Source organism: Poecilia mexicana, unplaced genomic scaffold (genome assembly GCF_051168715.1).
Source record: "Poecilia mexicana isolate PSO_F unplaced genomic scaffold, ASM5116871v1 scaffold_9, whole genome shotgun sequence".
NCBI lineage: Eukaryota > Metazoa > Chordata > Actinopteri > Cyprinodontiformes > Poeciliidae > Poecilia > Poecilia mexicana.
In genome coordinates, this window is record NW_028263378.1 from 32,451,287 (window position 1) to 32,523,375 (window position 72,089).

The following is a 72,089-nucleotide window of genomic DNA, read 5'->3' on the forward strand; positions in this document are numbered from 1 at the left end:
AGAGTATGTCTAACCATTTGAACTGCGGCACCTAATTTGTGTGGAAAATACTCAGAATATGACTTGAACAGTCTTTTATATGTATTTGTATTTTTATGAACAGTTGCCTTGGTCATTTTTATTTAAAAAAAAAAAACTATTTTTATTATTATTCATTTGCTCAGAGGTACGGACTTAACTTAGAAGACGAGTTTTATGCATAGGAATTGGTGAGAAGCACATGGTGACCATCTTGCTCCTTGATGAATAACATCAGTCTCTAACAGCTTTTGTGTAAACAATCTTCCTTTTTTTCTCAAACAGCACATTATTTGCCCTTTTGTCAGTGTCCATGAACTGATAATGAGAGTTATTTACACTGCTCTAAAATCTTCTGATTTTATCTGTTGCAGATTTTAAAGGGCTCTTAAGATACTGCAGATGAAAAATGCCTTGGTACTGAGGTATGTTTAAAGCCTTCCCCAAGGTCTCTGCTGCCTGTTGTCTCCATTTGTCTTCTTGGCGTCTTTGTACACTTGGCAAGTCCAAAACGTCAAATGTTATTTTAAAACATACTTCCTCTGTTAGACTGCTATAAATTTTGTCCCTTTCAGAAGGGAAACTGCTAGAGCATAAAGGACACAGGCACCCTTCTGCTCGTTTAGGGGGTTTAATATATGCCTGTTTCCATGGTAACTATCTCCTTGGTCTTTGCTAAAGCAGTCACCTGACAGAGGTCCATTAGTAACTGTATCTGCTGTCTGCGCGAAATGCATGTGTATTAGTGCATAAAGCCTGGTAGACTAAATAGGACATCTGTCAGATTGTCATTTTGCCACCTTTAAGTGATGCCTTCAAGTCTCCTCAGGCAGATGCTTAGTGTTTATTAAGATGCCTTCACTTGAGGTTGATGGAAACTGTAAGGTAAGAAGTGTGAGGATTATTTAGAATCAAAATGATAGACAAAAGCTGAATAAACCTGAGCTAAAATGTACAGATTTGAAAATAATACAGCATACACCAACAGGAGACCTAATGACTTCATTCAGAATTTCATCTAGCAGTGCAACAAAAATGAACTTCCTTTGCCAATAACAATATCAATAACTGTGTGTGTGTGTGTGTGTGTGTGTGTGTGTGTGTGTGTGTGCGTGTGTGTGTGTGTGTGTGTGTGTGTGTGTGCAAATGATGAAAATTAAAAAATCCATATTGATTGTAAGAAAACAGCAATCCGAGGGATAGAAACACATGTAAAGGGCAGCATGAGAAAATAAAAAAGGAATCCAAAGACTGGAGAAGCAGAAGAATAAATGACCAGAATGTAGATGGGGAAGTTAATGACAGACATTCTTAGTGCATCAGGAAAAATTGTTCTGTAGTGTGACCCTAAAACAGAAAAACTAAATCAGAATCAGCAGTCAGCCAGAATAAAATGGTTAAAATATGCTCACCTCACATTTTTCTTAGTTCATGAATTTCCTATAGGACAGTGGACATGAACCTCACACCAAATGTAGAATCACAAGAGATCTACATAAACACAAAAATTAATGCAAATTGACCACATATTAAATTCTGAATAAGAAGTTGGAATGACACACTGAAACTAGCTAAAGTCTGTCAGTATTTCAAAACTATTTCTGCTGCTATGTTCAAATCGTTATCAGCTGGTTTAATAACAACATAATCAATAAAAAATTTTCACTTCAGTAAAATATTGGAGATCTTCACAAAGGTTAGAAAGCACACCAACGGTAAAGACTACAGCTCCATTTCAAAAATTCTGAATGTTCCGCTGAATGTTTATGGAGTTCATTATGGAGAAAAGAACATTGGTAAGAACAAAATTTCAGCATAAAGCCATCAGAGCCAGGTGTCCCTAATAAAATAATTTTATTTGACAGAGAAATAAAATAAATGCTAAAAATAGTTGTCATTGAACCAACGAGCACTTGCATTATGCTTTAGAAGAACCAAGAAACAGCAGGTACACTTTTCCCACAAAGACCATAAGTTAAGTACGCTGCGGCAATGGCCTCTATCTACATTCACTGCCCAAGACTCACCTGCTGAAGAAAATGCAAGGCTAAGCTTGTTTCAAGTTTGCTGCAAAAGATTTGGGTAAACCAGTGAAATACTAGGACAAATACAATACATAGTCAGGTCAAATGAGGCCAAAGCAGAACTCTTTGAATGTCACTGAACACATAACTAAAAGTGAAGTTGGCAGGTTTGAACATCATGCTGTGATCAAACATCATGATATATGGTTCTGATAGACTTCCTATTTGAAGAAAGAAGATATTCAGAAATTGAATTCTTAATAAAATCCAAAGATAAAACAATTGTAGGTATTGTATTCCTTGCAATACCATAGTCTCAAACACACCATAAGGAAACTAAATTTGTTTCAAAAAATTAAATAAAGCTGTTGAAATTACCCAGCTTAAAATAGGACTTTTCCAAATGATGATCAGAGTGCATGGAAAGGATTCCTAGAGCCTTCTAGATTTGTGTAGAACAGTACTTCTCAAATAGTGGGGCGTGCACATTCCAGTGAAATCATTTGCATTCTCTCTTTCAATCTGAGTACTCTCTTGATTAAATGTTACTGATTTACTTAATAAACTGAACTTGGAAGTTATTTTGAGACTTAGAACAATAAAACAGCTGTTTTGATAATAAGGTCATACAATGCTTGAGACAGTGGTTTGTACAAATAATTATTAAATATCAGATTTGTAGGCAGTCTGAGTTTCTACTACCAATGGCAAAAGCAATCTGAGGTGAACCTAAGGTGCCAGGAGTGCTGCAACCAAGGTTTAGCAAACAAATTACTGCTACAACAGAACACTGAACAGCTATTGATAAGAAGATGGAGTCAACCGAGGTAGAGGCATTACAGTTGGAGATAATAGGACTTTTGTGTACACTGCCTGCAGAAAGCCTAAAAGAACTTGTGATTTTCTCACCATTGCTGGGTCAAAATTTGAACATGTGACAGGAAAGAACAGAACATTGTTCATCTTAATGATTAGTAATCATCTACAGCAGGGGTCCCCAAACTTTTTCCTGTGAGGACCACGTAACTTTTCCATTCTCTGGTGGGGGGCCGGAGTCAGTTTGTAACAGAAAAAGTGTGATGATTGCAGGAGTGCCTAAATGTAAAAATTTATTGTTTTCCAGAAAGCACAATCAAATAACCCTCTCTGGGTTCTTTACAGAAAAAAATCCATGAAATAACACTATTTATTAAACAAATACCATATTTTCCAGACTATAAGCCACACCGGGCTATAAGCCACAACCCCAAAGTTTAAAAAAACAACAGTAAACATATAACATACACATACACATATAAGCCGCAGATATCTCTGCTGCTCCAGGTTTTCCACAATGATGCAGCAGCAGAGGGGGCGGACACCCAAAATTTGAGTCATAACAGGTCAATTGAATATCACATTTATTACGGTTGAAAAAGAGAAGTTGCCAAGTTTGGATTTAACTGAACTGATTATAGTACCGTATTTTCCGCACTATAAGGCGCACTGGATTATAAGGCGCACCTTCAATGAATGGCCTATTTTAAAACTTTTTTCATATATAAGGCGCACCGCATTATAAGGCGCATAAAATAGACATTACAGTAGAGGCTGGAGTTACGTTATGCATCCACTAGATGGAGCTCCACTAAACGGATTGTCAACAAAACAATCCGACTCTGGTCGGCGAGGAGAGCCTTCCTCAACTGGGCTGGGGCGTGAGCGGACGATAGTCACCCTTCTCCGTTCGCGCACAGCATGTTCGTGGAGAACGTGGTGCTAAATGACCTGCAGACAACCTGATTCTAGATGGTCAGTAGGTAGATAGGTCAGTCAAACTTTATTAACAAACCAGCGTTCTGACAACTATCCCAGCATGCACTGTGCGCTTCTTCTTCTACAGGCGAAAATGAAGTCGGCGGCTGCTTACCGTAGATGCTAGACCTGTTGTGGCTCAATATTGGTCCATACATAAGGCGCACCGGATTATAAGGCGCACTGTCGGCTTTTGAGGAAATTGAAGGTTTTTAGGTGCGCCTTATAGTGCGGAAAATACGGTAGTTTCCGAACGGTAACTGTAACAGTAAAAGTGCTGATCCTTCGTGTCTGCTACTAGCATGTGCTAAATGAAAATGGGCGCTTCTTCTTCTTCTTCTTCTTCTTCTTCTTCTTCTTCTTCAGATTTCAACGGGAACTTGCATCCATTATTGTTGCACTACTGCCATCTACTGGATCCTAACATATATATCTCAAATTCTCATAATGATCCCAGTATTATTTAAATGAAAAATCTTCTTAGTCCCCTCAATGTCATGGTTTTAGGAATGTTCCGAACCTACATGCAGCAAAACACTCAGGAAGACTGAAGATTAAGGGTTTTATTTACAAACAAAATAATATGGTACGAGTTGGAGAAACCATAAACAGCAGGCAGGTCAGAATCTTCGGGGCTGGGCTCTGAAAGGACAGATCCGGAGAGGTGAGTATACGAGGCCGGCAGAGCTTGGGGAATAACGTACTGGGCTTACGGGGTCCAAAGAATGTCTGCTCGGGGAAGCAGAGGGAGAGGGAAGCTGACTTGGTGGTGCTCGCTGCGTCAGGACACCCAGGGCGAGGAGATCTGGATCCCTGCTAGCGGGCTTGACTGATCCCGGACTTGATCCAGTTTCCAGGCTCGATCAAACCTGAGACGAAGAGACGTGAGGTTAGAACAAGAACGTGTCACAACACAAGGCTTTCTAATGGCTCTCAGTTACCACAAGGGTCAACACTCTGGCGTGGAAGTGTTGGCTGGAAGCTCCTCTTATAGTCCTGGAACTTATCAGATGATCTGCAGGCAGGGGCGCAACTACATATTATTCAGGTGGATGCGAAAACATAAATCGGCGACCGACTCAGACTGCATTTAGTCCAAGAGACAGTCTCTTGGGTAGTCTGATAAAATTAAAGTTATAGTTTTCTCTGCAGATGAACCACTTCTGTGTTTAGGGGCGAGGAGGGTTTTTCCCGCTATTGTGAGGACAATTACGAAAAATAAATATAAACGGTTTTTCTAATTTCAGCATGACATTTTTATTCATAAACAAGTTGACCAACCAAAACACAAGTTAAAAAAAAATATTCTTGCCCATAATTTAGAGTCAAAGGACGCAGATCAGCCCCCCTCCTCTTGACCATCGGCCCGGTGTCTTAATAACATGGAGGCAGAGAAACTGAGAATCCTCAGTCATTAATAGACTGAAAGCAGCCACAGCCAAACTATTTTATTTTGCAAAATTATAATTAGCTAAATATTATTGTTGAGGGGCACAAGTAGGCCTCCTGACACACAGATAAAACAAAAAATAAAAATTGAAAAAAAAAAAAAAAACTCAAAAATGGCACTAAGTGCATCAAGGATTAAAGAGGCAGGGGCTCAAGCTCTCTCTGCCCCCCTCCTTCCTCTGCATGCCTAATAGTTAGACACACAGGAATGCTAAGGGTTTTTTTTCCATATGGAAATAAAGGTTTTCCCTGTACACAAAGGGACCCAAAGTATTGTGAGAGGCCTGTATGGGATAATGCAATACAGTTGCTGAAAAACTCCAAAAACAAAACTAACGTTGACTTGATTAACATAAAGTATTGAGTAAGAGGTGATACCATTATTTTTAAATTAACTGTATGGGTTATATATAAAAAAATCTCCAAAACTGATGGACTCTTTCATTCAATCCCCACCATATCACAGCAATATTTGCATAATAGATTCCTTTGAAAACTAAAATAGATTTACAAAACATTCTGTCATTAAAAAATGTTCCATGGCCCCCAGACTTAATCTTTGGTTGACCAACCAAAACACAAAAATCCAACTTCAGGAGTTTTAATAAATCAAGTGACATATTTTTGGTGTACTGAAGGAAAATGTATGTCAAAAATAATATAGAATATAGAAATGTTACAATATTTTACAATGTGTTTTCTCATATTTTTAAATTAGCATTAAAAATATGTTTATGGGATGGGTGCAAAATTATATTGATTCCCATTCCTTCCCTTGCTCCTAGTTTAGTCCTTGCTATGCAATTTGGTAAGTTTCCAGAAGAACTTTAATAAAATTAAGTATTTCTGGATGATGAGTTCATAAAAACGCATAGGATTTCAAGATAAGCTGATTTTCTTATTTATTTACTAAATTGCTTACCTCTGTATCAGCTTCATTTACCAAAGATGCAATGTCTCCCTTCCACTGGTGTGGGTAGATTTGATGTAGATCAAGCAACAAGCCAGAAAAAAAGACATCAAGACTCGATGACCCACTTTAAATAAAACCCCCTCATTTATGTAATGAGTCCAAAATGCAAAGAGAAATGCATACATGAGCTACAAGAAATAGGCAGGCGTAAAAAGCAGAGGGAGTCTTAAAACTGAATAAAATATACAAATGACTCACTGGCACAAGAGGGAAAAAAAAGGAAAAAATAAGTGTGACATTAAAAGTGTGTACAGGACAAAAATATTTCACCACACTAGTAAATAAAATCTAACTAAAATTTGACACTTAGCATGTCTAATAACTAGTTATTAGACATTAATGTTTTTTTCCTTTTGTTTTTGTTTTACTTCAAAAATTAGCACATACGCTGATTCCATAAATCCTCTCCCAATGCGTGAATGGCAGGAAAACACATAAAGCTGGACAGGCTTGCAGAGTGGGCTCTGGACTGGTAGTGAGAGGCTTTTCACCGCAGTTGATCATGTTTGACAGACAGCTCTAATATTTCACACCATTTACACGGAACAATGTGGCTCCGACCTGCTGCATGTTCAGCTAAGATTCTCTCTGCTACTGCAAATTCCTCATACATTGATATGTTTCTACTACCTATGCAGTTTTTGGAAGAGCTGTTTTGCTTCCATCCAACTTCTATGATCAGATTAGAATTTGGACTTAATCCCACAGCAGGATTTTTTCAATATTCCTAATGTAGCCTACATTCTATTGGCTGAATTTGACAGATGTCTAAACCTCTTCAATCCAAACTGCGTGATATTTTCAAGCTGTGGGAGCTCAGTGTACTCAGGATGCTGCCTGAAATACTGAAAATATTTTACTTGATGTTTTACCCAGCTGTAGGCCTGATAATACCATCATTTAACATTTGAGGACATATTTTCTGATATAATTCACACGTTCAGATGAATAAACCCATCAACAAACTCAAATTTGATCTGACGATGCGATGCTGGCCACAGCCTTCAAAACAGCCTGTTTGTGCTTTTCGCCATACTTCTATCCAAGCCCACAGCAGGCCAGTCAAAGCCCTGACAAAATGCTCCTCCTCGATCCCAGACACTTTCCAGCAGACCATGCAGGACAGGTGGGGTGGATGGGTTTGTGGCTGGAATCCTGATAGTCCAGTTTGACAGGCTGATCAGTGAGAGTCAGTCAGTGTTGAAAAAAACCCCCACCAAATCACCTGGAGAGCAATAGCTTAACTCTGGACTATGACATCTTACTGCACTGCAATCTAAGGTGGCCTATTGAGATTCTAATGGAACTAACACTGAAAATATCACCAAATTAACTAGACTGAACCATCTAAAGAAGAAAATATTTCTACATTATAAACGTGGACAGGTAAGGCCTATGGGTTATTTTATATGGGGTATTTTATATGGGGTTCCTTAATTTTGCACGCAGGTGGACATCTAACCTTATGCTAATATAGCCTAAAAAGTCTGTAAAATGCTAAAAATAATCATGGTATAAAGTATAATACAGGTTCAATTAATCATACAATAGTAACAGATTTGTGACAATTAAATATGAGTTTTACAATAGCTCACGGCAGCAATTGATCTTAAAAATCTAGTATCTGCTTCTGATGTAGTGTTTTGATAGAATGCTTCAAGCTACTTTACAAAATCAGAACGTCCAAATAACCTGCAGAGCCATCCCAGCTTCCACACGTTTGCCCAGTCCAGGGATCAGTAACCTGCGGCTCTTTAGCGCTGCCCTAGTGGCTCTCTGGAGCTTTTTCAAAAATGTTTGAAAATGGAGAAAAATAGGAGTGGGAAATAGTTTTAATGTGGTTTCTGTAGGAAGACAAACATGACACAATCATTCTTAATGTTTTCCAATGCTATAAAAATGTGTAGAATATGAAATTTCAACATTTCTGTCAACGAACATTTGCGTCATAGCCTCTGTACGTTCCTTTCAGCTGGGCGGGGTGCGAGGCAGGTGGCTGTAAACAAACTGACGGGTGTGGTGGGCCATGAATAGCAAAGCGGAAAAGAGGAAAATAGCCAAGGAGAGATTCCGAATCATTTACATTCATTGCGGAAGGATTACCTGAATGTTTGCTCTGTAGCAAGAAGTTGTCAAATAACAAAAAGAGAGCGCACCTTACTGTTAAGCCACAGCTACAAATGTTTTGAAAAAAAAAAAATAATGGAAATGTGCATATATACAAGGGCGTAGATCCCATCTCATTATTGGGGGGGACCATAAACAGGAACATTTCTTAAGACCAATTTTGGGGGTGTCGGCAAAGTTACAGTGAAATGTAACGTAAAATGTGGTTTGAAGAGTTTTTAAACCACATTCAAGCTGCAGGACCAAAAATGTCTAGTAATACACATCAAAAGTGTTTTTCTCAGTAAGCAAGTTGAGAAATAAAACTAAAATTTAAATGTTGCTTCTATATGAGTTTTGTTCAGTCTCACTGATCAAATCTCTGCTACACCTTTATAAAATTTTAAGGTTCTAAATAAAAAAGCTTTAATGTGTAACTGCTCTTAATAAAATTCATCATAAGCATTGATTTATTGAAATAGCTCCCAATACAAGCTATGGCCTATGTAAATTATAACTTAAGTTGCTTTATTTTTAAGCCTTTTTTTAGTTTTGCCATGTCTTGGGTGATGGATAACCAACAGGTAGATAGAAATGAATATTCTGGGGGGTATTATAACTTAAACGTAACATTTAAGCTCCAGAGCTTATATAGAAAAATATTCAGATTTTATTTTGTGGTTTTAAAGGCTTTATGTTGAAGATGGTGAGAAATAAAGGCATAACTTTGTTTTTTTCTATCTGTTCTTGGCTCCCACACTCTGAGATGGTCCGAGATGGTCCTCTTGCTCAGCCCCTCCCTCCCGTTTCAAACTAAAGAGTTAAATATGAATGAGATGTTTGCTACCTTTGACAAAAAAAAAGCTTAAGTCTATGAAAGCAGTGTAGCAGTTTTGCTAATGAAACAGCTCATCATAATTCAGCCAAAGTAAGAAAATAACGAACTGCAGTCTGATCTTTATTGTTGATGTGTTTCTTCTTATTGAGCAGTGAAAGAAAATAAAAGGTGTTACATGTCTTTTAAGTATTTACTTACTGGAAGGTTTTATGTTTGTGCTGCAGAGCTACAGCTAACAGCTAACTCCTCACTTCAGTGGCTCTGATGAGCCTGTGCTGTTCAGCGCAGATGTTGCTCGTCCTTCACTTTGGACTGAACCATTGTTCTAATAATGGTAGGGGGGACCTAAAAGTTAATTCTAATTTTTTTCTGAGATAAATGGCAGATTTAGTTTGTTCTTTGTTTCTTTTGCCTTTTCATATTGATATTATTTAAATGCAAACGTTTCTTCAATGATTTTCTTCAATGACAATTCTAGACTTTTCCAAGATTGGGGGGATCCGGAACCTCCGAACCCCCGGAATTTACGCCTATGTATATATAAGCCGCATTGCTTTATTTTTACAACTGTAGATTGCGTTTTATTGCACTTCGTTTGTTGCCCAGATAAGGGGCACGTTATGCACGTTCCGTTTTGTTGTTTTTTCGTATGTTCTTTCGATCACACAGTTAACGGTGATCGAACAGTAATTTACAAAGAGCGATCGTTATGCAAACTGCATTTGGGGGCAGATTTTTAGAGTTCCAAAAGGGGAAAAAAACGACCCTTTCCCTGTTGATCTTCATAATAAAAAATACATCAAAAATCTGAATAATTTATTGCATTTCTTTAATTTTATCAATGCAATGAAACATGATACATTAATATTGTAACGGAAGGTAAACTTGAAGCACCTCAATCGAGTAGTCACGTGGTGCGTCATTCCGTCCAGGACCCACTGCAGGGAAAATAAACATTTAATCATGAATGCTAAATATGTACGCACTTAGTCATTTTGATAATAGTGTAATATAAACACTTAAAGCCTGTTTTGCTTTTATTATATTATTTATTTTTTTTTTTTTTTTTGGTCCAACTTGGCTCCTTCAACATTTTGGGTTGCCGACCCCTGGCACAGTATGTCTTAGAAGAAAAGAACAGCCACATCATATGGAGCTCTAGTGACCTCTGCTGGACAACCCATGACACTGCAGTGAATACATGGATAACACATTTTTCCTCACTGTCTGACATTATTCAGAGTCAGACCATACTTTTTCTATTTTCTGAAAATTCTGAGGTTTGCATACACCAATACCCACATGGTGAGGTCATAATTTTGTAAGTTTCTGACTGTCTTTTTCAAAACACTCATTTGAATTTAGGAAGTGTACTAAAGTGATGGCAAAGAGGCCTTCCAACCTCAGAGACTTGGAGCTCATCAACAAATACATCAGATAAAAAAAAAAGAAAAAACCCAGTGTAAATATGGAGAAAGCTGCTTTGTAATTAAAACCAGAATCTGATGGTTAGGTAATCCCCTGGTTTTTCCACTGAGGAGGATTTCAGTAATGTTCATCATGAAAATAATATAAATTAACATAATACTTGAAAAAATAAAACAATTTAATCTTTTTATATTGTCTTATTGTGTGTTGCCCGGTCTGTCACAGAAGAAAAGAACAAAAAGAACAACCACATAGTTATATAGATCTGTAAAAAAGAGTGTTTTCCCCAACAGAGTTCCTTTGTTTTTTTTTGCTTTTGTTTTTTGGGGGGCAACAGGGCATTGTCACAACAGAACACTTCTGATTATGAAGCTGATTTTAATATCCGATAAAGATAATCGGATAAAAACAAAAACCTGTATTCAAGTGATTCTATTAATTGAAATTAAGGGAGAAGAATCTGGCCAAACCAACCTGGCCCTTTGGGGAAAAGTAATTGCCACCCTTAACCTAATAACTAGTTGTCTCTCCTTAGCAGTGACAACACAAAAATAGTCATGGTTTTTCTACAAAAAGATTTTTGAAAAAAATGTAAGATATTTTATGTCAAAATGAAAACTAGTCAAAAAGGTCAGTAGGCTGCATGGGTTGAAAGGCCATTCAGATAGGAAAACATCCTTTACATAATTAAATATATGTAAACTGAATTGAACTGAATTGACAAAGATCTTCATTTTAGGATAAATCCTTTATGGTCTGGTGAAATGTTTGTCCACATGACCAACATTGCATTTTGATGCACCTCACAAAATGAATAGCTTCATGAAGTAATAACTTAATGTTGAAATACTTAGGCAACATTTTAGGACATCACACAGTTAAAGTTTAAAAGTTGGTATGGAGTGTATGTTATCTTCTAAATTTAAATTGAAAGAAAACTAATAAATTAACAGAATCTATTTTATTACTTTAGCATTTAGCAAATAGAAATAATCTGAATAACCTCAACTGGCATAAAACAAAAAACCTTTAATCAGATTTAATGTAAGACGGTGTGAGAAATATAAAATCTGTTCCTGAAGTCTGATAACTTACATGATCTTTCGTCAAATGATTACAGTATAATTAGGTTCGAAATGAAGATACCGTTCATTGCTTTTGCGTTTTAAGAGCAGGTACTGAGAGTGTAAACTCCACACAGATACTAAAGGTCTTTCACTTGTCGAATTGTTTCTGTTATTCCCATTATTACCTGCAGGGGGAGACGTAAGGTGAAATAAAAGGAGCTGAAAGTGAAACCAGGTTTCTTTGAAGAAGGCAACCCGCTTTGTTAGCTCAGATTTACCAACTAAGCTGCAGAGAAATGACTTGTGATCGCAAAAAGGACGAGGTATGTTCATTTAAACTACTCCTCCAGGACCGCTGAGCGGTAGCTGGGCTTGTATTTTGTATAGAAACTAATGTTGTTATACTATTGTTATTAATTTGACTCGCATACCAACCAGCTTGTTTTTTTTAATGTCATGTGTGTATTTTTAAAAGTATATATAACAAACGAAGACTATTCTATGGTATTCTACTTTATGCTTGTTGAAAAGTGTGGCAAGTTGTCAGGTAACACGGGAAGAGGACTTCCTGTTGGAACGTAGATTTTCCGGTGTTATGGATTAACTGGTGGCTAAATTATTAACTGGTTGAAACCTATGCGCACCACAGATGTTTCTAAATTGTAGGTGGCTGCATCAATGCCTGTTGAAAAATGGTACCTGTGTGACAAACCGTTTGCAAAACTTTACTATAAATTCCATTTGAAGCATACATGTTTAAAGTTACATGTTACATGTTACATGTTAAAATTATGTTTCAAAAGAAGTGTCTACAGAACAGCATTCACTGCGCTTCGAAAACGCCACATTTGAGCATAAACAGATCAATGAGAAACACAATCACAAAGCTGAAGTTGGGTTCCAATTCTAGCTTCCGATTCGGGAAGTGGCAAAAGGGCGATTCCACTTAATTTTTCACTACCTTCTGCATCTTTAATCGACTCTAGTTTAAAAACTACAACACATCGACTCTTCAAACCTGGACTGGATTATTCTGCTCTAATAGAAGAATATTTAAAACCTGTTTGTGATTTGTGAAACCTTTTTCTGATTTGTAAAATTTAAAGAACGGGTGATTTCACCTCTATTTCTTTAACTTGGTCACATGAGGACTGCTCTAATTCCAAATCTACAACACCTAGACTCTTCAAACCTGGACTGGATTATTATGCTCAATAGTAGAATATTTATAACCATGTTTGGGATGTGTGAAACTTCAACAAAGGGCAACTTTTGCCATTTTTTTTCCGGTCTTGATCACACAAGATCTGCTTTAATTCCAAAACTACAACACCTAGGCTCTTCAAACCTGGACTAAATTATTCTGCTCTAATAACAGAATATTTGAACCATGTTTGTGATTTTTGAAACTTTTGTCTGATTTGCAAAACGTCAAGTTTTATTTTACCACTTTTTTGCATCTGGGTTGCACTAGAATTGCTCCAGCTCCAAACCTACAACACCTAGACCAGTGGTTCTTAACCCGGGTTCGATCGAACCCCAGGGGTTCGATGAGTCTGACTCAGGGGTTCGGCGGAGCCTCTGCCGCGGAGGTAAAGACACACTTGTGTAAAGTCGTGATGACGCCCTGCTTTGCCATCACTTGCTGCAGAGGATCACGTTACATTGCTTAGCCAATCAGTGCTGCGGAGGAGCACTGATTGAAGGAGTTCCACTCTCAGTATGGATTTGAACTTGTGTCTTTAATTACTTCAGCAAAGCTCACAGATTTTACCAAATTCTGTAGCTTTCGGTCAGTGACGTGCGGTCAGGGGAGGAACGTTATTGTTAAAAATATTATATAATAATAAAATAATTTATAAAGATATTTTCACCCTGTGGTTTGTACTATAAAGTACCCATTTTTCATTTAATTTAACCAAATCTGATGTTTTTTTTCTTCAAAATCGCTGAATTTTCGCATTTTCCCATTCAAATGCTTAGAAGCAAAGTCGGCGAGGCAGCAGCTAGCTGAGCCTCACCTGGGATTGGCTAACAACCTCTGGCTAACTGCACTGGCTACCATTCTATGAGAGCATGCTCCTCCTCAGGCGCGGAGCTATAGGGGGAGCTGGGGGGGCTGCTGCCCCCCAAACCGGGCCGGATGGGGGCCCGGGCCTGGAGGTGCCAGGGAGGGAGGAATGGTTTGAAGTCATTGAAATATGTGATTATAGACAGAGAATGTGCGCCCTCGCCTGTTGAGAAGGGTGTATTTAATGTTAAATGCCCCCCCCCCCTCCCCCCTCTCAACAAACAGTTTCAGTTTCACTCCACGTAAGGGGCCCGGTGATTCCTTAGGGGCCCGGTGATTGGTTAGGGGCCCGGTAATTGGCCCCGCCCCCCGGCCCGACGCTGACTTGTTCTGCTAGTGCTCCTCCTGTCTGTGCGTCGCCAATGCAATGGTTAAAAACATTTAATGTATGAACTGATTTTCCATAATTCAGCTTATGTATTTAATGTACTGTGTTTTTATTGTCACCAACTGTGTGTGTAACGTGTTTCGTGTGCTGAGGAGCGATCAGAAACGGCAGAGAACAGATTCGAGGTGAGGCAGGCAGTTCTCTTGCTTCATCGTTGGGGGCGCTCATGAACCCAGACATTGTGACTCCACAACTGCAGAGTAACAGCAATCTGGCCATACAGTAGCTACGCTGATACAGAGAGCGAGAAAGACGTGGTTTTGAGTTGTACTTTAACGGTTTCTCCCTTTGCTGTTAAGCACAGCATGAAATTAATAATATCTACTAGAGGTGTGCCGATCGATCGGTCACCGATCATAATCGGGCCGATTTTCGTGAAAAAGTGCATGATCGGTGATCGGGGATCAATGGCTCTTGTTGCCGATACCGATCATCTCATTTCGCAGCCTGCCTGTGCAGCTGGTCTCCTCTTTCCTTCACTCTGCGCAAACGCGCAGCAACAAATCTTAAGCGATGTGGAACTATAACGCACTGAGTGAATGGGGAAGTTTGCGTGTTGCGGCGGAAAATTGAAGCAGGTCAAAATGCATCAACACAACGAAGCTAATACGACATAAAAACAGTGCCATACTTGACGGAGTTTGGCTACATCGAGGCTCACTGCAGTAAAAAAGACATACGGAGGATCAGATAGCAGGTAAAGCAGCGCACAGCTACAAACACTCACCCGGATTAGCATGACGAATAACCCGCAAAATTATTTAAGTCTTCGAGCTGCGATGTAAGACGCTGGTTCTGCTCTCGCTGTTGAACCGCTGCTACGCTACAGGTAGTAATATTTCACAGACGGAGCTTCGCTTCTGCTCCACCTGGTAGTGACTCTCACACCGAACCAAGCTGCAGCATATAACTTAAAAAAATAAATTTTACATACGTTTTAAAACTTTCGCTGTCCTAACATGAGACAGATAATCTCTAAAAAAATAATCGGTCTCCTCCCTGATCTGCATAATTACTCCGCTCAGTCAGAAACAGCCAATCAGAGCTAGCAGTAATCAGCTAGCCGCCATGCTATCAGGAAGTTTTCATTCAGTAACTCTGGATTGTTTATTGTATGGAACCTGTTTTTGCCTTTGAATGTTAAGTTTTATACTTTAATTTTTTGGCAATGTTGAGAGGTTTTATTTTGGCTCTTTGCATTATTTACCCTGTTTTGTTTAGTTTTCTTCTTGAAAAAAGTTATTAAAAACAAGTTTTTGTCTAAATTAAGGTGAATTCATGGTTCCTTTTTCCGGTAGTGTTTATGATTAAAAAAAAAATAATAGTAATAATAATTATGTGATCGGTATCGGTGATCGGTATCGGTGTATCGGCCCTCATGGGTGATCGGTATCAGTATCGGCAGGAAAAAACCTGATCGGCACATCCCTAATATCTACATGTCTAAGTTTGAGATAACGGAATTATTCTGCGGCGGCGGCGCGGCTAAACATCACATGTTAAAGAATAGTCTTTTTGCCCTCCAGCGTTGTACGCATGCACGAAATTTCCTTATGTAAACAATAACATGCAGGGGGTCTAGATTTGTAAATCCAATTATAATTAAGTCGGTGCCTCACCAGCTACGAACCTCACCGCACGTCAATGCTTTCGGTGTACTTCTAAGTCTACTCTTTTCGGGGTTGCTACTGCCTCTAGTGCCGTGGGGGTGGTAACACAACTAATATAATTAGCTAAATAATCTTAAGATTTGCTTCCAAATCCAAAAACAGGAGCAGAACATTACTAAATCAGAATACCACAAAGTCTTTGTTATGTGTTATTAGTTTTTCATTCTCTTAAGAATGTTCCTGGACAGTCAGCTCAACTTTGCTGAAAACACTGACTATATTTTGATGAACTGTTCTCAGAGACTCTACCTTTTAAGAAGACTTAGTGACTCTACCTTTTAAGAAGACGTTTTGAATTTGGGGAAAAAAAATAATATTTTATTTATCACTACAGAAGGGTTCAGTGAATGCGCATATGAAACTGGTGGGTTCGGTACCTCAAAAAAGGTTAAGAACCACTGACCTAGACACTTCAAACCTTCAATGGATTATTCTGCTCTTGTAACACTTAACAATGTGATTACAGTACTAGACTCAGAACAGGACCAGTGCTAGGTTCGGCTAAGGGAGTAGGGAGAAACGCAAGTGTATCAATGACGACAGACCAGAAAATAAGTTTAAACTGCCGGCTTATTATTTTTGTAGAAAAGAAAAGAAACAACAATTATGCAAACAGTTGACATACAATGACAAATTCAATACAAAATAGTTTCCCTGTTTCTTTCCAAATATTTTATATAATCCCTTTTTTGAAATTTAAACCTATCATTACGTATTGAAGGATGCTATTTATTTAAACCTAGGTTATAGTTCTATTTAATTCACAGTTTGTTTTAATCTTTTAAATCTATTTTAGTTTAGTGTTATTTTAAGAAGTTAAAGTTTTTTAATTTCCTGTTTTAACCATTTCTTATTTCTAATTTAAACCCAACAAACAATTTTACATTCCACACACTGTAACAACAGACATTGAATGTGGTCCAAAGAAAAAAAACAATACAACACAACAGACACAATCCACCAAAAGACCGAATAATTTGTGCTTCAAATCGATGTCTTTTCTCTCTGATGATCCTGAAGGGTTAATCCCGTTTCTCTGAATTCCTATTTCAGCAGGAAACATGGGCAGGTCATACCAGTTTGGATGATTTGCAGTATCCAGCAGAGGGCGTAGCTCCTGCTAGACGGTTACAGGGCTCCTGAGTTACGGTTCGCCATCTTGTTTCTCAGTAGCGGAATCCAACTCAGCAATCAACTCAGAATTTCCCAGTCCAATTTCCAGCAGAACCTTAAAAAGGCCAAGTCCAGTTCTGTAACATATAACACAATCCCGAACGCAATCAGGTTAAAAAATGCAGAACGCTCCTTCTCCAAAAAAATGGAAAAAATGTTTTTAATCATCGATTTTCTCTTATCTTCCTCTCGTTCGCAGCTCAACTCTCTTAACTTCTTCGTTCTTTGCTGCTTCTTCGCTCTTTCTGCTTCTTCTTCTGGCGCCAGAGAACGTAGCAATCCGGTTGGCTGGAGCTAGTCACATGGGCTACACATCAATGTGACCCTTCAGAATAAGAGATTTATCTCACACTTGACCGTTTTAGCTGCTGACAAAATAAAACTTTTATACAGATTTTTAACCAAATAAAATATCATAATATGAAATACAACACTTATGATGTCTGTAATTATTACTTTTTATATTTTTAACTGTTTTAAGACCTATTTATTCTCTGTTTATCCATCCATCCATCCATCCATCCATTTTCTTCCGCTTATCCGGGGTCGGGTCGTGGGGGCAGCACCTTTCAGAAGGGAGCTCCAGACTTCCCTCTCCCCAGCCACTTCTTCCAGCTCCTCCGGGGAAACCCCAAGGCGTTCCCAGGCCAGCCGAGAGACATAGTCCCTCCAGCGTGTCCTGGGTCTTCCTCAGGGCCTCCTCCTAGTGGGACGTGCCCGGAACAGCTCACCAGGGAGGCGTCCAGGAGGCATCCTTAACAGATGCCCGAGCCACCTCAACTGGTTCCTCTCGACGTGGAGGAGCAGCGGCTCTACTCTGAGTCCCTCCCAGATGACCGAGCTTCTCACCCTATCTCTAAGGGAGAGCCCAGCCACCCTGCAGAGGAAACCCATTTCGGCCACTTGTATCCGTGATCTCATTCTTTCGGACATGACCCAAAGCTCATGACCATAGATGAGGGTGGGAACATAGATCGACCGGTAAATCGAGAGCTTCGCTTTTTTGCATCATTGACTTGCTGCCCAAATTCGCCTGTCGATCTCCCGCTCCCTTCTTCCCTCATTCGTAAACAAGATCCCCAGATACTTAAACTCCTCCACTTGAGGCAGGACGACCCCCCTGACCCGGAGAAGGCACTCTACCCTTTTCCGGCTAAAGACCATGGCCTCATATTTGAAGGCACTGATCCTCATCCCGGCCGCTTCACACTCGGCCGCGAACCGCTCAAGCGAGAGCTGCAGATCACGATCTGATGAAGCCAACAGGATGACATCATCCGCAAAAAGCAGAGATGCGATCCTAAGGCCACCAAAATGGATCCCCTCAACACCTCGGCTGCGCCTAGAAATTCTGTCCATGAAAGTAATGAACAGAATCGGTGACAAAGGGCAGCCCTGGCGGAGTCCAACTCTCACTGGAAACGACCCCGACTTACTGCCGGCAATGCGGACCAGACTCTGACACCGGTCATACAGGGACCTGACAGCCCGTATCAAAGTACCCCATACTCCCGGAGAACTCCCCACAAATCCCCCCTAGGGACACGGTCGAACGCCTTCTCCAAGTCCACAAAACACATTTTGACTGGTTGGGCGAACTCCCATGCACCCTCCAGGACCCTGATGAGGGTGTAGAGCTGGTCTCTACACCCTTCCATTCAACAATGGAGCTGGTCCATTGTTCCATGACCAGGATGAAAACCACACTGCTCTTACTGAATCAGAGGTTCGACTATCCGACGGACCCTCCTCTCCAGGACCCCTGAATAGACCTTACCAGGGAGGCTTAAGAGTATGACCCCCCTGTAATTGAAGCACACCCTCCGGTCCCCCTTTTTGAGCAGGGGGACCACTGCTCAAAAAGTCTCCCAAACCAGGGGAACTGCCCCCGATGTCCATGCGATATTGCAGAGTCGCGTGAGCCAACACAACCCTACAACATCAGAGCCTTAAGGAACTCCGGGCGGATCTCATCCACCCCCTGGGGCCCTGCCACCAAGGAGCTTTTTGACCACCTCGTCCCCAGAGATTGGAGAGCCCAACCCAGAGTCCCCAGGCTCAGCTTCCTCAACAGAAGGCATGTTGGTGGAATTGAGGAGGTCTTCGAAGTATTCCGCCCACCGGCCCACAACGTCCCGAGTTGAGGTCAGCAGCACACCATCCCCACTATAAACAGTGTTGGTGCTGCACTGCTTCTCCCTCCTGAGACGCCGGATGGTGGACCAGAATCGCCTCAAAACCATGTGGACGTCTTTCTCCATGGCCTCTCCAAACTCCTCCCACACCCGAGTTTTTGCCTCAGCGACCACCTGAGCCGCATGCCACTTCGCCCGCCGGTACCCATCAGCTGCTTCTGGAGTCCCACAGGCCAAAACGGCCCGATAGGACTCCTTCTTCAGCTTGACAGCATCCCTCACCGAAGGTGTCCACCAACGGGTTCGAAGATTGCCGCCATGACAGGCACCAACAACCTTGCGGCCGCAGCTCCGATAAGCCGCCTCGGCAATGGAGGCACGGAACATGGTACACTCAGACTCAATGTCCCTCACCTCCCCCGGAACGTGCTTGAAGTTCTGCCGGAGATGGGAGTTAAAGCTCCGTCTCACAGGGGACTCCGGCAGACCAGCAGACCCTCACTACATGTTTGGGCCTGCCAGGTTTGACCGGCTTCCTCCCCCACCACCGGAGCCAACTCACCACCAGGTAGTGGTCAGTGGACAGCTCCGCACCTCTCTTCACCAGAGTGTCCAAGACATATGGCCACAGATCCGATGAAACGATGACAAAATCGATCATCGAACTGTGGCCTAGGGTGTCCTGGTGCCAAGTGCACATATGGACACTCTTATACCTGAACATGATGTTAGTGATGGACCATCTGTGACGAGCACAGAAGTCCAACAACAGAACACCACTTGAGTTCAGATTGGGGGGGGGCCGTTCCTCCCAACTATGCCCCTCCAGGTCTCACTGTCATTGCCCACGTGAGCGTTGAAGTCCCCCAGTAGAACAAGGGAGTCCCCAGGAGGGGCACTCTCCAGTACCCCCTCTAAGGACTCCAAGAAGGGTGGGTAATCTGAACTGTTGTTCGGCCTGTAAGCACAGACAACAGTCAGAACCCGTCCCCCCACCCGTAGGCTGAGGGAGGCTACCCTCTCGTTCACCGGGGTAAATGCCAACGTGCAGGCACCGAGATGGGGGGCAACAAGTATGCCCACTCCTGCCCGGCGCCTCTTACCGTGGGCAACTCCAGAGTGGAAGTATGTCCAGCCCCTCTCAAGGAGACTGGTTCCAGAACCAGAGCCATGTGTTGAGGTGAGGCCGACTATTTCTAGCCGGAACCTCTCAGTCTTGCACACTAGCTCCGGTTCCTTCCCCACCAGAGAGGTGACGTTCCACGTCCCAAGAGCCAGCTTCTGCAGCTGAGGACCAGACCGCCAGGGTCCCCTCCCTTGGCTGCCGCCCAATAACACAGTGCACCCGACCCCTTTGGCCCCTCCGACAGGTGGTGAGCCCATTGAATGTCTCCTCTTCGGGCTGAGCCCGGCTGGGCTCCGTGGGTAAAAGCCCGGCCACCAGACACTCGCCATTGGACCTGTCTGCCTTAAGTGTGAAAAGTACAAAATAATATTTAAAATCCATTTAATTTATATTTGAATGATGGCAAACATCTAAATGTATAAAATACTGTGTTGTAAATATTTGGCATGTTTTAGAAAAAAATCATTGTAAGCAAAACATGCGTCATGAAATGTTGCTGCAAAAAAGAATCACTCTCATTACTGTCAGATACCCCCAACAGCCATATCTGCAGTATTTCTGCCTGTGTTCTCTACTGGGAAACAATTTCCAGGCTGTTGACAAAGGAAAATAAACAAAAAAAAAATTAAAAGATGCAGCAGCTTGCCGCATTAAGTAATGCTAGTTACTTAACTAGTGACAGTCAAACAGGGTCCTCAACGCAGATGTTTGTAAAAAAATTAAGTGGTTGTGTCGCTTCCTGATGAAAACACGACAAATGACGTAAATAAACGGATTTGAAAAAGTCTCTACTTTCTCTAAGATCTCTTCAAAACATAATTCCTTGTATGTGAAGGCATATTCAAGAATATATTGAAAGGATACCAAAATATATGACCCTTCAAGTGGAGACTGTGCTAAACAGTCAGAATTTGTATTATCACCCAGCATTATTAGATTAATGACCATTATTTTAACGTCTTCCCAGATTTATATTGACTGGCATGCTGTGCAAACTTAACAATAAATGTAAACAGTCTTGATATCATACAAACTAATTCCTTGCTCATTTTATGGAAGCCACATTATTTCATTTGCACCTTGAGACATCTTTGGGCTGCAGATGCAAAGCTGTGCAACTTGGTAATTTGACAATATTCTTACAGTTAAAGTTTGCCTGACAAACCTGTTAAACAATATTACCTCCGACATGTTGGCAGCAAGTGAATAACATTCACTTTCTGCCAAAAAGTAAAGTTGTCCAAAGCGATAACCGAACTTGTACCAGCAGTCGCTGAGTTCTAAGAGCGCTGTTTTATCCACTACCATAAATGCAGATGGAAGTCCAATGATCCTACCTGTCATTGGTTCTCATCCAACAGACACCCGGCGCTTTAAGAAACAGACCCGGATTAACTGGTGGCACTTTCAGAATCTCAGTTTGAGGGAAGATTTCAACCCATTTCCGATGGAAAAGTATATAAGTCAAATGTTTTTCATCGTTGTCTCTTATGGTTGAATATTAAGGTCACTTGATGAAAAGAATAAAGACGTTTAGTTAAATTATGAGAAAAAATATCAACAATAAGGAATAAATAACACTGCTACATAGTTCTGCCATGTCTTCTGTAAATGAACTAGAAAATAAGCTATAACGTTACAAAAACAGTGTTTAAAAAAGTTTGGCTATTTCTGTGGATATCTATTAAAAAACATACAATATGAGGGAGATGTGAAAAATAACAAAGCCAGTGGATCTTTTTAAACATTTTATTTTAAATTATATGTCTCTTCAACAATTATGTTGGCTTTCAGGGATTATTCTTTGCTTTGAGATCTGTTTATGGGATCTTGAGATCTATTTCGATCTTCCCTCAGTTTCAACCTCTGAACTGACACATAAGTGAGGACAAGTTCTGCGTAATGTATATGTTTTGGTGGTTTTGGAAATTAATAAAAAAAAGGCAACATACAATATTAGACCAATAAAAGTCTTTCTAATTAGTTATTCTCGAGATCTTAATTGGTGTCTTACAGAATCGAATAGTATTTTTGCAAATATTTGTAGTTCTTTAAGCTTATTGCATTGTTTATTTCCTAGCTCAGTTAAGGGGTCCTAAAAAGCCACGCCCACTGAAACATCTGTCTCTACCAGCTGCTACCACCAGTTAATCCGTAACACCTGTATAAGATCCCACGCATCTTGTTTGTACCAGCTGTATCATCATTCTATTATACCCTATTCCTGGAAACGGATACCAGCTGAATCTTAATATAGTCCCTGTTAGTTAGAACTCAGGCTGCAAATTTTTATTTTTTGAGAATTTACAGATGAATGAATGAAACCTAGGCATTTTAATTTAGTTTTATTAATTTGAATCACTAAACTGGCCTGCCTGCAGGCCAGACCTGTCTCCCATTGAAAATGTGTTGCTCATTATGAAGCGCAAAACTCTGAAACCAGAGACTGTTGAACAACTGAAGTTGTACATGCACCAAGAATAAAAAAGAATTCACTTAAAACTTCAACAGTTAATGTCCCCAGTTCCCAAACGCTTATTGATTGCTAAAAGGAAAGATGATGTAACACAGTGGTAAACAAGTCCCTGTCCCAACTTTTTTGGATTGTGTTGCAGGCATCAAATTCTAAATAAGTGAGTATTTCCAAAAAATAAAAATAAAGCTTATCCAATTCAATTAAATATTGGTTGAAAAGGATTTGGAAATAATTGTATTCTGTTTTTGTTTATACTTTACACAATGTCCTAATGTCATTGGAATTCTGGTTGTATTATGGTGAAATTCTTTGTTGGAAACTCTTTTTTTTGCAGTAGTGGCTGAAAAAAAAACTATGCAAAGCTGACCATGAACATAAGTAAAACCCAGATAGCTTGAACCTGCTTCGTGATGTCTGACACCTGGTCAGGTAAAAGGACTGATCTGAAACGGAGTCAAACAAAATAAAAATGACTTGAACAAAGCATATATTTATGAGAAAATCTGTCTTTGTCAGTCATAAAAAACAGAAGTAGAGTTTATTTTATCTCGGATCTAAATATGATCTCCTAAATAACTGAATAGGTTTTAATATACTTTGTGACCGGCATAGGAAGTCAAACACACTGTATACTTTATGTAGCTGGACTTATTAAATGACTTAAATTGTTTTGTTCTGTTGCAGATTATCACAGACATTACTCTGATCATTGATGAAAAGATGATTGGAGACATAGATGTTAAAAAGTGGATTAATGATAACTACTGCCCTGAGAAAACTGGTTCCTGCTATAGAGTGTTCAGTAGAGACTTCAATAAGGTGCAGCAGCTTGTAAAGCGACTGTCTGGACATCTTTCCAGTTCTGGAACACAAGGACAGACTGCTCCTCCAACTCCCTGTGCTGCAACATGTTCAGTACCTGTGAACAGAGTTGTGATGGAATACATAAAAAAAAAATATGATGAAAAACTAAAGAAAATTCTAGGCCATTTTGTCATTGAGTTGAAAGCAGCAAACAGTGGCCCCCATAGCACAGTACAGGTTAACTTCAGAGCCCCAAGTGAACCAGCTTACTCTTCTGACAGGGTGCATCTGGACTTTGTGAGGCAGAGGTTTATCACTTTCTACCAGAGAACTGCCTCTGACCTGCAGCTAACATCTCTTCATGTGACTCCACATCGAGCTGAGGATCTGCAGAGAAAGTTTCCTCTCCTGTTTTTTAAATCAGGCTCCAGCAAAGACACAGCAGTCTGTGGACCTTTTGCACATGTGCAAAAACTGAAAGAGTTTATTTCACAAAATCCAAAGAGTTCAGGCAACAGTCCAGTTAAAAGGGATCCAGCAAGAAGTCAAAGCTATAAATCATCTGCTCCTTCACCCAAACTAAGTAAACCTCCTGGCAACGAGACATGTCCAATTTGTATGGAGCCAATCCCACCAGAGAAGAAAAAGGCTCTGCAGTGCATGCATTCCTTCTGCAAAGACTGTCTCCAAAGAGCCTTTGACTACAAACCTGTTTGTCCTATCTGTGGGGAGGTGTACGGGACCTTGAAGGGGACACAGCCTGATGGAGGGACAATGGACATCAGGACATCCTCTGCCTCCTTACCTGGATATGAGAGACATGGAACATTAGTCATCCATTATCACATTCCAAGTGGAATTCAAAAGGTAAGAGCAAAGCTGCACTCATCAAAGTTTATCATCTCCCAAGTACTTCATCTTTGGGAGGATGAAGTGTGTCTGTTGTTGCTTTGGTATCCAACAAAACAAGTTTGCAAACACAGCTGAAGATGCACTTCTTTGACAGAGGATTAGGGCCAGACTATGAGAATAAAGTCTCATAGTCTTTATATTATGAGAATATATTCTCATAATATTCTCTGAATATTATGAGAATATAGAATTAATCGCAGAAAAAAGGCGTCTTGATACTTATCAAGATCTGAAATGACCAGCTTTCTTCAAAATAGACACAATTACTTGGATAATGACTTTAAAGTCCTTGTACTGATAATATGTTTTACTAACATGTTAAAATTTCTTTACTTATAAAACTGATATCAATGTATAACTTCATAAGATTCCCAATTTTAATATCCACATTCGCAATTTTAATAAAGCGGGAAAACTGCTTTTATGTGTGAGCTTTCATAAAAATAAAATTTTATTCGACTAATTTTACGACTTTATTCTCGTAATAAGACTTCATTCTCATGATTTAAAAAAAAATGCTCTTAGTGTGGGCCTAATACTCATTTGTACATGTCAAAGGTTATTATTTCTGTTTATGGGTCCATCAACAACTTTATTCTTAATCAGAAAATCATTCCAATTCCACTCTGCTAAAAATCAGTTTGATCTTTATACCAAATCTATTTTAGGTGTACTACAACTTGCATACAATAATTACGCAAGTTGTAGTTTTGAGGATTAATTTTATTGTTGAACAACTCCAGCGCTCTTGTTTTAATCCAAAATGTTAATAACCTCTCAAACCTGAATATTTAAGAAAGTAAAACTGAGATTTTGGCTTTGTTTGGACAATATGATGTGTGAACGATTAATGGGCAACTATTTGTGTGCAGAATTATTATGCAACTGATTTAAGACTGAAAACTTTCCCATCTCACTTTTTTATTGTCATCCATTAAAGTGAGAATAATAAACACATCTCAAAATTGACAAACATTTCTAAGATTTAAAAAATATGTCAGTGACCAATATAGCCACCCTTCTTTTCATTAACAGTTGTAAGCCTTCCATTCAAGGAGTCTGTTTGTTTCTTGAGCTGTTGAAGATCAACTTTTCTTGCAGCAGTAATCACAGCCTCCCAGACACTGTTAAGAGATGTGAACTGTTTTCCTTCACCATAAATCTCCTGTTTAAGAAGGGCCCACAAGTTCTCAAGGAGGTTTAGGTCTGGTGAGGGAAGGGTCACTTCATTATTCTTTCATCATTTAATGCTTTTACTGGTAGTCACATAGTGGAGTATTTTGATGCTTGATGGAGCATCGTCCTGCTTAACAATCATGGTCCTCTTGAAAGATGCAAACTTTCCTGTACCACTGCTTGAAGAAAGTGTTTTCTAAACACAGGCAGCAGGGAAGGGAGTTGATTTTGACACCATTTTCAAACTGAAAACAAGCTTATCTTTAATAATACAGGTATAATAATATAGGTACTGGTATGGGCTCCACCTTGCTGGTGTCTGATGCGAAGTGGACTCTGTGCCCATTACTGATCCAAGAGTCACTCTCATCTCATCAGTCCATAAAACTTTTGAAAAATCTATCTTCAGATCTGTCTTGGCATTTCAACTTATATGTCTTGTTCAGTGGTGGTCCGGTTTCAGCCTTCCTTACTTTGGCCTTGTCTCTGAGCACTGAACATCTTGTATTTCTGGGAACTCCAGCTAGGTTGCAGTTCTGGAATATGACAGCACTGGAAGATAATGGTTTCATGGCAGCTTCATGTTTGATTCTTCTCAAATCTTTGGTAGTTAATTTATGTTTTTTTTCTCAACTTGTTTCTTAAAACCCTATTGACTATTTGCAGAAAAACTTTTGATGGTTCTGTGATCACTCCCCAATTTCTTAGCAGTTTTAAGAGTGCTGCTTCCCTCTAAAAGACTTTTTACAACTTTGGACTTTTAGGAGTCACTTAAATTTCTTTTATTGGCCAATTTTGCCAGAAGAAAAGAAGCTGCCTAATAATTATGCACACCTTGATGGTTGGTGTTGTCATTAAACAAATACACATCAGCTGATGTGTTCATATCCAATAAGCATTCAAGTTTATACAAATGAAGTTTGAAAATATGCATAAAAATTATGATATGGTCAAAACTAAAACTTACCTAATAATTGTGCACACAGTGTATTGTTTGAAGTTTGCGTATACTTTCTATAATTATCCAGTATAATTATGTATTAATTTACTGATTTATTCAATTATTTTCCAGAGTACAATAATTCTACTTAAACCTTTTTTAAGGTTTAACCCTATAACATAAAGAAGCTAGATTTTTAGGACCCAGATGCACCAAGTAACTACTTCATGAAGTTAAGCCATATTTAATTTATGGCTATTTATTGATGCCCTGATTAAACTAATTATGACGAAAATTATCTAAAGTAACATTCCCGACAATACTACTATTTCTTTTAAGGTTGACAAAATGTCATAAGTTATAATTTATTGTTGTTACGATAAATCAGATTATTTTTATATCACAATTCTGGTTTATTTAAAGTCATTCCCTAAATTTAAAACCGAACTTAAAACACACCTTTTTAGATCTGCCTTTTCCACATGACACAATTGGTTTGCTTGATTTTTTACATAGATTTTTTACATAGATTTATATATAGATTTCATATAGATACATTGTTGTGTATTTATTCTATCTATTTTTAATTGCTACATTTTTTATTGTTTCTGTTACTTTTCGCTCTTTGTACGGTGTCCTTGAGTGCCAGAAAGGCGCCTTTGAAATAAAATGTATTATTATTATTATTATTATTATTTATTATTTCTTTACAATAATCAAACCATATGATAAATGCCCATCCTTAGATAAAACTTGTATTGCAAAACTAAAAATACTACTAGAATACGGGAGTGTGAGATTACGGTTAAATATTCCAAGTAATATTGATTTAATTTCCCAAAGCACGCTCCCTGAGCATTATCTCTGTCATAAGGACTTAGATTTGGAAACAACAGTGAAAGTCCATCCAGTTGGCCAAATTATTGGCAAGAAGAGTTTGAATTCACCCGATCAATCCTTTGCTTGGATGCATCCTTAATAATTTCATATGAATGCCTGTGCATGTGCAGCTTTAATCCCAAGAAAACAATTTTCTTTATCTGTTACAAATAATTTTGCTCCGTAAGGACAGTTAGCTTTTATCTGGGCACAATCACATCACACCTTGAGATGACTTTTAAAATAAAAATTTTTTGCAGGAGGAGCATCCAAACCCTGGTCAACCATTCGAAGGTGCATCCCGAACCGCCTACCTTCCAGACTCCTCTGAAGGAAGGAAAGTCCTGGAGCTGCTCAGGAAAGCCTTTAATCAGAGGCTCATCTTCACTATTGGTCGATCCAGCACCAGTGGCAGGAACAATATGGTGACTTGGAATGATATTCACCACAAGACATCAATGCATGGAGGACCAACTTCGTAAGTACTGTTTATGGCCTTATATCACATATTTATTAATTTATTGATTACTTAATGAGCTTTTAATGACCTTGCACCATAAATCATCTGGTGTACAGGACTTAATAGCCTTAGATGTTTTAGGCACAGGCTTAGTGGCGTTCCTCAAAGTAAATTCCCTAAGCAAGTTGTGGTCAGTAGTGGTCAGGATATTTCATAAGCTACTATCATAAAAATATCATAAATAAAAATTGGAAACAAAGCTGACGTATCCAAGTGGTAATAGATGTGACCTAGCATCTGATTATTGGAGGTTGACACCAGCACCAAGCTGATGGATTTGTTTTCCTGTTTGCAGCTATGGATACCCAGATCCTGATTACCTCAACCGAGTCCAAGAAGAGCTGAAAGCCAAAGGCATCAAATAGGCATGAATTTAAGGTCTTGAAATTGATTAAAGCAAAGGTAACATTTTACCAGCATAGAAAGAGCCATGTACAGTAACTTCACTGCTTAACATATTAAACATGTGATGTAATTCCAGAATTGTCAGTATATTGACATTAGTCTTGAAAGTATTCTGTTATTTCAACTGCATTTTGTGCTTTTTTGGAGTCATTTCTGTTGATCAAGTTATTAATAGAAACTGTACATCTACACTGTCTTTCCTAATTAATTGAAATGTATTCAGTCTAATATTTCTTATGAAATTATCTTAAAGGACTGGTTCTCCATCCCAGTCCTCAGGAACCACTACCACGCATATTTCAGGTGTTTCCCTTCTGCCACATATCTGACTTGAATAAGTGGGTGATTAACAGGCTTCTGGCATGCAGAAGATGTCATCGAGTCATTTGAATCAGGTGTTCTGGAACAGAGACGTATCTAAAACATGCAGGGCAAATGGACCAGAAGACCAGGATTGAGAAACACTCTAATAAAGCATGGCAACTTCTTTTCTGGGTTCAAATCCTTGGCAAGCAAATCATAATACACACATTCCAATTAATCCTAGTTATCAAACAATTCAGTCAAGTTCAGGTTATTATTCAAATTAGCTTAAAAATTATCTAAGGAAACCCAGAAGATTGCATTAAGTCATTGACTTGCAGCATTTACTCCCCTTAAACAAGCACATAGCAACAGACGAAAGTCACTTGCATTGAGTCATGGACATTTTAGCAATCACTCATTCTCAGCTTGCTCATAGTAACAGCAGAAAGGAAAACTCTCCTTTAACAGGAAGAAACATCCAGCAGAACCAGAACTTAGGCTTAGTGGAAACGGCCATCTGCCACGACCGCCTAGAGGTTTAAAATCATGTTAAATATTAGCAAGTGATAAAAATAGACCCGAAACATCTCCTTGTTCATGCAAGTGAATACACATGCCTGGTTATTTAAAGATGGGTTTAATGATTCATTTTCAGATTTTGCAAATAAAGTCCATATTTCAACATCAGTGGAAAAATACATCCAATATTTCCTCAAAACAATGAGGAACACTGCTGGACCAAACATAATTCATCACCTAAATTTACCAGCCTCCTATTAGATTATTACTGCATGTGCAATTATCTTTCAGCTAGCAACAAGTTATTTAACTCCAGCTGATGCAAAGACTAGCTTCTCATTTGGGCACATCGAGGAAGCGGAGAGGCAGGTAAACTGATATGCCTAGTGCCTACTGTCATGCCCCAGGAGGCAGCGCTGTGATCTGGGGTTGCTGCAGTTAGTCAGGTCTGGCAACATTATGTGTCCAACGAATGACTACCCGAATATACCATCATCAATGAATTTTTTTTCCCCCTGATAACGCGACAAGAATCATCGGGTTCAAATTGTGATTAAATTTGAAAATGATGTCTCATAGAGCATGAGACATCATTCTTGCACATAGATCAGCCTCCACAGAATCTGGATCTTAACCATATTCAGGGTTTCCCCAGAAAACTTAAGGGGCGTATTTTGTATTTTGTATTTTTGTATTATGTTGACAGGACATGTAAAAATATTACTGGGTAATTATGTTACTGGAAGACATTGCTAATAATGCTTAAACCCACAACTATAGTCCAGTTTTTTAACTGCCTTTTTGGATGATGTATAAATTTTGTCTCAAAATATGTTTTGGATGATGCATATATTTGTGAGCAAATTGCAGCCCATATTTTTTGCGTTTTTGGGTCTGTAGGGGTGTACATGATGGAGCACAGATATATGAAGCCCTTCAGCTTTCAGCATGTGCTTCACTGTGGAAGCTTAAATCTCACCACTTGCTGGCTCCAAGATTTGTGGCAGGTCTTTTAAAATCCATCAAGGATTTTTCCTCCACTTCTTTCAAAAATATGGTGGCACCCATGGACAGTTTACTCTTTCTGCCACAAGATGGCATTACTACTGTACCTTTAATTGCAAGAAAAAAAAAACTGAATTGAGCCAAGGGATGCCCAAGTAATCTTAATAAAAGTTCTCATTTAATTTTATGCAATTTATATCTGATGATTGTTAATTTGAAAAAAACAAATCCAACAATTACATTAGTAGCAAAATTCTTAGAGCGGCAGTATATTATCACATAGAATACTTTTATTGCACAATCAAGTAATTATGTTACCTGCAATTGTTATAAAAATGCTGTATATATCAAATATGACTTAAAAGAAACTTGACTTCGTGACTTGAGATCGGGCCTCCGTCTCTAAGAAAATTCCACTCTTTCCAACACTCCATCAGCTTTGCACTGAGAAGTAGCTTGTATAATGAGCTCAGCAGATGCGTAGTTCCAACAGTTGTTCGGTAATTACTGCTAGCTAGTCTGAAGGAGCTGATGGGGGAGCTCTGTGAAGTGGAAGCTTGGAAATTGCTGCTCAGAGGAGGAGTTAGGTCCACTCAGGCATTTTACGCAGTTGAATAGTTGCCATAGGAGATTTAAGAATTTCTCTAACATGCATGAAACAATCAAAACAACACACCAGGAATGTTTTTGATCAGGGAATAACATAACATGATGTAAAACTCAAAAGTACATTTTACATAATAATGTCTCTTTAATTCTCCGGGTTTACCCAGAGTAAGCACATAATCTTACTTTCAATGACCATTGCAGACTAATTCAACACCTTGAAATAGAACTTAGCAAATAAGGTGTCATCTCAAACACCTGATGCAACTAATTGAGGGATTTATTAGACGCATGAATTATTTGAGATAGAACAACCTGCAGTGGAAACTAACGTTTCATTCATCCACTATTCTAAATATGATTTATACTTCTGTAAATATAGCATACTTATATCCATTAGTGCCACATGATCGAATTCATGTGGCACTAATTATCTTCTGTACATAAGATTTGTTTGATAGAAACTCCCAAGATCCAAGACAAACACATTAAAAATTTTATTAAGAAAACATCTTCCATTATCTTAAATTCTGCAACTCTGTGAATTTAACACAGAAAAGTGTTGATCAGCACAATGAGCTTGGTGATAAAAAAACTAGGACCAAGTGATGGTTTATGGTAAAAGGGATTAAACAAACTAAAGAAGCCTCTTTGTTTACAATTTCAAACAATAAAACCAATCTGAGTTACGTCAGAATTATCTGAACATCAAATACCCTGCATAATTAACCCCTGTTCCAGTTAGAACTGAGTATTTCACTAGCTTAGCTAACCCCTCAAGATCTTATAGATTTTGCCAAGACAAGTCTAAAACTAGACTAGGTTTACTGAATCTGTATGTTTAAGCTACAACTGTACAAAAAGAAAGCAGTTTCATGTTTGGGAGCTCGAGTACATTTTTTCAAGTGAAGCTTTGATTAATCATCAACTAGCTAGACCTATTACTGTCCTGATCAAGAATTAAGGTTCAGACTTATCAGTTGGACACATGCCAACACTTGAAAGATTAGTTGAACCAGATCAAGTTGTCAGTACAATAGATTCGTTGTACTGACAACGAATCTATTGGACATCATCACAAATTCATTTGTCTGCAGGATGACTGTATAACTTGTATGACAAAAACAGTTTACTTTCTACATCCAGAAAAGATTATACACATAATCATTCCTTAATGCATTTTTCATTTCTGCAGACTGCAGACTGTATTGTACCTAAAACAATAAAGAGACAAAATATTAACCATTCTTAAAGCAGTGACTGATTAAAGTTTTTTTTCTGGCATTACTATTTTGAGGTGGATTAAACAATCTCCTTCCTATCAGAAGGTCAGCTGTTGCTTTAGTCAGACCTGGGATTTGAGTCAATATGTACTCTTAGCACTGTTCCTCCTAACACTGAACAAGAAAAGCAGCACATATATTGACTAATATGCTCTCTCCTTCAGGCTACAGTTCTAGCAGCTGTCGCACTGGGTTGTTTGAGGCAACACCAACATTAAATAATTTCTTATTGCCAATACACTGAGATCAGGACAGAACACTTAGTTTGGATCTTGCCATATTGTCTGCTTTCTTGTTCCTGTTGTGAAACGAGTGGAAATACGGACGTTGCATACTTACAGCATAATATTGTTTGGTCCAACAGCATCATCAAATAACTTTCTACACTGCTCTTACATGGATATGTCCATTCATCTCAGACTTGGTCACTGTATTCTTACATTTGCCAAACTGTTCTATTAACATATTAAGAGACAAAAAAGTCAAGATATTGGTTTCATAAACAATTTCATTCAACTTTCTGAGATCAGACTTTTAGCAAAGTGATAAGTGAAATTGCAATTTCAGATTTGGAGCATATTATTGGTCCACAAGAACAGTTACCTGGAAGGAAAAAAAATGCCAGTAAGACAGAATCTCCTGCAGTTCAGTCAACCCCACCAGTAAAGTTCTCTTGTTGGGATTATTACTCCAATTTGTACCCAACAGTACACAGAGCATACCACCAGAGACTGTGTCCAATGCTCTTAAGTCTCATTTAGTGAAAGCAGCTACCACAGCCCACAACATCTCATTAGTGTTGGCCTTCATGCTCTCCGCCTCAGGCTCCAGTTCTAGCAGCTGTCGCACTCTTTTCATGGCCAAGTCGTACTGGTCATCTAGTAGTGGGGCAAATGCATTTTCTAAAACATCAGAAGAATGGGCTAAGAATATAAGTGCCACCAATCGCTTGTCCATTCGATGAGGGTCATTCACCCACTTGTCTAGAACAGCTTCCTGGACCTTCTTGATAAGACGCTGCTTGATGTTGTTGTTGGTCAGGGGATGTGTAGTCATATCAAAAAGCAAGAAGTTCTGTTTCTCTGTTGTGAGGACGCCTTTTTCCACCAAGTTTTTGGCCAGTCGTTCACGGACATTCCTCAGCTGATAATGCAGCTTCAGTGGGTTCCACGTCTCTCCTGCGGAGTAGATTTATGAAGAAAAAACACTTCAATGGAAAAAAAGAGAACCATTTCCAAAAACAACAGTCAAATGCTGGGCCAACTTTTAAACAGGCAGTTTAAAAAATATCCTACACATTTTTCATGTGAAACTTCCAGACTTATCCAGACTCAGTTTCCAGTCTATCACATTATTTATTCAATATAAAATTCAAAAGTTAACTATCAATTTATAGCATACATTTTTAGAATGGTCTGACCAAAATGATGGAATCAGCAAAATCCAGAACCTGAAGAAAGGAACATGGAAGGACAAGAAAGAAAGGATTGGACAGAAATGAAAAGGAAGAAGAGAAAGAAGGGCTCAGAAAGACAGTAATGCTTTTTATGTCCTCTCTTGTTCTTGTCTGTCCTTATCAGGAAAAGGACAAGAAAGGAAGAGAAGGAACACTGGATTCAGAACAGATGAAGTAAAAGAGAAAGAAAAAAAAGAAAGGAATTAAAAGAAAGAATGAATAAGGTCACCACAAAGAACAGAAGAAAGAAACATAAGGCACACTGAATTAAGGAGGACACAGAAAATTTGAGGAAGAAGGAAAGACAATGGTTGAAAAATAATTAATAGCACAAGAAAAGGAAGATAGGAAGACCATAAAGGAGTAACGAGACAGGACATAAGGTGAGGCAACGTTATTTGCATAGGCCATTTCAGCAACAAGTCAATTCAAAGTTTATGCATGATGTAGATAAGGAATAGATGTAGAAAAGATTAACTCATGCTCACAGTTTTCATCAATGGAAAGAAGACAAACTGAAATTATTTTCTTTGCCCAAGAAATGCATGTCTTGGATAAAGGAGACACTTAGATATGTTGGTTCTTTAGAAAATCCTCCATTAACCCTCACATGGTCTTAGCGCAACACTCAAGAGAAGCGCAGAAAATGTCACGGTCTGACAATGAGGAAGTGGAGGTGTTGTCCCATCTTTCCATCACTTAAGTAAAAGCACACGCCAGCCACAGTGGCTGGTAGAGAAAAGTTTTTACTAGACACTCAAACGTTTCACCAGCCACAGTTTTTTTCTTTTGATTAAAAACCCCATATATAAAATATATGATTTATTCTTAACTATGTAAACCGTTTTACTGACAATAAGTTTACCATACATATATGTAGGTGTAATTTACCGTATTTTTCGGATTATAAGCAGCTACTTTTTTCCCACGCTTTGAACTATGCGGCTTTTTTAAAAATTATTTTTTATTATTGAACATCTTTGCTTATAAGAACACAGAAAAACGAAGAAACAGAACACATTATAAAGCATGCCAGGGGTGTAGCTTTCAACAGTAAATACACTGGTATAAAAAACAAAAAAATAGAGAGCAGATATTACAGACATGACAAATTAAAAATATTCAGTGATATACAACATTCATATGTGTTTCCAGCTTTTTTGTTCATATTCTTGGAAGTAGTGGATAAATAGTTTGATTTCCTTAACCAAAACTGTAAAAAAAAAAAGGCAAAGATGATGAAAATCTACATTTGTGAATATGAAATTTGCCAAATATAATAATTAGATTGCCAGTCTTTTGTCTGCATTAGTGTTCTTACTATGAAAGCAAAAAAATAATATGCTCATACCTCAGGGAACATTTAGTATCACTATTACAATTTCTAAAGTTATTATACTCTTTCCAAAATTTTCTTGTGATACGACAATTCCAGAATAAATGACTAATTATTTCTGGATGCTCTCTTCAAAACTTACAGTTGGGGTCTATTGTTTTAATATATTTGATCCTGTATTGATTAATAGGATAAATTTGATGTAACAGTTTAAAAGAGATCTTTCATTTTGTTGTTTATGAAAAGTTTCTGATGATGAGTCCACACCTTTTTCCATCAGGGACAAAATTCTTCCAATAGAAAACAAATGAAGGTACAGAAATAATATCTTGTTGAAACAGGGCATGAATAGTTCTGTTATTCTTACAAGTAGAAGAAAAACACGCTTTACCAACGATGGAGTCAGTTACATTCAACAAGACCTTATATTCATCAACAACATTATTTCTAAAGAGTTCACATATTTCATTAGTTACTGCATCAAACACAATATCATATTCTTTAGAAGTTACAGCAGGGTTATACTTGAGTTTGAACTCATTGTAACTGAGTAAACACCCATTTTTGTTAAATAGCTGACCCACCAGAAGGATTTTATTGTTGAACCATTTAGAATAAAATAACGATTTATTTTTGTGAAGGATGTATTGGTTATTCCAGATGAAGAATTTATGGGGAGAAAAAGTATGTTTATTTATAAGTGTCCATGAAAGTGCTGGTAACACTTTATTTGAAAGGGTGTGCATAAGACTGACATGACACTGTCATGTCACGTCAGTCTCATGCACACCCCTCCAAATAAAGTGTTACCGAAGTGCTTGTTTGTGAAATGCAGAAAGTTTTACTGGTATTTTCTCTACATTATAATCACAAAGGAGGAGGAAATTAAGACCCCCTACACTGGAGAAAATGTAATTTGGGAAAGTATTCCAAATGGAGGATGGATTTTTTTAGATACGACTTTAACCAATTTATTTTGAATGCATTATTTAGAATTGTGAAATCTAGAAAATTCATAAGAATTTATTACCACTAATTTTCTTAAGTAATGTATACGATTTTTCCATAAGAAATTGAATAACATTTGGCCAATATATTTTATAGTTTGGTTGTCTAAATGCAAGGAGAGCGCAGAATACGTGAGCCGTGATATTTCCTCCGCTTTAGATAACAATACCTGTCCTCCAAGGCAGTGGTCCCCAACCCCTGGGTCACGGACCGGTACCGGTCCATGGACCAATTAGTACCGGGCCACATAAGAAATAATTAAATATTTCCGTTTTATGTATTATTTGAGTCTGGAGGATCTTTCATTTTGAAAATCCTTTAACCAGATTCTCTCGGTTACTTGCGCGCCAACACTGAGCCCACAAGCAGCAAAATGAGTAAGAAACAGATCAGATGTATTTGGAAAGTTTCTTTGCAAAGGGGAAAAGGCCCAGAGAAGAGACAGGAGAATGGATTTATCCCAGACCGGTAGGCGAGTCCCACATTACAAGCCCGCTCTGCGTAACATGCAGCGACCGGCTCGCAAATGAGGCAAAGAAGCCTTCAAACTGCTTCACCACGTAGAGACCAAGCACGCTGTGAATATAAGCAACACTTCGGGTGTTATTGTCTCTCATCACTCCCAGAAAGAACTGTCTCGTTGCAGAGAAACAAACTCAGGGCTCCCGTTAGTCAAGTTAAAATAAGTTAAAATTTTCACGAAAGTAAAATGTTCGTTTTTGTGGTGCATCTGTATCTTATTTTTAAGGGATATGTAAATGTTACCAAAGCGACCAGAGTCAGAGAGCGTTTGGACCGTGGTAGAGAGGAGATGAGTAGAGCTTGTGAGTCTTAAGTCTGGTTTAGACGGCAAGATTTAAAAATTGTCGGCCAATTCTCCAAACCTTTGTGACCACAGAGCTGATAAAAGTACAACAGGTTCGATCGGTTCGTCTTCAGCCACACGGCAGGAACCGATTCCACTCACGAACATTCAGATTCCAGAAGATAATCCAGTAAAAACCCCAACATAGCATACGGGAATTTAGAATGACAAAACACGGATGACGATGTAGAAGCAATAGTGATAGTTTGTGGACTCATTTCAAGAGATAAAAGACGTAACAAAAAGAAAAGGCGGTGGATAAAAGACAACGGGAGCAGCCGCTCTATTTGCTGAAGTATGATTTGGAGGTGACTATGTTTTTTCATAGTCAACATTTTTAACTGAATAAACATAGTAATATATAATAATGACCTTTACATATAATAATAAACATTTCCACATATCATGTCCGATATTCACTGGACTCTCAGTTGCGTGATATGTCAGCTCTTTGGGATTCCCATCTGTTCTTACGTCACCGTGCTTTCTGATTGGCTACCTGTCACATTCAACAGGTTGTATTCTCGTTCCCAGTCAGGGAAAACCCCACAGGCTGCGATAAAAGGGCCAAGACAACCCAAATTGGGCATATTGAGGAACACCAACATGCAGAAGCCTTATCTGACGTGTTTATTATTATTAACGCTTTGGTGCAAAAAACTGATTGAAAAATCGATTTATTTACTGCATGTTTATGTCTGTTAAGGCTCAGATGGAACGGCACAGAAAGCAGCCCTTTAAACCATTCAGACACGAACACAATGGAGACACAATCAGATGACTTATTACCCTGCGATAATAACTCAATAGTCCATGGAAAAACCTTATAAGCTTGTATTAAAGCAGAAAGTACGGCTTCCACCGTAAAAAAGGCTTATAGTATCAATTATGCCGCATGAACTGATCAGTAGATTATTGCGAGGGAACGCAAAACCTTTTGCGAGGGAACGCAAAAGTTTTGCGAGGGAACGCAAAAGTACTGCGAGGGGACGCAAAAGAAAAAAATTCCCCATGTCCCCTGGGGGGCTCCGTACAGAAAAGTATATTTATCCAAAATATACAATAAAAATGCAGCTGTTTCTAATTAGAAAATGTTTGAAATAATGTGCCAATGTTATTAGATTATTAAAAGATTAACTAAATAAATGTTTATCTTTGGAAGAGGATTAGGACCACGGAAAAAAAGTCAGAATTCTGACTTTAATCTCAAAATTCTGTTGTTTTTTTCTCAGAATTCTGATTTTAATTTAAAATAATGCTGGTGTTAGCTAAATGTTATGGGGTCCTATAATTCCCTTCCATGGTTTACCACCTCATAATACTTTTTCACACTTTTATCAGTGACTTATGACTGTCCAACAATTTGATTCTGCTTATAAATTATTAGCCTCAACTGACTAAACAAATTTTGAATGAAAAGTTTTGAGTTGATTCTTTCTATTATTTATTTGCATTTCATTTCAAACAAAAAAACAAACTGCCTCAAAATACACAGACCAGAGTCGCTATCCGATTTTGGTTTGACAAACGAAAAACAAAAACATGAGTATTTTTGTTTTTTCATTTCAAACGAAAAAACGAACTGCCTGAAAATACACAGATTACAGAGCACACTTTGTGTGCTCTGTAGTCCGGAAAATACGGCAACATAACCAAGAATGGTTACCTTAACATATTTGTTTAAGTTCACTTGAAGTAATTACTAACAGCAAATTTTAACTACACAACCCAGGGCCATGCAGAGACCACTAAAGGTGCAGGTGCTCAAAAAAAAAAGGGGGGGCACATCTAACCGCATTCTAGGACAGAATATTAAAGCCACACAGCTTTCAGAGTTTAATAAACAATGATAAATTACAAAATTGTGAGATATACAATCAAAGTTAAGGAAAATCTCTATATAGAGGATACAACTATGCATATGTAAGATATTTTATTAGTAATTTCTTTCTGCAGGTCTATTTTGTTATAGGAAAATATTGCAATATTCAAACCCGCAATATAGCAAGATATGTAAATCAGACCTAGACCACCAGACATATTTTGTCTTTACAGAATTACACTATTAAAAATATAAACAAGGGCACAATGCAGCCTTTTAGTGTACTGTAATCTATAAAAAAAAGAGCTGCCTGTTTGCTACATTTGCAGTGGAGATGAAGATGGTCCATTCAGGAAAGCAGAGCTGCATCAAACTTTAATGTGGAACTGCAGAAAAAAGAAAAAAAACAAAAGCAAAAACGTTGTTAATGCATGTCACCATGAGAAAAGCCTACTGAGTTTTGCTTAAAAAACGTTTTTTTAAATTAAAATCACACATTTGTGTCTCAAGAAGTGAAAAAATTATTTGCAAAACAAACTTATTTGTGCATGTCAGAAATCTTTTCCTGCTATTCTAAGTTTTTGTTTGTGACTCAAATTTTACTTGTGATTCTCACAACGTTGTGAGCAGGGCCTAAAATTGCAAAATAAAGATTTCTGATGTGTGCAAATAAAAGTTTGTTTGGCAAATAACTTTTTAAGTTCACAAGACAAAAATGAGTTGTTTAAAAAAAAGTGTTTTAAACACAATGTTTTGTTCTTAAAAACAAAATCATTACAATTCCAAACGTTTTGATTACAATTTTGTTTTACTTAACTGAGGTTAGCTTTCTTGTTTTTCCATTGAATAATTGGGGGAAAAAAATTAAAAATTAACTTTATACTCTGCGAACCAGACCATAAACTTACTTAAAGTCTGGATTGAGTTATTTCCCCTTCATTAATGACTTTTATTACATACATTATATCTATCATGGTAATTCAGGGTGAGTTATTTTTAATTCTAAAAGAATATCCTTGTTGGACTCTTATTTAAGTGCTATTCTCCTTCAAGATACATTTACCTAACGGTAGAATAAATGCAATGTACATTATGTAGCAAAGGAAATTAGAAGACATGTATCCATTATGGAGATGATCGGTTTGGACGGGCGATGTGCCCCTATTGCATAAGTGATACTGAAGAATGACTGCTATCATTAACAATACATGGAAGAAGCTTTCCAGTTATCTAGCTTTGCTAGCAAAGTCGTTAACTAGCAGCTAGCTAATAGCACAACAACAACAGCCTAATGTCTGTATGATAAAAATACCGAATCGATAGATAAGAACAGTTTTTCCTCACCTGGCTGTCTCCTCCAGCTCAGTAGTTCTTCAGAGAAAGGCAGACACAGAGGCCTGTCAATGTCTGCTGTATTTCATTACCTCTCTGCTTAAACCGTTACTCCGTGCTGAAGCAGAAACGATACTTTAACGTTTTCCGTCATCTGACAAGTAGCAAGTCTACTCCACTTTATAAATCAAAAACGTTTTTTTTGTTTTTTTTAAATTCACCAAAAACTGTTCTGTAATCTGGAACGTTCTCTATGTTGAGCTCCAGTTAGCTGCCTTATCTCACTGTGCGAGAGGCAATTGCGTCATGCGTCATGGGCAAAAGGTCAAAGGTAGCAAGATGACCGTAGGGCTGCTTATGTTGTACAAAAAAAAAAAAAAATTTATATATATAAAAAAAAATTCCCTTCTCACCCTTCGCGGGTGGTCTCTTTCATCCTCTGAGCTCGGGTCCTCTACCAGAGGCCTGGGAGCTTGAGGGTTCTGCGCAGTATCTTGGCTGTGCCTAGAACTGCACATTTCTGGACTGAGATGTCTGATGTTGTTCCTGGGATCTGTTTTAGCCACTGCTCCAGTTTGGGGGTGACTGCCCCGAGGGCCCCGATGACCACAGGCACCACTGTGGTCTTCACCTTCCAGGCCTTCTCCAGTTCCTCTCTGAGGCCCTGGTATTTCTCCAGTTTCTCATGCTCCTTTTTCCTGATGTTGTGGTCACTTGGTATTGCTACATCCACCAAAACGGCTTTCCTCTGTTCTTAATCCACCACTACAATGTCCGGTTGGTTCGCCATTACCATCTTGTCTGTCTGGATCTGGAAGTCCCACAGGATCTTAGCTCGGTCATTCTCCACCACCTTTGGGGGTGTTCCCCACTTTGACCTCGGGGCTTCCAGTCCATATTCGGCACAGATGTTCCTGTACACTATGCCCGCCACTTGGTTATGTCGTTCCATGTACGCTTTCCCTGCCAGCATCTTGCACCCTGCTGTTATGTGCTGGACTGTCTCATAGGCCTCCTTGCACAACCTACACCTTGGGTCTTGTCTGGTGTGGTAGATCTGAGCCTCTATTGCTCTGGTGTTTAGGGCATGTTCCTGGGCGGCCAGGATGAGGGCCTCTGTGCTGTCCTTGAGTCCAGCTTTCTCCAGCCATTGGTAGGATTTCCTGATATCAGCCACTTCAGTTATTTGTCGGTGGTACATCCCATGTAGGGGCTTGTCCTCCCATGATGGTTCCTCCAGCACCTCGTCCTCTGTTCCCCATTGTCTGAGACATTCGCTGAGCACATAGTCCATTGAGGCTTTGTCCTTGATGTATTTATGGATCTTGGATGTTTCATCCTGGACAGTGGCTCTCACACTCACTAGTCCTCTGCCTCCTTCCTTACGGCTTGTGTACAGTCTCAGGGTGCTGGATTTGGGGTGGAACCCTCCATGCATGGTTAGTAGCTTCCGAGTCTTAACGTCCGTGGCCTTTATCTCTTCCATATATATATATATATATATATATATATATATATATATATATATATATATATTTAGTACATGTTATTATGTGTCAGAAGAGGGCTTAGAAAATAATAATAATAATAAAAAAAAATTGACCAAAAGGGCACTTGGGGGCAAGGAGCAAAAGGGGCAGGTGCTCAAGCACCCCCAGCACCCCCCTCTGCACGTGCCTGACACAACCCAAACATTCTTGCAGTCATTTCCTATGTTGAATATTTCCACATTTTGGCTACAACTCCCCAAATAGTATTTATTGGAGATGTGACTAGTCATTTTTTAGACATTTTAAATGGTATCAGTAGCTGTTTTCTAACTGCTCTATTTGTTTTCCCTTACTAAGTTTTCTACTGAAATTCACAATTATTCTTATTATTTTTAAAATCATCTCAGAACGTGTTCATTATTAATTCCACATGCCATCATTATTCCTGTGTTTGCTAAAAAACAGACATTCTTTAACATTTACAATAAATATAATTAGAAATGGCTATGAGCTACGAAAATTTAGCTGATAACCTCACATTGGCTGATGAGCAAGTGGCAACATCAAGGCACCATAACTGGGTGGGGATTCAGTCACCAAATGAAGTCTTCGGGTTAGAGGAAGGTTTTCCCGTAGTATGGATCAAGTTGACAAATGAGGCAAAGATTGAAGCCACTAATTTTGGAATAACCACTTTGGTATGTATATACCTTGTATTCGTTTTAATGAATTGGTATCAAGTTAGATTTATGTGAATTTTCTTAAATCACTAGCTGTAAAAAGTATTATGGTATTTTTGTTGCTATGACACGGTACTCTGAAATGTTATGCTGGGTTTCATGTCAAAGCTAGCTAGCATATTATTATGGCACAGACAGGTGGTGGGTTGTCTTTGAATTGAAAATGGTCCTTATTTGTGTAGTTAATGCAATTAAGGGCTAATTAACCCCATTACATGTTGGTGCATTTTTTTCGTTCCAAGTTAAAGGTTGCTGTCTCTTTAAGAAATGTTAAAAGTAACGGTTGGAACAGTTAACAGCTGTTAGTAGCGCTGGAGCAATAATTTTATTCTCATCTTGGTTTGGTTGACGACTACTGGACTGTAAATGCATGTTTCCATTTAACTGCAAAACAGATAAATGTTATTTCTCATCAGCTCTTTTGTGATTTTTGTAGCCATGTATTTTTTTGTACTTGTTCACAGAATGTTACAAAAAATATATGATACAGAGAGTAAGGATTTTAAAACCTGTGGTGTTGAATAACTTTAGAAAATGGGTATATTTTGTTAGCTTGACTTTGAAGAAAATAACATGTTGACTGGTGAACTAATTGATTATTTGATTTTTACTTGTGCATATGATTTACATATTGTGACTGTCGTAAAACTTATTGTTGTAACACTTAATTTTAATAAAAGTATGTATTTTTATATTCTCATATGAAAATGTAAATTTTTATTTGACCCAATCTATGAAAACACATTTTGCATGTGTGTCAAAAGGACACATTTTAACATATGTTTTGTGTTGGTTTCAATGACACAATAGTTGTGTTAAAACGACATACACATTAGTGTCAAAAACAACACAACACGTGTCGTCCTTGAGCTGATGCGGCACGTGTTAAAATTTAACACATCATGTGTTGTTTTTATCACACCCGTCATCCTGCCTACATTTCCACTTCTTCTTACCGAGCAGCAGCAGTTAATCTGAACTCTTTCTCAATCTGTCCCTGGTCACGTTTCTCTCATCATCATCCTCCTCCGACGATAATGAATCCCTTGAACCGCTAACTCCCCCTTTTTCTCCACTCCACAATCTGCTCCAGCTGTCAAAGTTTGTGTGGTAAATATATCGGATAGTTTGACACATTTTTCTGAATGGGCTCAGGTGCTTTTTAGCCTTTGTTTTTAGCCTAGGGTCGTAGTTTTTCTGACCCGCCTCGTCTCGTATCCGCTCACTTTTCTCGGACTCTGGTTAGCTTAAATGGAGCCATTTATAACCTCGAGGAGGGAGGGGGGTGCAATTAGGACTGAAGGATTTCATTGGATAAGCCCAATGTCCATCAATAAAATCAACTGATGGGCTGTCACAGTCAATAAAAATTATATTTCATGTACTTTTTTTGTTAAATTATGACAGCCTAGGGCCACCCCTTATACAGTATGTGCAATAGTCTATACTCAAGATGGTCAGTCCTCTCCTGGACAGAAGTTCAAACTGAATCTGTTCAAATTGTCAACCAGCCACAGTGGCAGGTGCGTTGCTCCAATTTATAAGTCACTTCATACTTTTACCCGCATTTGGCCAGTGATGGGTGCTAATTTCCACTCCTGGTTAGAAACCATGGCATTTTAATCCTCTGAGAAATACAGCCAAACTAAGCAGTATTGTCTCATGTCTGGAATTACAAATAATTACTCATTCATGTTTTATCATAATTACATTATTGCAATGTTATCAAAATCTCCCTACAACAGTTGCATGTTGTAGCAAAAATATATTGGTGAAGACATTTTCACAGTAAAAGTTTCAGAGAAAATATGTGAACCCACCACTCAGCAGTTCAATCCAGCTTTGCACAGTCTCTGGGGGCTGGGTTTCCTTGATGTGTTTTAAAGCCTCATCCAGAAGCACATCTCCTGTTGGAGCATCTGACTTACAAAGCACCTGGGAATTTTAGTTAGAAGACAAACACCCAGTCAAAAAAAAAGAATTGTAAGTTGCAAAGGGTGCAGAATTATTCATGTCTTCTACTAGAGCTGTGGAAAAACATTTGTCAGGGTATATTGGGAATGAAGAACACAAATAGGGAGTTCATTCCTAAGTTCATCTATAGTTTTATATTAAATGAACGGTTTCAAGAAGCAATGCAGGCTTGAGTACGTTTGCTCATCTCCAAACATCTACAGTTGAAACTAGGCCTGATAAAACATTTTGCTGGGCAAATAATTGTCCCAGAAATTATTGCGATAAACTACAATATTGTCATTTTGAGATCATTGCTAACTAATATCATAAAATGGCATAACAATGCAAATACACCCTCTCAAACATCAATAAACTAATTTCTAAAGAACACTTAACACTGGAACTGGAACTTTTAAATGTTCAAAATACATAAACAATAAATAAATGAATTGTGTTATGAAGATTTTGTAAATAAACTTGCCCTTCAACATTTATTTATCATTGGGTTGTTACAGGCTCTACTGCCAGTAAGGACTTTTGTGGGGGAAAAAAGGCATAAACTTAATCCTGTGCAGTCCAGTACACAAATGTTTGCAGATTTTTCAAAATGGTGGGTTTCCAATTAGATCAAAAGAGAATCATCTTTTTTGTGATTTGCAAGCTGTCTTAGTGCACACCATTTTGCACTGGCCTTTTGTATTTTGTTGATTAAATACCTCAGTGATAGTGGACCGAAACAGTCCTTTGGTTGAAGTTTTTTTTTTTCTTTTCCCCTAAGCAAGGAAACCTGCATCGGATGATAACATTGTAGCTGCATGTAATCAACTACATTGATTACATTGTAGTAACAACAAATATTATAAGACCCGCTATGACTTATAATATAGGGTAACACTTTATTTGAAGGGGGGTGAATAAGACTATCATGACTCTGTCATTAACATGAATAAGCCTTCATGAATATTTATGACTGTTGTCATAAAGCGTCATTCGGTAAATTATGACACTTTTAATACAAAGTTGACATTATTCAAAATGTCTTTGTTATGACAACTTGACATTAACCAAGAAATCATTACTGATATAAATTTGTTATAAAAGTATTACTGATTGCACTTTAAAAATGAGGTAACTTTATGTTATTAAAGGTAAAGTTTAAACAGTAATGATTTCTTGGTTAATGTCAAGTTGTCATAACGAAGACATTTTGAATAATGTCAACTATGTATTAAAAGTGTCATAATTTACCGAATAACGCTTTATGACAACAGTCATAAATATTCATGAAGGCTTATTCATGTTCATTACAGGTGTTATGTCATGTTTATGACAGTGTCATGACAGTCTTATTCACCCCCCTTCAAATAAAGTGTTACCTAATATAGCAGGCCCACAGGTTCAGGTTTGAATGCAAATCCAAAGCGCTGCCAGCTGTCACATTCGGCCTAAAAGCAGCGGTTCTCCAGGGCGTTCATGCTAAGCTCTGTGGTAGGAAACCACAAACATAGCACGTAACAGATGCAGGTAAACATGGTGACGGGAGACAGCGCTGCTCCCTCTCCATTTACTTCTATGTAGCTTGTGTGGTGAAGCGACAGCCGCTTATCCTCATCCAACCGAGCGAACAGCGTAATTCGTGCATGTGAAATTTCTACCTCATACATGCAGACGTGCACACACGGGCTAGCGACTCTACACAAGAAAGTTGAAAATTGTTCAACTGAGGTTCACCCCGAGTGACGGAAAACCAAGGTTTTGTGTGATTAGCCATTACCAAGGAAGGGAAGAGTAACTAGAGGCACCAGAGTGAAGCTTTTTGTCACCCAGTCTCTTTGGTAGAAAGAGAGCGAGACGAAAACAAGCAAGCAATATTATCACCCTCATTTTATTGTCAAGCTCATTTTAATTTATCGTGCTACTGTTTATTGCGACAGGCCTAGTTGAAACTATATATTTATTTACACTGAATAAAAAGATATACACACATTTTTCTCATTGTCTGGGGTTAAATGAGACTAATTCTCCCTTGTTGTTATTTCTATTTCCTAAAGTAAATGGCCTAAAACAAAACAAGTTTGATCAGATTTAACTTCAGACAGGGAGAAAAAAATGTGTATGTTTAGTGTTTGTAAATATCTGGTTTCAAATGTAAACGATGGTTAAAACTATATGAATCAGTTTAGCAGCAATACTAAAAATCAGAAGTTCCATTCCCATTTCTTCCACCCAATGCAGACCATGAAGTTGTACCTTTCTGGACAGCAGACCTCTCCTCCTCACACCACATGGCTCCAGCTGAAGGCGTCCTCGTAGGGCCAATTCAATCAGCATGCAGCCCCGCAAGCCCGATGATATGCAGTCATTCCAGAAGGACGTGTAGCCCTGCGCCATGGTAAATCACAGTATTTTATGTTACTTTTGTAGGAGTTGTATTGCTAATTGCCTCTCATTTACACCTGTTGTGTGTTCCATTTGCACACCAGCAGGTGAAATGTATTCACAATAAGTGTTACTTATTGTAACACTTCACTGGTGACATTCCACAAAAGTATGACTGATTTTGAGCTACAATATTTTGTTTAGGTGTTCACTTTATTTTGAGTAGTGTAATAGTGAAAGCAATTTCTCTACATGGAAAATATGAATTAGCAGAGTATCCTTGAATAGATGCTATTATATCCCCATGTTATTAATTACTGCTCTTTTTTAACAAACAGCTTGTGAATGCTCCACAACTCTAATCAGCTTATCTATCGTCCATACCAGTAGCGTTGGAAGTCCAGTGTTTAACACATTTTTAAGAGGAAGACCTATTAAGAGACCAACAGTGATAAAAAACTTGAGTGAGAAATAAAGTGTATGATTAACCCTTGTGCGTGTGAGGACCGAGGCAAACGTACGAGGACTAAGTAAAATGATACAAGTGATACAGGTGTAGGGTCAGTTGGACCCCATTTGTAAACACAAGGGTTAAGGGACAATAATCAGCTGTGAGCAGAGCTACAAGTGAGCATTGACCTACTCTGTGACGGGTGATTTAAAAAGATGAGAAACAATCAGCTTCTGTTATTCTGACACTCATCTGACATTTAATTCTTGTTGAGACATGCGTTTTCATTTGACATTTGTGTTTTTGTTTGATAGTTAAATCAAAAACTAAACTCCAGAGTTTTCAAACATGGCACTCATAATGTTCTGATTGGCTGATCTTCCCCATGAGCCCGCCTCTCGCTCCAGAAGCATGCACTTATTTGGTCTGCTCCAGTATCAATGATGTTTACATTCACCTTGATGTTGTTGAAGGTGAGTAATTCAGTTAAGTGCACAGTGAGCCATTTACCTTATTTGCTGTTTGAAGATGTGTACACTGACATAAAGGTTTGGCTCAGTCCAGGGTTTTTTTTGTCACTACAGTTGCATGATGAACCTTAATGTCTCCAAATCATGGTGTAGTAATAGCTGGGAGTCAATGTTCCCCCTAACCTATACGCTTGACAATAGCGCACTGCTCGCACATTCTCAGCACACAAGAAAATCTATGCAGCGCATAAAATAAAGTCCAACGTAAACTGGACATTGAGCTCAGACATCAGTTTTCACTATGGACCAATACGTTTTTTTCTGTACTATTTTGCGATCTAACTCAGTGAGTCACAGGTGTCCAGCAAATGATACAATACAGTTCAATTTAGCTACGCAGCCAATCATCGCATGCTATTGTGTGTACGTGCCTTGGTCACATGCGCTGTGGCACCGTGCAGATTAGGTAGGTAAGAATAGTGCGGCACAGTTAAGAGACGCGAAAGCTAACATCTTATCATGTCTAACCAAACGGGCAGTGGGACATCCATTCATCAAGCTAAAGTAAAAAAGAAATGCGCTTCTTTTAAGATGGAATGGCTGTCAGAGTTTGTGCAAATAGAAGAACAGTACAGTGTACAGTGGAGTGACCATGTCAAGGAGGCAATGGGGACCTCGTCAGGTGATGGCAGAAATACTGGTGAGATTACTCTTTTTATTATTTTTTATTCTTGTAATGTGCCACTTTGACACTATGTATATTACAAGAAATTCCCTGTACTGTAAACAACCATCCTCCACAACGAAGGGAGAAGAGCCGATTTGAACGAGACTACTTTAATGTTAATTAAATATTTGGTTGCAATATTTGGATGCGTGTGGAGTTTTAGAAACCTTCTGCTGCGATTTCTAAAACTACAAGCAGCCTACAATTCTATAACAGTGCAGAAAATCAAAGTCATCGTTCACGGAGTCAAGTGATGCAGGCGTGTCTATGAGCTCCGGGTAGGCCTCAGTGGCGATGACTCAATACCAATAATTGCTTTGCTCCAGATGTAGAGTCTATTCTTAAAATAAAGTGGACAAATACTTTCTACTCGAACCTGACCAATTGTAGCCGAAGTCTAACTTTTTTTGGAAGTTCTTCAGCTCAAGGCAGAGTCCTCGCATGTGGGGAAGATGGCGGCTGATCAAGATAAAACAACATTGAAATCCCTGATGAGGCTATTTGTGAATTGAAAGAAGAGCTTAAAGGGAATATAAACCAGATTATATACAACAGTTACTAACAAAGATAGAATCATCATTGTCAATGCTGGCCGAACAGATACAGGAAATGGAGACCAGGGTCGGAGCTAATGAAGATAACCTCTCCGATGCACAGGCACGCATAGGTAAAATGGAGAAGGAGATCACTTTTCTGAAGAGACAACAGACGAGCTGGAAAACCGGAGTAGAAGATCAAATGTTAATTCCGGTCACCATCAAGAGAGGATACTGCCTGGGGAGAGCATCAGACCTATCCTCGTGAAGTTTCTGAACTTCAGGGACAAAAAAAAGTGCTCCATTTGACCAGGGACAAGAGGACGATTCATTTAGATAATAATCGAGTCTCCTTTCACCCAGACTACAGCATCGAGGTGCAGCGCAGGAGGATCACTTTCAATGGGGTGAAGTAAAAACTGCGAGAGAAAATATTGAATACACCAGCTATCCTGTTAAACTGAGGTTTCAACACAAAGGAGGAATTTAACTTTTTTCAGCCCCGTCTTCCTGTCCACTGTTGGGGATGAAGGATAGAACATTTCCTATATGCAAGATTACCATGTGCCGTGACTGTTAACTAGTGGTGTGCCGATCGATCGGCCACCAATTGTAATCGGCAGATTTCCATGAAAAAGTGTATGGTCGGTGATCGCCGATCACTGTTTCTTGTTGCCAATCACAAACACCGATCACCAGTATTTCATACTTCGCAGCGTATCTCCCCCTTTCCTTCACACTGCACAGGCGCAGTGCAACAAATCCTAAGCAATGTCGTGTGGAACTTCAACGCTCTGAGAGTAAATGGGGAAGTTAGCGTCTTGCAACGGGAAAAATACCTCAGGGGTGAAGCACATCAAAATGCATCAACACAACAAATTTAATAAGACATTTATAAAACAAGCACTTGATGGAGATATATCGAGGCTCACTGCAAGTAAAAAAGACATCCGGAGCGGCCAGACAGCAGGTAAAGCAGTGCACGATTGCCAGAAAGTTAAGCAAATAACCCGAAAATAATTTCATTCATTGAGCTAGCTGTGTAAGGCGCTGGGTTCTGCTCTCACCGCTATGCACTACTGAGATGTAATATTTCATAGACGTAGCATTGTTCGCGTTCCACTGGACAGCGAACTTTCACATCGAACATGTGCTTAAAGCTGCAGCATGTAACTTGTGGTGGAAAATTACTACAAGTTAATATCTGCTGATCATGTTATATGAAATGCTTGTGAACTCCCACCAAAAGAACTAATTGGGTTACATGTACAAGGTTGGAAGTTGTTTCTACAGCTGCATGAGAACCAGACTGTCTCCCATTTGTTTTGAATTCCTTATCCGTGGTATAAAACTCATGTGTTGTCTCTGCCTGGCAGAGCTTTCCATCCAGAATTACTTCATGATTGATTGTCCTACGAGCTCTCTGAGTTGTGCTCAATTCATAAATAAATCTGATAGAGTGATTTTACCTGTACGGTGCTTGGTAATAATTTTTTCCACAACAAACTTGAAAAAAAAAAAAAAAAAGTTTTAACTTTCACTGTCCGAACATGAGATCTGTGAAAAACAGTAGCTTAGTTTTGATTGTGTAATAAATACAAACAGGGTAGTACTTGTGTCCTTATAGGCCCCAATTTGGACAACCCCACAATTTTTTTATGATTTAATTGTAAAATTGGCAACAATTGATGTATTTTAAGTGGCGATTACAACCTACTTTTTAAGTCCAACCAGCAAAGACTATTCATTCTATTCCAATGTTCATAGCACTTACTCAAGAACTGGCAGGTTTTTGACTTCACAGACACTATTGTCACAAATTAAAACTTGCTTTTATTTAGTAGCCAGACTATAATCCCTTACCAATGGAACTGAAATTCTGCCAACCTGTTTCTTCCTCTCCTAGGTGGATATTCATAGAATATTCACTTCGAGAGCCGCAGTTTACTTTTATGAATACCAAAATCAATGCATATCTGGAAGTAAATTTAAATACCTCCTCACATTCAAATATATGAGAAGCAATCAAGGCTTATATGAGGGGACACATTATTTCATGTCTCACATATAAAACAAAAAATGGAGCAGCTTTCTCAATTAGAAAAAGATATAAGCACTTTGGAGATTGACCATTCAAGAACAAAACAACCTGTGTACAACTAAAGCTGGAGCAACAATGGCTAGAACTAGAGATGTGCCGAACAGGTTTTTTCCTGTCGATACCGATACCGATCACCCATGATGGCCGATACACCGATACCGATCACCGATACCGATCACATAATTATTATTTTTTTATTTTTTTATCATAAACACTACCGGTTACATTATGTGGAAAAAGGAACCATGAATTCACCTTAATTTAGACAAAAACTTGTTTTTAATAACTTTTTCCAAGAAGAAAACTAAACAAAACAGGCATTGAGCAAATTGTACTGCTATTGGTAGTGCTATCTTTAACAGACTGAAAACATATGAAGGCATAAAACCTCTCAACATTGCCAAAAAGTTCAAGTATAAAACTTAACATTCAAAGGCAAATACAGGATCCATTACAATAAACAATCCAGAGTTACTGAATGAAAACTTCCTGTTAGCATGGCGGCTAGCTGATTACTGCTAGTTCTGATTGGCTGTTTCTGACTGAGCGGAGTAATTATGCAGGACAGGGAGGAGATCGATTATTTTTTCTGAGATTATCTGTCTCATGTTAGGACAACTAAAGTTTTAATACGTATGTAAAATTTATTTTTTAAAGTTAGATGCTGCAGCTTTAAGCAGGTTCGGTGTGAGAGTCACTACCAGGTGGAGCAGAAGCGAAGCTCCGTCTGTCAGATATTACTACCTGTAGCGTAGCAGCGGTTCAACAGCGAGAGCAGAACCAGCGTCTTACATCGCAGCTCGAAGACTTAAATAATTTTGCGGGTTATTTGTTTAGTTTTCTGACCGTCATGCTAATCCGGGTGAGTGTTTGTAGCTGTGCGCTGCTTTACCTATCTGATCCTCCGTATGTCTTTTTTACTGCAGTGAGCCTCGATGTAGCCAAACTCCGTCAAGTATGGCATTGTTTTTATGCCATATTAGATTAGTTGTGTTGATGCATTTTGACCTGCTTCAATTTTCCGCAGTAACACGGAGCAAACTTCCCCATTCACTCATTGCGTTATAGTTGCACATCGCTTAAGATTTGTTGTTGCGCGTTTGCGCAGAGTGAAGGAAAGAGGAGACCAGCTGCACAGGCAGGCTGCGAAATGAGAAGCAGGTGATCGGTATCGGTAAAGGAGACAATGATCGCCGATCACCGATCATGCACTTTTTCACGAAAATCGGCCCGATTATGATCGGTGACCGATCGATCGGCACACCTCTAGCTAGAACAAAATATTGCTATGAATTTGGCAACAAAACAAGCAAACTTCTGGAGCGGCAGATAAAAAGTTATTTAGAATATTAAAACAAATGATAGTAGACATCTAAAAAAGACAAATTTGCAATTCAAGGAATATTGTTATATAAATCTGAACTTGACAATGAAGAAATAAAACAATTTTTGTAACAGTTACATTTAACCAAGATTAACACAGCCGATAAAGACATCCTGGATAATGAAATGTGAAGAGGTTCTCTTGCTGTTAAATCCTTACAAAATACAAAAGCCCCAGGGCCCATCGGCTTTCCACTTGAATATTTTAAAACCTTTTCAAATGAATTATTAATCCCCCTTACAAACATAATCAAAGGATAGCACTTCCTTAATCTTTACAGCTCACAACAATAACATTACTTCCCAAGCCTAGAAAAGTTATATAAAAGTACTGTAATTATAGACGCCCAAGCTTTCTTAATTCAGACTATAAGGTCTTGTCTAAATTGCATCTCGACTGGAGAAAATCATTCCAAAAATTATCTATGCAGATTGAACAGGATTTGGTAAGAAAAGACAGAGAGTGTACAATATTCGGAGGTTGTTTCATGTTATTGATATTGCTAAAAGAAAGACGTAACCCCAAGTGATACTTTCCATGGATGCTTAGAAGGCATTTGACATAATTGAATCTGATTTTCTTTTTGAGACAGAGTTATGAATTTTGGGGAAACCTTTATTAGATATGTAAGAACACTCTTTATTGGGCCCAGGTCACAGATTTTGTCTATTGGAATTCTGTCGGACGCCTTCACACTCTCCCGAGGTTGTAGACAGGGTTGCCCAAGTTCTCCTAGCCTGTTTTCCATTGTTATAGAGCCATTAACAATTGCTATTCGTTTCAACTTATCGATTACGGGTATGAAAATAGGTACAGAGAAGCATAAACATGCGCTTTATGCAGATGATCTGTTAGTGTTCATATCCCAACTGTCTAAATCTATATATATATATATATATATATATATATATATATATATATATATATATATATATGTACACACACACATATATCAGTGATTCTTTAGAAGAGGGACAAAATGGGGTTTCAATTTTCTCCCCCCAAAAATGCAATTATTCCTCAAGCTTATGTATTCAAATATGACAAACAATGCTTTGGAAATGTAAAGATGCTAAGGTGCAGTGAAATTTGTCAACACTATCACTGAAAGATATGGAGGACCAAAACTGGCATAAGAAATAAAAGCATAAATATATATTTAGTTTTTCCTTGTCCTTACAGATGAGTTTCCATCAAGAAATGTATACACTTTCTTTTTCATTTCCAAAAAAACATGCATTTTTGTCATGAAAAGTAGAAATTTTGTTTTGTTTTTCCTTTTACAAGCCCTCCTTTTGCCATTACCTCCTGCATCGTTATGTTAATGAGAAGAGCTGCCTTCTATGTCCATCTCCTCTACTATTGGTCAATAGAGCTTTGGAACAAACGTCACTGCGTCAGACGTTGTGGGACTTTTAGGTCTCGCGCAGTTGCTCGGTGCCATCTTTACAGGCCACAGATCAAAACAAACTTTATCCCGGTGGTTTTGTTGTGTTACCGACTGCAGTGAAGTTAGTTTCGAGTTGGATAATGGATATTCCAATATCTGCTGAGCAAGCAGCATTTAGCTCAAGGTTGATCCGATTTATGAATGCTAATTTCGGCCAGCGGTTCTCTGGCTCCCCCCTCAAGCACTCGGAGGTTCACTTATTAGGGACTGTCAACTAATCTCTGAACCAAACACTCCTGTCAAAATTAATAAATGCTTTACCTTTTTATTCCATTTTAACAAAATTTTTATTCTTGTTACCTTTTTTTTTTTGTTTGTTTAAATTTAGTATTTCTCTTCAATAGCTTCTATGTCATGTGACCTGAAAAACTAAATATATATTTATGCTTTTATTTCTTATTATGTCAGTTTTGGTCCTCCATAAAAGAGTCACATTGTCAGTTAAAAACTCTGATGGAGTTGACAAAATGCCAAACTACCTCAATTTATATGATGTTATTCTGAAGGAGGCCATATTGCAGCTCATCAAGTCTATGAAATCTTTACAGTATACCAAAATTAAGCATTTATTTCACAAAATTTCATCAAAGTTTTGTAAATTGTCAGTTATGGTCAGTTATCATGGTTGTGACGAGCAACTTCGGAATAAAACAGAAGAAAAACCTAAAGAATAACATAACCATAACCAAAAATGCCTCTCTTTTTTTTACGGTGTTGACAAAAACAGCTGAGTTGGAAAATATATAAAAATGATTTTTAAGTCAATTTATTGATACTTTTATAATTATTTATTTGAATACTTATACTTGTCATAATATATTATCTTAATATTCCTTTATTTGTTTTAAACTATTATGAGTTCTGCTCCAGGACAAGGGATTTTACAGACACCATCCACCTACTACAAAGTTTAAAATAAAAAATATTCAGCAATTCAGGAAAACATACATTGTTGTGCTCACATGGCCCAGGTTAGTTTAGTCAGATATTTGAAAAAAAATATATTTTGTGTATATTTTATTCAAATGTTGTGCTTTATCCGTCTGTTTTGTCCCTCTTCTCAAGAATAACTTTATAAAATAAGAGTGAATGTAATTAACGTATGCGCCTCTCAAATACATTTCGTGGATTTATATTACACCGGAAAAGATAGCACTGTACATTATTCTAAGATGTTTGTTTTGACCTTGCTGGTTAAAAACACACATTGGTCAGCTACAGCAGCGTATCCCTCACTTTCGCAACGCAAGAAATTGAAACCCATTTCAGCCACAGACTACAAAAATGCTTAAGTTCGAGGCCTGCTCTTGTTGTTAGCTACAGTTAGCATTACAAAATGCTAACGTTGTGTGACTTGGGGTAATCTAGCTGGGATCTCAGATAACTTAAACCTGTAAAACTTTATCTCCGGGCTCTGTCTGCGCTCACCTCTCGGTCCTTCAGTCCTAACAACAACACTTCTTCCATTAAGGTGAGTCGTGTTTCTTTGGAGTCTCCGCTGTCGTCATGATCCAGCTCCTCTCCTCGGCGGGGCTCCGGCTCTTCGCGGCCCACCTCGCGATCTTTGTCGGTAGCGGTGCGCGAGGCTTCTGTGCGCCTCTGTACGAGGCCTGAACTTCTTTGAGTCATGGAAGTCATCAGTAGGAGAAGAGTTGGTTCAACCACGGCGGAAAGCACACACCACTAACTGCCCTACCGTGGAAGGTTCATCCAGTAACCTGTCAGTGACAGAGGAACAACATATAGATTCCCTAGTGAACAACAACAGCCTGGTCAGCCACCCGTCTGAAGAATTGCCCTACTTCCTTGAGTTCTTGTATGTCTAAATGGCGCCTTGTGGCCATTTGTGGTACCAAACTTATCCCGCTGGCACAGACTGGGTGAACCCAAATATTGAAGTTAGTGAGATTTGGCTCAATGAAGTGACGCCCAATCCTTTTGTCTGGCTCTACTTTTTACAGTTAATTTTAAGGTTTAAACTCATAAAAAGAAACCACAGATGTAATATATCTCCCACATATACACCTTTTTTAACCTTTCAAAAGCTGTTTTTCTTGGCCATTTTTGTAGTCTTAAAGGGTCAAAATGTCATGCGGTGCGAAATCAATTATTGTTTCAAAAATATCTTAAAAATTACAGTTCAAATATATTTTCTTTCCTGATTGACATAATTTTCCAAGTCTTTTCTTCATCCTGTACGAATTTTCAAGGCATTTTTAGTTATAATTCCATTATAACATTTAAACAAACTTTGTCCAAAAATGTCCATTTAACAAAATATCATGTGGTCCGACCATCAAGAAATTCCCATTTTGGGACTTACATTTTGAAATCCAGTCAAAAACAGGAGGCTGCATCATCCAGCAGTCTGCCAAGAATCTCTGGAGACTTCAAACAGGTTTGTTAATCTTTCTCAAATTTCAAAACAAGTGTCACTTTTAGCAGTAGGTATGTAATTGCCATATTTGGGTATTTGGTACCCAAGTAGTTTTTTTAATCTAAAAAAAACTATTAGATATTACATATTTTATATATATAATTAAATATTCCCACAATTTTATGTTTTGATTTTGAATGTCATATTTGCCTTGTGTGGGAAGTAAGGTTGTTTTTTTAAAGGAGACAAATTATTTGCCTGTTGATCATGACTGAACATGAAAATATCATTTAGTGTGACCAAGTATCATGTGGTGCGACCGTTGTAATGAAACATTTATGTTCTTAAAGGGTAGTTTCTGTGCTTTTACTTTTGAATTCAAGACTCAAATACAAAATAAATACTTTGCATTATTATTTCCAGAATATGTTTTTTTGTATTTTTTTTTTAACAATATCTTTATAAAAATACAATGGAACATGTAAAATTACGGGAGTAGTTACAGCATGTATTTTGTCATTTATTGTTTTGATCTATTTTACTAGATGCCACTGTCATCAAACTGTGAGCTATAATGAAGTGCCATATATGGCCCAGGTACTTCAGGATGTGGGAGAAGAAGTCCAAGTCAGCACCATGCGACAGTCTGATGACAAGAACTTGTTCACATGGTCACATGCTCATCAGAACTTGAACCAGCAACCAAGTTCCAAGTTGAACAACCAAGACTGGGCAAAGTTCGCAAATGCCTGCTTTTAAAAACTGCTTGACAATAAGCATTTTCCTTTCACATGGACATTAAAGTACCCAGGAGAAGTGGTGTGCCAATCGATTGGTCACTGTTCATTATTGACCAATTTCTGTGAAAAAGTGTATGATCAGTGATCGTCTTTTGTTGCCGATCACAAAAACTGATCATCTCATACTTCGCAGCCTGCTTTTCCTTCACACTGCGCAAGTGCACAGCAGCAAATCCTAAGAAATGTTGTGTGGAAGTTTAACGCTTTAAGATTGATGGGAAGTTTGCATGTTGCGACAGAAAAGTACCTCAGGGGTGAAGCACGTCACTGAAAAACCTGCAATCAGGTTTTTCAGTTGTCCTTTTGATTGAATATGGGCTGCATTGTGCCTGTAAGTATTGTACATGTTTTTGTCTGAGTTGGGTGATGGCTCTCCTGGCATTTAGACAACCAAACTATAAAAATTTATTGACCAGATCTTATTCAATTTCTTATGGAAAAATCATATACATGACTTAAGAAAATTAGTGGTAATGAATTCTTATGAAAAAGGAGGGTTGAATTTTCTAGATTTCATAACTCTAAATAATACATTCAAAATAAAATGGTTAAAGTCATATCTAAAAAAATCCATCCTCCATTTGGAATACTTCCCCAAATTACATTTTCTCCATTGTAGGGGGGTCCTAATTTCCTCCTTCTCTGTGATTATAATGTAGAGAAAATACCAATAAAGCTTTCTGCATTTCACAAACAAGCACTTCGGTAACACTTTATTTGGAAGAGTGTGCATAAGACTGATATGACACTGTCATAAACATGATATAACACCTGTCATGAACATGAAGAAGTCTTGATGAATGTTTATGACAGTTGTCATGAAGTGTCATTCTGTAAATAATTACACTTTTAATGTAAAGTTGCTCTAAAAGTTGCATTGAAAGTCCATTACAAGTGCCAACTTTGCATTAAATTGTCATTACAAAATCATGCAAAGTTGACACTTTTAATAGACTTTTAATGCAACTTTTAGAGCAACTTTACATTAAAAGTGTCATTGTTTACCGAATGACACTTCATGACAACTGTCATAAACATTCATAAAGACTTCTTCATGTTCATGACAGGTGTTATGTCACGTTTATGACAGTGTCATGTCAGTCTTATGCACACCCCTTCAAATAAAGTGTTACCAGCACTTCTTTCATGAACACTTATATATAAAAATAATTTTTCTCCCCATAAATTCTTAATCTGGAATAACCAATACATCCTTCACAAAAATAAATCTTTATTTCATCCTAAATGGTTCAACAATAAAATCCTTCTGGTGGGTCAGCTATTTACCAAAAATGGGTGTTTACTCAGTTACAATGAGTTCAAACTCAAGTATAACCCCGCTGTAACTTCTGAAGCAGGGGTGTCAAATGTGCGGCCCGCGGGCCGGAATCGGCCCGCCGAACGATTTAGTCCGGCCCGGGGGCTAAATGCATTATCATTATTCATGAAAAAACAATCTGTAGTTCCTATACTGTCCACGAGGGGCGCTGTGTTTTATTCAGAGCACACAACATGATGCAACACTGCAGCTGAACTAACAGCAGATGGCAGCACTGAGCTTCAGATTCTGTAAACAAGTTCGATTCTATGCTTTACCAGCTTTTTATTTTGGCCCTGGCAACATCATATTTCTCGTGCATGCTAACATACATACATGTTATGTATACAAGTTTCTCTATATGTATGCATTTTATGCATCAACAAATGTACTTAATCAAATGTCTGTTTAAAACAGCTGACACTTAAGATTTCAAATGTGTGAAGCCAGATAATTTGTTCAAATTGCTTCCCAAATGTTGAAAATTGATTTTAAATATTTTCTTAATTTTTGTCTGTTGTATTTTGTGATGCAGGACAGTGTTTTTAAGTTCCAAAAACTTTGAATAAATGTTTTGCAACATTGTACAATCACTGAGATCACTCCTTATGCATAATGCACTTAAATAAATGCTTAACTGAGTAAAAGTATTGTTGAAATTGCAGATACCTTTCTTAAAAACTGAGATTATTCATAATATATTTTGTAAAAGTGAAATTCGTTTAATATAAAAATCAACAACAAGTCCACTTTTATTGGTTCTATTTAATCTTGCAATGAGTTTACTTGTGTGGCCCCCTGCAGATCAGATTAAGCTGAATGCGGCCCCTAAACCAAAATGAGTTTGACACCCCTGTTCTAGAGAATATGATATTGTGTTTGATGCAGTAACTAATGAAATATGTGAACTCTTTAGAAATAATGTTGTTGATGAATATAAGATCTTGTTGAATGTAACTGACTCCATCGTTGGTAAAGCGTGTTTTTCTTCTACTTGTAAGAATAACAGAACTATTCATGCCCTGTTTCAACAAGATATTATTTATGTACCTTCATTTGTTTTCTATTGGAAGAATTTTGTCCCTGATGGAAAAAGGTGTGGACTCATCATCAGAAACTTTTCATAAACAACAAAATGAAAGATCTCTTTTAAACTGTTACATCAAATTTATCCTATTAATCAATACATGATTAAATATATTAAAACAATAGACCCCAACTGTAAGTTCTGCAGAGAGCATCCAGCAACAATTAGTCATTTATTCTGGAATTGTCATATCACAAGAAAATTTTGGAAAGAGTATAACTTTAGAAATTGTAATAGTGATACTAATTGTTCCCTGAGGTATGAGCATATTTTTTTGGCTTTCATATTAAGAACACTGATGCAGACAAAAGACTGGCAATCAATCTAATTATTATATTTGGCAAATTTCATATTCACAAATGTAAATTTTCATCATCTTCACCATTTTGTTTTTACAGTTTTGGTTAAAGGCACACGTTCAAATCCATGCTGAGAGTGGAACTCCTTCAATCAGTGCTCCTCCGCAGCACTGATTGGCTAAGCAATGTAACGTGATCCTCTGCAGCAAGTGATGGCAAAGCGGGGCGTCATTACGACTTTACACAAGTGTGTCTTTACCTCCGCGGCAGAGGCTCCGCCGAGTCCGACTCGTCGAACCCCTGGGGTTCGATCGAACCCAGGTTAAGAACCACTGCTTTAGTGGTATGTTATGATGTAGACCTATCAGACCTAAAAATGTACTTAAATCCCTAGCTTTCATTCAATATAAAATCAACGCAAATCTGCATGCAGATCCACGTTCAGATGATGGTTGAATTAACGTTGATTCCTAACAGATTCAATGTAATAACACAAATATGCATGTAAATTGACATACAGATGATGGTTGAATCAACATTGATATAATGTCAGTTATGGTTGAAACCCTAACGTTGATTCAACATACAAGTCACCGACCACTTTCAATGTTGTTTTAATGTCAGCGTTCAACGTTGATTCAATATTTATGGCTGACATTGATTCAGTGTTGTTTCAATCATTCTGTGCTATCTGGGCTATTACACACAAAATGTAAAATGTGGGTATAACTGAGAGAGTCCCGTTGGGCCCGTGTATATTCATACACTACCAGATCTCTTTGTGCTCAGCGTAACTGGTGTGGTCACATGGGAGCCTGGCGGCGGTAAAGTCTCAGTATCCACAGTTTGCCCTGAATACTACCTGCCAGGCAGTATTCAGGGCAAAACAAACGGAGCACAGATCTGGACATTCTGACTCCACCCTCCACCCGCTTTGATGAGAACAACATCAGAGCGAGCGATAAATGTCCCACAGTAATCAACACAGATATCTGCTGGAGAGAAAAGTATATTTACAACAGCTTTTCCAGAGCTTCTCTTCATTAAATGTCTGTTTTCCTGCTCTAGACACATTAAAGGGAGTTTAGAAGACACCTTGGAGCTGCTTCTTCTAGGCTGAACTAAAATGCAGCTTTGCTCTACTGTATTCAGGCACTCGCAAACTGTTGATCTTACTGCTGCATGGATGCGGGCTTTTGGAGCACCAGTCAGGAGGACTAATTCATCCATCATAGAAAAAACAACAGTTTGATTTTTGTTGGGAATCCGGAGCCGCTTATAGTGCACCATGTAGTTTAAAGGTACGGTATGCTTTACATTCCATTAAGGTTCAGTGACGGCACATATAGGCTACTGGATGAGCTGGTGTGTTAATGTCCTGTTTTTGTTTCAGTGCAGCTCATCCTGCAGGAATTAAAAGAAACGCGTTTGACAGTGGAAGTAAAGCACAAACAAACCACTCTGAAATAGTTGACTTGCTTTTATATTCACAATCATAAAAACATTTTACAGTGGTTGTTGTACTGATTTGGTCAAACTGTATGCAATGCTGCTTTTTACCATGATTTACCTTCTGCAAATCAAATCAGGAGAGATCTGCTCTGTGTACCTCATTCTAGTCGTTAGTGTCTTTGTTAGGTTACAGTTTTGACGAAGTCAGTATAAACTGTGATATTTACATTTGATCAGACTGCTTCCACAGCAGATTGTTCACAATTAAAACAACTCTAAGAAGCTATGGTTTATTTTAAATTCAGGGTTATGAAGTATGGTACCCTCTACAAGAATCTACATCACTTTTGTCATTTTCCACATGGAAAACAGAAGTTAGAGCACTTAAAATACTTTATTATTCATTTTGCTATCCAAAAGATTTAAGCTTCTTATTTAACAGATTTATATTTAATTTGAATCAGTTAAATTTGAATTTCCTGATCTGAAATTTTAATCAAATAAATTGATTAGTTTCGACTGACTGAGAGAACCCACAGACATTTCAGATAAGAATCACTTCAGATCAGGTGTCAAACAAAGCAAGTTTTGAACTTTTAAAACAGAAAAAAACTTGCACAAAATGTACAAACTATGCTTCAAAAAATGCATATTCAATGTAGGATAGTCGGATCCAAATTTGACAAATTTTAGTACTACAGCTGATTTCCTGCCAGAAAACAACATGAACTGAGTAGGCTGTTTACCAAGCTATAACTTTGAAACCCATTGTGTTGTTTTATAATTCATATAACAAAAAAAAACAGTTTGTTCTGAAATGTTTGGAAATCTTTTGAAATGATTGTAAATGGAATGAAATGACTGGAAATGGATTGTAAAATGAAAAATCTGATTCCTAAAACCATCTCCAAAGAAGCTAACATATTTTAAGTGTGTCGTTCTTTCATTCCTACCCAACTCAGTCTAGAAAATTCTGGTTCATACAGTATTTATTCATCACATAATAACTTTGTAAAGTGTTTTAATGTTGCTTTTAAGTTTAAAGAAGGATTAGTTCAAAATCAACCAAGAACAAGGAACATTCTGAACTTTTTATTTTATTTTTTTTTTTTAGCTCTGAGCAGCCAGTATGAACAAGAGAAGAATCTGTCCAGGAATAAACACCTGCTTTAACAAGTATGTCTACACAATGGTTTAAAGTGTTACAGTGCATGTTGTGCTTTTTTTCTTATATAAAAGAAAGGTTAACCTAATTACCTTATATTAGGTTAGCATTTTGTAACCTAATACACGATTATTCTTTATACCAGAGATGTCACCCCCCAGAGAAGGCCATTGGTGGCCCTTGGAATAATTGTGTCTGATCCCCAACTGCAGCTTAAGAAGGGTACAAATTTGATCCTTCAGCAAATGGAGCTGATGCAGATTAATTAATTAATTAATTAATTATGCATACATTTAGGATGAGATTTTCTTAAGTAGAAAATGTTTGCCATAAATAAAGTGTTATTTTCTTTAGCTGTGTTTTTCTTTGATTTTAATATCATTGACATTGGGGCACAAATATCCAGAAATGTTTTACTCAGCAGATTAGTTATTATAAAAATTTAACAATTTTTATCAAAGTTCTCATTTTTGTTGCTGAGATTAGACTAAACCAACAAAATGAAAAATATTCAACCAAAGAAGTTAAAAACCTAAATTTTATTAAGGAAAACAAATCAGACTGTTTACAGGACCTACAATAAAATGTTCTTTAATACTTTGTTTCATTAAAATATTGCATGTCTAAAATGAAATACTAAATGAAAAAAAAAAGCTATTTGGTATTTTTAAGTAAAAACAAAATTGGCCTCTGTGTGTTCTGAGACTAACTGTATGTTGGTTCTCTGTATATAGCATTAAAATACCTCATCATTTATTGTTTTTTAACTTCTGTATTTTTTGCATCAGGTTTGATTTTTTGGTAACACTTTATTTGAAGGGGGGTGAATTAGACTGACATGACACTGTCATAAACATGACATAACACCTGTCATGAACATGAATAAGCCTTCATGAATATTTATGACTGTTGTCATTCGATAAATTATGACACTTTTAATACAAAATTGACATTATTCAAAATGTCTTTGTTATGACAACTTGACATTAACCAAGAAATCATTACTGTTTAAACTTTACCTTTAATAACATAAAGTTACCTCATTTTTAAAGTGCAATCAGTAATACTTTTATAACAAAAGTATTCTCAACACAATCTGAGAAGCAAATGTTTCGTTGAAACAGGATTCAGAAGTACACTTGATTCCTTCACAGCAATCTAAAACTGCCGAAGTGATTGGTTTAGGAGACATCTTTGGGGTTGCATTTCTATGGGTTAGGACGTTTCCTTCAAACAGCCTATGTCAGATTTATTTTACTTTCCTGTCTACAGCTTTGAGCAGTGACCTTTTACAGAACTTTCAAAAACTTTAGAGGGAGGTTCAAATAATCTGGTGCAAAGTGTTGTTAGGAAGTACCATATTTTCAGAACATTCTACAGTGAACAGCTGTCTGCCTTCAGTCTGATGTTTAAGTTGCTCCTGAGGTGGAAATCAATGACTCTAGGTAGAACCCAAACTCCTTTAATAGAACATGTTCTGCTGTGTCTCTGGAACTATTTAGTTCTAAGATAACATAATTGGAGTTTTTACTTTTGCTTTTACATCAGCACTAATAACTCATTTGAGAGGTTTAAATTCAATGCTATTTTGATTCTGATGTTTTTTTATGGTATTATATTAGCCTTCCGTATGTCGTTGCACCTCTAGGCTTGCATAAGGTCTAGAGTTTTCATTCCTTGCCTGTAGAATTTTTGCCTGTAGTGTGTGGTTGAATGCAGGAAGGGATAAAAGGAACAAACAGCATCTTGTGGTTACCTTGATAGGCGTGGCAGGATTATAAAGACTGTACTACACTGCTTAAAGTTTTGTTCTTATTCACCAACATTCCCATTACTTAGGGGAGTCTGCACAGCCTTTAAGAGCTTTACAGTTATTGGATCAATCTATAAGGAAGGATTTTTAGTATTCAGACTGAAACAAGCAGAACATTAAAACATCTGTTAAAGAAGTTGTTTGTTTTACATATTTTAATGTATTGAAAAACACTAAACATGGCTGGTCAGATAATTCAACAACAAACTCCTACAGCTAAAGGCTACATCTCCTGAAAAGTGTTAAGCAGTAAGATAAAACATTTTCTACAAATGGACAATGAAAACAGTATAAGCCTCTCTATGCTTTGTGAAAGCAAACATGCTGTCCACCATTGAGTGAAACTCACCACTGCTAGAATTTCATTTAATATTAGATTGTGTTCTATAAGCTTCACTGCCTTTTTTTTCACTGTAATGTGTAAAAAGTGGAACTCAGTCAAAAACTGGCTGTTGGCAGCTTCATTTTCTTATTATAAACATAAACTCCTTAAGCTCAATTTTTCCTTCATTCTTTTACAATGTAACATTCTGGAATTTGCTGAAATGAGGCTTTTTCTAATCTTTGGCCATATGGCACCTAGGAGAAGAGCAGGATAGAGGGGGAGGGTGGCATCTAGGTCAGTCTGCATTCTGGAAACAAAGAGTAAACTAATCCTTATAGTTGGAATGTAAAATAGATTTTTTTTTATATATCCATAAAATAAAAAGTCAATCTGAATCTGCTTTTGCTGTGGGGACAGTGCAAGAAAGATTTTGGCACAATGTTTGGTAGCTGCAACTAACTTCACAGCGCATATATTTAGATTACATTAAAAGCTAGAAGTTCAAAATTTTAAATTTAATAAGTAAAAAAAAAAAAAGCTCAAGCTCTTATTTTGTGTTAAGATGAAGAAAACAACATGTTAAACTTGGACATGAATATTTAAAAACCTAAATCTGAATATATAAGAACTCAGGTTCTTATATATTCAGTCTTATATTCAAGTCAGGTTGAGGTCTTGAGCTTGGCTAGGCCCTTGCAACCGATTGTTTTCCTTTTTCAGCTACTCAGTTGTAGAACAGATGCTTTTTAGAATGATTATTTTTTTGGCAGGACCTTAATTTAAAAAAATTAATAACTTGTAATTAATTGGTTATTAAAAACCCCAAACAAATAAAGTTTGCCAGTTTTATTAGTTTTGATGGAGGTATCACTGACATAATTCCCCTGAAGTACCAAATGAAACACTGTACAGTATATCACTGCACAGTATGTCAGTGAAAAGTTACAATAAAATAGCACACAGTGGGAAATGAGACACAACTCGGAATGTTTTATATTTCATTTTACTTTGTATTCTGCACAAAGGTGCTTTGGAACTACATGATTCTGGCGTAGACGAAGATAAATTGGTTCTGCTGATAAAATGCTATAGCATTACAAGTATAGATCAGGGAGGCTGAGATTATCTGTATGGGGGCAGGGCTCCATTTAGAGAGATTTAGGTTATTACCGAAGATGTCATGTTAATACTGTTGTCATTCTGCTTTGAAAGACAACATGTCACAAATGGATTTCATGGTTTTTCTCTCCGTCTCACTGAATGGATCAATAGAACCATTGATCCATTCAATGGTTCAATAGAACCATTGATCCATTCAGTGGATCTGATTTTCCTTTGAACTTGTTGATTTTCCTTTGAACTTGTCCAGTCCTGTTTTTGCACAATTTTTTTTACAATGAGAATTATGGGAACTTAACACATAAGAGCAAGGTATGCTGCACAGTGTTGATTTTCAAGCCCTGATACCTGAAGGAGAAATAGCTTATCCTGCCCTCTCGTCTTTACTGATAACTTTCCCTTTGAGTTATTTTAAAGACACTATAAATATTAGAAAGTTATTATAAAGATTATAAAGTTTTTATTATTATTCTTACATTGTTGGCATCATAAAACATATTTTCTCCAGATTACACATAGAAACACAAGCTCACAAATAGTAATTAGATCCAAAGAAAACAGGGGCTTTACTCTGTAGCTACTGGAGCTGTGTTTTGTTTAAATGTCGTGTTTTCAGCTATGTAAAAGCCACTTATGCTTTGAAAAGTATTTAAGTGACTGATACAAGAGAAGACTAGAAACAGTGAACAACACAGAAAAGCTATTTTGATGTATATTACAATTGCATCACTCAGTGGAAGGACAGGCACAAAACTGCAAAATCCATTACAATCTGAGTGTGCATATTGGACTAATGTTTTGAGAAGATTTATGACTATAATAATGTGACTCCGACTTGAGTACAATTTTTGGTAACACTTTATTTGAAGGGGGTTGAATAAGACTGTCATGACACTGCCATAAACATGACATAACACCTGTCATGAACATCAATAAGTCTTCATGAATAGTTATGACTGTTGTCATAAAGCGTCATTCGGTAAATAATGACACTTTTAATACCAAGTTGACATTATTCAAAATATCTTCGTTATGACAACTTGTCATTAACCTCGCCAAAATTGTCTCCGTTATGACAACTTGTCATTAACCAAGAAATCATGATCTGACATAAATTTGTCATAATAGTAGTCATAATGATTTAATTATTACACTAGCAAAAGCTTTAACAAAACAATGATTAATATTTCCACTCCCTGAAATAAAGCAAAACAAGTAGGACAAGCAATAAAGATTTCACTAAGCTTTATTACACGGTCAAATGATTTAATAACAGACTCATTAACAATTTCTTTTACATCAACTAAAGTGGAACAAGTAGTAACAGTTATGAATATGTCATTAAGTGTTATTACAGTGTCATTAATAATAACTGTTACCTCAAGTAAAGTGAAACAAGTAACAACAGCTATGACAAAGTCATTAAGTGTCATTACAGTGTCCTTAATATTAACTATTACCTCAAGTAAAGTGAAACAAGTAACAATAGTTATGACAAAGTCATTAAGTGTTATTACAGTGTCATTAATATTAACTATTACCTCACGTAAATTGACACTAGTAGCAACAATTATAAAGATGTAATTTAGCGTTATTACAGTGTCAAATGCAATGCTAACGGAGTTATTGATATTAAGTCTTACCTCAAATGAAGTGAAACACACTGGACTACTTATAACTACCATCATAACTGTAGAACAAACCCTTTGTATATTGGAATAAAACAAAAGATAACTTGTTCTAAGATAACAGAGGGTTTAACGTCTGGTCAGTATATTGTTACTCTGAAATGCTGATTGAAAAACTAAAACAGAATTACTTATTCTTTAACTTAAGAAAATAGGTTCTTTCAACAGTAACATTTTTTGCTTTGATTATTATATTATATATATATAATTTATATATATATATATATATATATATATATATATATATATATATATATATATAAAAATTCCCTTCTCTCTTTCATCCTCTGAGCTTGGGTCCTCTACCAGAGGCCTGGAGCTTGAGGGTTCTGCGCAGTATCTTGGCTGTCCCTAGAACTGCACATTTCTGGACTGAGATGTCTGATGTTGTTCCTGGGATCTGTTTGAGCCACTGCTCCAGTTTGGGGGTGACTGCCCCGAGGGCCCCGATGACCACAGGCACCACTGTGATCTTCACTTTCCAGGTCTTTTCCAGTTCCTCTCTGAGGCCCTGGTATTTCTCCAGTTTCTCATGCTCCTTTTTCCTGATGTTATAGTCACTTGGTATTGCTACATCCACCACAATGGCTTTCCTCTGTTCTTTATCCACCACCACAATGTCCAGTTGGTTCGCTATTACCATCTTGTCTGTCTGGATCTGGAAGTCCCACAGGATCTTAGCTCAGTCATTCTCCACCACCTTTGGGGGTGTTCCCCACTTTGATCTCAGGGCTTCCAGTCCATATTCTGCACAGATGTTCCTGTATACTATGCCCGCCACTTGGTTATGTCGTTCCATGTACGCTTTCCCTGCCAGCATCTTGCACCCTGCTGTTATGTGCTGGACTGTCTCAGAGGCCTCCTTGCACAACCTACACCTTGGGTCTTGTCTGTGTCATGTTGAGATTAATTTGTCGAACCCACATGCGCAGAACACACTCTAGAGACAGATAAAGGTTATGGTGGTTTATTAAATACAGTGCCAACAGGTATGTACAAGGAGGTCCGGAACTGGTGCTTGTCTGCTTAGTTCTGGGTCTCTGGGTGGAGATAAGACAGGTAAGAGGGGTTCAGAGATTGTGGGAATTGCAGTCCAGCCAGAGACCTACTTGCTGATGAGCTCGTCTGAGCACGGAGAGGTGAACCGCTAGGATCCGGAGCTGCAGGCTGGAACGAGGGCATGAGTTTCTCTAGAGGGCGGACAGGTGAGTGGAGGGAGATCTCAGACAAGGTGCCGGAAGGGATCCACTTGACCGGGGATCTGCCACTGACAAAACTGAGAGCTGGTCTCAGGGACGTGGCCACCAACGGGTAGACTCCGCGGGGTCTCGAGGATCTTTGGTACTCTGCCCAGGTTTGTAGAAGTTTGAAGAAACTCAGGGCTTCACGGAACGACAACCTAGGGAAGGCAGCACACAAGGAGGTTACTCGGAGAACAGGTGGTCGGAGGTGAGCTACAATGATATTACCATCACAGGCTAACACTCTGGCACTGGAGTGTCGGTGGCTCCGTCCTGATAAACCCCTCCAAACAATGGTAAGTGGCAGCAGGTGTGCAGCTCCAGGTCCACGCCCTCCAGAAGGTCCCAGGATGCCCCCTGGTGGAGAAACTAGAGACCCCCAAACCAGCCTTCCCCAGATCCTAACAGTCTGGTGTGGTAGATCTGAGCCTCTATTGCTCTGGTGTTTAGGGCATGTTCCTGGGCGGCCAGGATGAGGGCCTCTGTGCTGTCCTTGAGTCCAGCTTTTTCCAGCCATTGGTAGGATTTCCTGATATCAGCCACTTCAGTTATTTGTCGGTGGTACATCCCATGTAGGGGCTTGTCCTCCCATGATGGTACCTCTAGCACCTCGTCCTCTGTTCCCCATTGCCTGAGACATTCGCTGAGCACATCGTCCGTTGAGGCTTTGTCCTTGATGTATTTATGGATCTTGGATGTTTCATCCTGGACAGTGGCTCTCACACTCACTAGTCCTCTGCCTCCTTCCTTACGGCTTGTGTACAGTCTCAGGGTGCTGGATTTGGGGTGGAACCCTCCATGCATGGTTAGTAGCTTCCGAGTCTTAACATCCGTGGCCTTCATCTCTTCCATTGGCCAGCTAATTATTCCGGCAGGATATCTGATTACTGGCAAGGCATAGCTGTTTATTGCACGGATCTTGTTCTTGCCATGGAGCTGGCTTCTCAGGACTTGCCTTATTCGCTGGAGGTATTTGGCTGTGGCTCCTTTCCTTGTGACCTCATCGAGGTTGCCATTTGCTTGTGGTATTCCCAGGTACTTGTAGCTGTGCTCTATGTCTGCTATTGTTCCCTCTGGGAGTGAGACCCCTTCTGTGTGGACGACCTTCCCTCTCTTTGTAACCATCTGGCCACACTTCTCTAGTCCGAATGACATCCCAATGTCAGTGCTGCAGATCCTGGTGGTGTGGATCAGTGAGTCGATGTCTCGCTCGCTTTTGGCGTACAGCTTGATGTCATCCATGTAGACGAGGTGACTGATTGTGGCCCCATTCTTGAGTCGGTATCCGTAGCCAGTCTTGTTGATGATTTGGCTGAGGGGGTTCAGGCCTATGCAGAACAGCAGTGGGGACAGAGCATCTCCTTGGTATATGCCACATTTGATGGACACTTGTGCAAGTGGTTTGCAGTTGGCTTCAAGGGTGGTTTTCCACAGCCCCATCGAGTTTGCAATGAAGGCTCTTAGGGTCCTATTGATGTTGTACATCTCTAAGCATTCAATGATCCAGGTGTGTGGCATTGAGTCATAGGCTTTCTTGTAATCATTCCAAGCGGTGCACAGGTTGGTGTGTCGGGTTTTGCAGTCTCGGGCGACTGTGTGGTCTACAAGGAGTTGGTGTTTGGCTCCTCTGCTATTTATGCCGATGCCCTTCTGTGCCGTGCTCATGTATTTATCCATGTGCCCGCTTATCTTAGCCGCTATGATGCCTGACATGAGCTTCCATGTTGTGAACTGATATATATATATTCCCAGGTACTTATATATATATATATATATATATATATATATATATATATATATATATATATATATATATATATATATATATATATATATATATATTTTTTTTTTTTTTTTTTTTTGTTATATATACAGGTTGAAAGTAAGGGGGTACGGTCGGGTATCGCGTACCCCTAAAAGATTTAGCAGGGGTATGCAGTACCTGCAAGAGAGGGGAACGGGAAAATACAGTATATGAAAAAAATCTAAATGCTGTCTGGTATTGTTCAGAGGACCAGACCAAATATGGAGACGGGCCAAATCGGCCCGCAGGCCGTAGTTTGGGGACCACTGATCTAGGTGTCTTTATGGGAATGTGGATCTTTCAGATCAATTTGAGAAGCAATTTTGATAGGTAAGCTTAATTTTTGTGTGTCAAATCAAGATCAAGACCAGCACTCTTGGTCTTGATTTGGTCTCGGGTTAGGTGGTCTTGACTACAACACTGCTACGTGGCTCCTTGGTTGCATGTCCTCCCCCACCAACCCTGTTTCTATCTCCTTTCTTGTTGGATTTCTTTCAAAATAAATGCCACTAGTGGCAAACAAGGTTAAGTTCATGCTATGTTAGGACAGGAGACAAGATGTTTCCATCCCTGAAATTATGATGCAGAGAATCACATAAGTATAAACTATGGAGAGCCATTTGCGCCAAAATTAAATAAATAAATAAATAAATAAATAAATGGGTTAAATAAATAAAAAATGAGTAAAATAAATCAAAAAATGAAGTAAATGAGTGAAATAAATAAAAAATTTGTTAAATAAATAATTTAGCTTTTTCATTAAACCAATTTTTAATTTATTTATTTTTCATATTATCAGTTTCCCAATTTCTCTTTTTTATTTATCTATTTGTCATTTATTCCTTTATCCATTTACCCATTTTTCATTAATCTATTTTTTAATTTAACCGTTTTTCAATTTCCTTTTTCCATTAACCCGATTTTCTATTTCCCAGTTTCATTAATCAATTTCTCATATATCCCTTTTTTTACTTACCCACATTCTATTTTCCCCGCAAAACTTAGGGGGAAAAATAAATGCAAATGAGGAGTGGCACGTCATCAGGCTACAACTTCCCCAATTGGTTGGTTAGCGTCACACCTACTTTGCTTTCAAGAAAGATGGCGACCTACTAACGGGTTATCAATAAGCAGAAGCTCATCAACTTCATTAGAAAATAGTGTTATTACTCCTGACTTTATTTTTGTGTGGCCGCTCAGACAGAACGTGTTTCAGCTGGCGGCTCTGATGGACTCAGAGCTTCACCGTCGGGGTTTTTTATAGTTTGGACGAAGCGGCCGCTGAAGTTGGCTTACGACTGAAGGTTCAGGACGCCTTCGTAGCTACCAGCTGTGATTCAACTATAAGGAGCAGACTTGACTGTACATCGTAAGTGAACTGCAATATCCAGTGGCAGCTCTACGGAGCATCGAGCTGAAAGAATGACGGTGGCAAGCCTTGGAGATCTGCATCGGAGGCCATCTTTCAGACATGCACCGCTGCTGTCCGTCCAGGATCCTCCGGTTGCCCAGACGGTAAGCTAACGCTGATGTTTTCCAACTACAGTCATATTTGTAACCAAACTTGAGGCCAACAGGTGTACTTTTGATCGCCACCAGGTCAAAAGTACAGCTTGTTTTTGCAGCACATTCATTAATGTTTCTATCGTGTATGTTTTCAGATGCTAAGCTGTCACAGCAGATCATCCTGCAGACCTCTGGTCTCTGTTTCCAGTGGGCTCACAGCTTCAGGGTGACCAGAGACCTTCACCTTTCTGGAGCAGGAACACCCGGCCAAATGCACTGGTGACACATTTAATTTAAAAAATGTGGCTGTTCTTATAGCATTGATATGCAAGAACCATCTACTGTTTTTAATAATAAAAAAATATATATTATGAAATCTGTGTTCCTTCTCATCTGTGTAGTTCTAATTTAATCAAATCTCATGTTTTCACATCCCAGAGACAATAAGATGGATAGTTTGTTTGTGGCTTTAACCCATTCATTCCAAATTTTTCCCAAACA

General features: G+C 38.2%; 2 protein-coding genes and 2 long non-coding RNA genes across 5 annotated transcripts; 2 read left to right on the forward strand and 2 right to left on the reverse strand.

Moving 5' to 3' along the window:
* The first annotated feature begins 11,908 nt into the window (after positions 1-11,908).
* LOC106911481 (E3 ubiquitin-protein ligase DTX3-like) lies at positions 11,909-34,666 on the forward strand. Of its 2 annotated transcripts, none has more exons than XM_088009161.1 (4): positions 11,909-12,020; positions 23,421-24,407; positions 27,708-27,925; positions 28,263-34,666. In XM_088009161.1, the coding sequence occupies exons 1-4, from the start codon at positions 11,994-11,996 to the stop codon at positions 28,330-28,332; spliced, it is 1,302 nt and encodes a 433-aa protein (XP_087865287.1). In that variant the 5' UTR covers positions 11,909-11,993; the 3' UTR covers positions 28,333-34,666. The 2 variants fall into 2 exon arrangements, with proteins under 2 accessions (XP_087865287.1, XP_087865288.1); XM_088009162.1 differs by having other exon boundaries at positions 11,920-12,020; positions 24,273-24,407.
* LOC148157770 (uncharacterized) lies at positions 17,192-19,030 on the reverse strand. Its single transcript, XR_015764323.1, has 2 exons — positions 17,483-19,030; positions 17,192-17,324 (listed from the first exon to the last, which is right to left on the reverse strand). It is a non-coding gene; the product is annotated as an uncharacterized LOC148157770 (long non-coding RNA).
* On the reverse strand, positions 31,291-55,424 carry golph3a (golgi phosphoprotein 3a). Its single transcript, XM_088009163.1, has 4 exons — positions 55,023-55,424; positions 46,347-46,478; positions 43,961-44,075; positions 31,291-33,269 (listed from the first exon to the last, which is right to left on the reverse strand). The coding sequence occupies exons 1-4, from the start codon at positions 55,230-55,232 to the stop codon at positions 32,845-32,847; spliced, it is 882 nt and encodes a 293-aa protein (XP_087865289.1). The 5' UTR covers positions 55,233-55,424; the 3' UTR covers positions 31,291-32,844.
* A 14,701-nt stretch (positions 55,425-70,125) lies between these two features.
* Positions 70,126-71,964, forward strand: LOC148157771 (uncharacterized). Its single transcript, XR_015764324.1, has 2 exons — positions 70,126-71,597; positions 71,744-71,964. It is a non-coding gene; the product is annotated as an uncharacterized LOC148157771 (long non-coding RNA).
* The last annotated feature ends 125 nt before the right edge of the window (positions 71,965-72,089 follow it).

Excerpts from the sequence above, each read along its gene's own strand:
- LOC106911481 (XM_088009161.1), top strand. The coding sequence starts at position 11,994 with ATGACTTGTGATCGCAAAAAGGACGAG. Across the intron at positions 12,021-23,420 it reads GTGATCGCAAAAAGGACGAG|ATTATCACAGACATTACTCT; the intron begins GTATGTTCATTT and ends GTTCTGTTGCAG. Across the intron at positions 27,926-28,262 it reads ATGCATGGAGGACCAACTTC|CTATGGATACCCAGATCCTG; the intron begins GTAAGTACTGTT and ends TCCTGTTTGCAG.
- golph3a (XM_088009163.1), bottom strand. The coding sequence starts at position 55,232 with ATGACTTCCATGACTCAAAGAAGTTCAGGCCTCGTACAGAGGCGCACA. Across the intron at positions 44,076-46,346 it reads GAGGTCTGCTGTCCAGAAAG|GTGCTTTGTAAGTCAGATGC; the intron begins GTACAACTTCAT and ends TAAAATTCCCAG. Across the intron at positions 33,270-43,960 it reads CTGGATTGAACTGCTGAGTG|GAGAGACGTGGAACCCACTG; the intron begins GTGGGTTCACAT and ends TCTACTCCGCAG.